Genomic DNA, 72,089 nt, shown 5'->3' on the forward strand with positions numbered 1-72,089 from the left:
AGCTCCTCTTTTAGGTCTTTGATGTCCTGCATGTTAGCACTTGCAATCAACATGTCATCAACATACAACATTAGCATGATGGATTTCCCATCTCCCAAATTCTTCGTGTAGACGCAGTGATCCGAGTTGCATCTTGTGAATCCATGATCCAACATTCATCAATCAAACTTCAAGTACCATTGTCTTGATGCTTGCTTTAAACCATACAAGCTCTTCTTTAATCTGCAAAGCCTTTTCTCCTTACCTTTTACTTCATATCCCTTTGGTTGAAGCATGTAAATTTCCTCCTCTAAGTCACCATGAGGGAATGCCGTATTTACATCCATTTGCTCAAGATTTAAATCATGAGTAGCCACAAGGCTTCAATTTTACAACAGGAGAAAATATTTCATTGAAGTCAATACCTTTCTTTTGAGAAAACCCTTTTACCACAAGCCTAGACTTGTACCTTTTCTTCCCATCTTCTTCTTCCTTCAACTTGTATACCCATTTGTTTTGAAGTTCCCGCTTACCTTTAGGCAACTCAACCAACTCCCATGTTTGGTTGCGATGTAGTGAGTCCATCTCCACTTGCATGCTCTTCATCCATTCTTCTTTGGATTCTTGATGCATAACTTCTTTGTATGATTCTGAATCTCCAGAATCTGAGATCAAGAGATGGTTGAAGGAAGGAACATATCTTTCTGGAGGTCTACTTGCTCCTGTGGATCTTTGGGGAATAGGTTGAGGCTCCTCATTTGGTTGACGTTGTTGCACGTTGTCACCATTTGCACTCCTTGAGTCTTCACCGTCCTCAAGCTCCATGTACTCATCACCTGTTTCTTTTGTTTGTTTTCTTTCCAAGTTATCTTTGTACATATTTTGTTCATTGAAAATTACATCCCTACTTCTAAAGATTTTACCATCTTCAGGATTCCATAGGCGATACCCAAAGTCACCTTCTCCATAGCCAATGAAGAAACAATTTTGGGACTTTGCATCTAGCTTTGATCTTAGGCTTCTATCTATGTGCATGAAAGCCTCGTACCCAAACACTTTGAGAAATGAATAGCTCACCGGTTTACGTATCCATGCCTCCTCCGGAACTCCCCCATCCAATTCCGTTGAGGGTGACCGATTGATTAAGTACACAGATGTACTAACTACTTCCGCCCAAAGCTCAAGCGGCAGGCTTACATGTAGCTACATGCTTCGTGCTTGCTCCATGATTGTCCTATTCATCCTTTCTAAAATCCCATTTTGTTGAGGTGTCCTTGGGGTTGTCTTTTGCCTCCAAATGCCATTACTAGCACAAAATCTTTCAAAAGCTTGGCTGCAATATTGGCCTCCATTGTCGGATTTGAGGCACTTAACCTTGGTACCTACTTCATTCTCCACAAAGTCTTTCCACCTTTGAAATATATTTAACACATCGAACTTATTCTTCATGAAATAAACCCATGTTTTTCTAGTTTCATCGTCTATGAATGTTACATAGTACAATGGGCCACCAAGTGATGGTGTACTTGCAAGACCCCAAACATCAGAATGAACCAACTCAAGTTTTTTTTTTTCTTTCATTTCCTGATTTTTGAAATTTTACCCTCTTTTGTTTACCATAAACACAATCTTCACAGAACTCTAAGTCCACTTCTTTCAAACCTGGTAGAAGCTTCTTTGTTTGAAGGATTTTCATTCCTTTGGCACTCATATGTCCAAGCCGGTAGTGCCACACAGCACTGTCGGCTTTTGTAGCTATTGCACAAGTTGAAGATTGCATGCTAACAGTACACAAGTAAAGGGTACCCACCTTTTCTCCCTTGTCAACCACCAAAGATCCCTTTGAGATCTTCCACCATTTGCTTCCAAATGCAATGTTGTGACCTTCATCATCCAATTGTCTCGTAGAGATCAAATTTTTGCGAAGAGAAGGAACATGCCTAACATCTTTAAGCTTCCATTTATTTCTGTTAGCAGTTTTGACACAAACTATACCTTTGCCGACAATTTCACAACCTTCATCATCTCCCAAGTATACATACCCAAAATTACCTTTGGTGTAATCTTGGAAATGTTGCTTGTGTGGTGTCGCATGGAATGAAGCCCCGAAATCTACTATCCAGGAATTAGACACATTGTCTAATAAGAGAATTAGAGCATCTTGCTCTACTTTACCTGCCACATTGGCCTCTGATGTTGGCTTGTTGTCTTGAGACTCTGTCTCCTTCTTCTTCTTGGACCAAAAATCCTTCTTGATGTGGCCCTTCTTGCCACAGTTCCAACATTCTAGAACTGACTTTGTGTGTGCCTTGCTCTACCTTGAGCGATCACGACCCTTTTGGTTTTTAAACCTCTCCTTAAGCCTTCCTCTTGTTTCCACTGATAGTGTAGCACTTGATGATTCTCCTGTGCTGGTCCTTTGCATTTTCTTGCTTAGGAGAACACCCACAACATCATCAAACTTAAGAGTATTTGTGCCAGAGATAGAATTACTTACAGTCATCACAAGGCTGTTTCAACTATCCGGTAGAGATGATAGTATAAGGAGAGCTCTCACTTCGTCATCAAAATTGATTTTCACCAGTCAAAGTTGACTTATGTTTGTGTTAAAGTCATTTAGGTGTTCTACAACTAAACCATTCTCTGCCATCTTTAGATTGAACAAGCACTTCATGAGAAATACCTTATTGGATGCCAATAGTTTCTCGTAGAAGTCGTCAAGTGACTTCATCAAGTCCTCCATGGTCTTCATCTCCAAAACGTTGAAGGCCACCATTGACGCCAATCTTAACCGGATTGTTCCCAGTGCCTTTCAATCAAGGACAATCCATGCTTCATCTACCATCGTTGCGGGCTTCTTTGCAAGACCGCCTAGTGGCAAATAGAGGTTCTTCTGGTAGAGATAGTCTTCAATCTGCATCTTCCAATGTTGCCATAGTTTTTTCCGTTGAACTTCTCAATCTTGAGCTTCCCTTCCTCCGTCATAACTCCCACTCAATTCAAGGAATCCTTTCCTTGAGATAATTTATCTATGAGCAAACCTTATTGTGATACCAATTGTTACGAAATATGACGTAGCTAAGTAGATAATTGAGTAGATTACTTAATGGAGAGAGATAATTTTCACACACAAGAGATTATAGAGTAGAGACAGAGAGAGAGTACACACGATATATGTGGTTCACTCAATGTGGGCTACATCCACAGGAAAGCAGCCACTTAATGGATTTAGTACTTCAAACAAGAAGTAGGTTACAAAGGGATTATACCCTTAATAGAGATCCCGCCTTGCTTCACTCTCACCACATCAAACCCACCTTGCTGCATCAACTTCACACTATGTAATGTGTGTAGAAATGGCCTCCTTTTATAGGCCAAATGGGCTGCCCTCTCTCATGAGAGACAACCATGTGTAGCCGCCCTTGTGTAGATAAGTCCAAATCGGACCCTCCAATCTGCCCATGTGTGGCGGCCCTTGGGAAGACAAGTTCGCATTTGAATTTGGCCACCGGCCATTAAATTCGGCTAGCGGCCATCAGCCATTGACTTCCGACCACCGGCCAACCGGCCGGTCATTTTCCGACCGCTTTCCGGCCGCCGTCCGACCATAATATTCCGCCCATGTGTGGCCGCCCTTGGAAAGACAAGTCCGCGTTTGAATTTGGCCACCGGCCATTGAATTCGGCTAGCGGCCATCGGCGATTGACTTCCAACCACCGGCCAACCGACCGGTCGTTTTTCCGACCACTTTCCGACCGTCGTCCGGCCATAATATTCTGGTGAAAATGAATATTCCGAAGGCTCGAGATTGGGCGTTAAAAATTTTGGTTTTCGGTGAGTGATTTTTCTTCACGCACGATGGCTTCTCCTCATAATGGGGGCCTTACAAATGTGCATTTTTACCACAAAAAGTTACAAGGGGTAAATTAGGCTCCATACTTAGCACTAACTGTGGTCCTTTAGCTAGGCAAATCCTTGGGGAGTGTATCCAAGTGCTGGGCATAGTCATCTCCTTGTGAATTGACCTAAGGTTACATAATCACAGGTCCTTTTTTTGGGCCGAACGTGATTCTTAATTCGGTAACCACTTCTAAAAAATTTTAATTCTTTTATCGAATATAAAGGTACGAAACCAAAACAATTGAAAATTTGGAGAGTCATGCTTATTGCGATGAAGCCATTGGTCCAAATGAGGTTGTAGTTGGTTTTAGAAGATGAGCATATGTAAATGAGGAGTCGATAGTCAAGGGTTGGATGTCCTGTACTAGTGTACTGGGCATATAAAGATCCTTGAAGTTTTGCATTTTTCACCATCATAGATTTGAGTTGATATACATTGTCACTCCACAATGTAAGAGCTATAATATTTAATCAGGTGAAAATAGCTTTTATATATTGAATTGTTTGCATAAGGGGGCTACAATCCTTCATTGGGACAAGTAGTCCTCAATTGTGTGATTATATTGAAGATTTATTTGCGTTAGCTCATGCATTGGTTCATACAGAGAGTGCATTATGTATTATGATAGATTATTAGTGCATGAAATGACTAGAAATGACCATAATTAAAAACATTAATTTTAAAGAAAGTAACTTGCACATATTGGCAAGCAAAAACCTCGCCATGAATATTTAAATAAAAATTTAACATAGTCTCTTTTGTTTGTAGACTACTTTCACCATAAAACTATAAAGGGAAGCGGCCCAAGGCTCACTAGAATCATGAAAGTAACTAAAAAACATGTATTTAAAGCAACTACCTTAACAAAATAGCACCCAATTTTCTCACCATGAATATTCTAATAAAAATTTGGCATAGATTCCTTTGTTTGTAGACTACTTTCACCATAAAACTATAAAGGGAAGCGGCCCAAGGCTCACTAGAATCATGAAAGTAACTAAAAAACATGTATTTAAAGCAACTATCTTAACAAATGGCAACCAATTTTCTTGCCATGAGTATTCTAATAAAAATTTGACATAGCCTCCTTTGTTTGAAGATTAATTTCACCATAAAACCATAAAGGGAAGCGGCGCTTAAATTATGAAAGTAATTAAAAAACATGTATAAAAGCAACTATCTTAACAAAATGGCACCCAATTTTCTTGCCATGAATATTCTAATAAAAATTTGACATAGCCGCCTTTGTTTGAAGACTAATTTCATCATAAAATCATAAAGGGAAGCGGCCCAAGGCTTGCTTGAATTATGAAAGTAATTAAAAAACATGTATTTAAAAGCAACTATTTTAACAAAATGGCACCCAATTTTCTCGCCATGAATATTCTAATAAAGATTTGACATAGCCTCCCTTGTTTGAAAATAGTTTCACCATAAAACCATAAAGGGAAGCAATCCAAGGCTCGCGTGAATCATGAAACAATTAAAAAACATGTATTTAAAGAAACTAACATAGTAAAATGGCACCCTAATTTTTTGCCATGAATATTAAATGAAATTTGGCATAGCCTCCTTTGTTTGAAGACTACTTTCACCATAAAATCTTGCTTGAATCATGAAAAAACAATTAAAGAACATGTAATTTAAAGAAACAAACTTAACACAATGAGAACCCAATTTCTTGCCATTAATATACTAATTGTTTTTATACATATAACCACAAATTGAAAGCAACCTCTTAGGCTACCATGAATCATACCACTAAGAAACATAAATTTTAAGAAACTTACTAAGAATTTAAGCAATACAACAAATCTTAATCACTTTTGACTTAAAAGAAAAACTTTAAACCTGACTAATCCACCACTATACAAATGGATACTACAATCAATTTCCATTAATAAAATAGAGATATCAGTCATAAATGCCAAAATCAACCCAATGGTGAATGTGAGGGCAATACCCAATACAAATGTCATGAATAGAAAGACGGAAATAGAAATGTCAAAACAAAAATGTCAAAATCAAGCCCAGGGCTCATACTACTCCAAATCTGTATCCTCATCTAGATCATTTAGATCATGTACAGTGACAACTAATGGAGCCAAAGCAATATCAACAAATCGCCTTAGATGAAGGTCAAATACTGGTCTGTCATACTCAACACACAAACAATGTCGATGTCGCTCTGAACACACAACTCCAACTCCCAAACTGCCACAACCAGTAAAAATGTCTATCACAGCAGTATGCTCTATCGTAAATGTCAACACTAGCCACCTAAACACAAGTACATTTGCTTTATATATACATATGGTGACGTGACACCAAAGAGTAGTTGCTTTTATATAAAAATAGAGATAATATGTGTAGACCTTAACACACCTGTAAAAGTCTACTATGGGACCTCGCAATGCACCCTGACCAAGAAGATCAACATCATCACGCTCCACTAGAATTCCTGACTAAGCATTGAATGCCTTCTTGTCAACAGTCTCTCCATCTTGCCTATCATATACTGGCTGATTTCCTTTGTGATAAAAAATACCCAATAAAAGAACCTCCACCTATACACATGTGCAAGCATACAAATTTTGATGGTTTTTAATTGATATTTTACATGAATCTAGATTATGTTGACAAGTAGCTACAAAACTTGAATAGAAAACATACCCGCTCAAGTGTGCCTTTTCGCATGTACCCTTGCAAAATCAAAAGAAGTATGGTCTGCTTGAGCTTGAACCCTGCCAAGAGGCATGACCACAAATAATGCCAAAATGATCTGTAGAGCATAGGGTAATGTACCATCCATTGTCAGCTACAAACAAAGATGCTAATGTAGTGACCTTTTTGCTTAGCTTTTGAGAGAACTCATTCCAAACAGGTACCTACATCGAATGATTGAGGTTTTATCTCAAAAGAGACAAACACTGCAAGTCATACCAAGTAATCATAAAAGCAACCACTCACCACATCCATAGATATCTTCTCTACCAAACAACCCGTAGGGAAGTCTGCAAAGAGAAGAGATGTGACAATGTTTCTCTCTTCACCATTCAATAATAAACCAGGTACATTGGCCTTGCGTAAGAAAATAGCAAACCTGATTTTCACAATGTATGTATAAGATACCACTACCAATATGCACCCAAGCATCTTAATAGAAACATAATACTACTTATCGTGCCTCATCATGTGGAGAGATCTCCAAGACACTAGTAAATGTGGCCGCAATCAATGTATCCCTTTTTTTAAGTATATCATCTATTCATAAATGATAACATAAAAATGAATATATTTAAAAAGAGTATAAGACCACAATGTTTATGGATATATTATACCTGCCAGCTCACCCTTTGCCTTATCTTCCTTCACACTCTTGGAGGGTTTCTTTAGTAGTTTCTTTGGAGCTCTTTCTTCCATGTACTCCAAACATTTTATGATAAAAGACATCGCAGATTGAGAAGCCTAATCTATAGTTGCTCCTTTTTTTTAATAAGGAAAGGGATCTATTAGAAGAGGTGGGTTTCTTTGAGGCAGAGCCCACCTCATCTGTCACATCCATTTCCCTCTTATGAGAATACTCTAATAAATAATAAACCCATTACTTATGTTAAAAATATTAGACAATAAATAATATTATTACTTTTTGTAAAAAAATATCATGAGCAAAAAATCACTTTTGTAATGATTTGCTTCATGTCTTGGATACTCTCCAATAGGGTCGTCAATCCACCAAGGACAATACTGCACTTCCCACTCACCAAGACCTCTATCTTTCATCCAAGGAGGATACATACAGTCTTCTTTTGGGAGATCCACTGCTCAATAAAAGTGGGCATATCCTCTAATGAATGCTCATCATGGACTGCACAATCCATCTAAAACAAAGACATAATCCATAATTACTTACATATAGGAAGCACTTGTAGACAAGGAGAACTAAATGTGAAAGATAGTAAGTAGCTACCTATACAACTCTCTTGGAAGACTCCAAAAGCTTTGGGATCTTCTCATTTGATTCCTTTGCATTCATGCGGCTCCATAGATCCGAGAAAGCATTATCAAGACGGTCTCTTCTTCTTTGATTAGAGAACCATGTTTCAAACCCTTTTGGCAATTCCTCCACTAGCTTGCCTTTCATTCTAATGCATTGCTTCAAGATATTTTCCGAATACCACTCTTTTCTCAAATATAATCTAAGTTTCTGTGCACTCAAATACTGCTCACATGTGGCATCATCTAAGCGGCATTTGAGCGTAGAGTAGAGGATATCTCTTTTCCTGGAATTTAAACATAGGGTAAAAGTAAATAAAAATATATAATTTACTAATATAAATTTGATATTTTGAGAGTGCCTATCAGCATTAATTTTGGTCGTCGCTAATGAGTTAAGTTTATCCTTTGTTAAGCCCACCATATCTTTATTTTTAACTCAATTATATTTATAGAGAAGATTAAAGAATCCTTGACCATTTGAAGGATTTGCAATAGATAGCATCTTCACAAAAAAGTTAACTATTATAAGAATGTAGCCAAAAAAATTACTCTTACTCTTGTCAAATTCTAATAGCATACCTTATATGCTCTCTCCTTGTAAATATTTTTTATTTTACCTCTAGCCAAGTTCTCCTTTTCCCGCATCGAAATAGAGGGATCATTAATATCCACTAGCTCTTTGGCAAGGGTTGCATCAAACTCTTCCTATAAAACATAACAATGTTTCTAGGAAATGGTTTTCCATTTTGAGACAAAGAACAAATATATGAGAAAATAGATTAATGAATCTTCCAAACTAACATAGCAAGCAATACTGCAAGAGCATTATACCATGTTCCTTTGCTCCCTTACGCCCACATGCTAGCTCCACCTCAATCCGATGAAGCCAATCGTTTGGAAATTCTTTAAGAAAATACTCCTTGCTTGCCATAGCAAGTTTTTGGAAAAGAAACACCTCTTGACCAAAGTTGGTACATACAGTGGCTCTTCCAATTCTAAATATTTTAGCAAGCACAAAGATTAGTTTACAACTAAAGTTTAGCATGCTCAAAGTAATTTAATTTGTAGTACAAAAAGACATGAGAATTGAGATCGTCCCTCCCCACCTTGATTGGTTAATTTGAAGCAAATGGACATAGTGGTGTCATTTTTGTAGAATGTCAATTGTGAGCACTATACATTACGTCTATGAATTGTATGCTTATGGGAAGAAACGTAGAACTAATAAGGAAATGGATATGAAGAAAGAGGTATGCTCGTAGTAATTGGGTCAGAGAATTGAGATCGTCCCTCCCCACCTTGATTGGTTAATTCGATGATAATGGCCATAGTAGGATCCTTTCTACTAAATGTTAAGTGCGAGCACTATTCATTATGCCTATATGTTGTAAGCTTCAGGGAAGGGATGTAGAACTAGCAAGTAACGGGAAGGGATGAAGAACTAGCAAGGAAATAAATATGGTGAAAGAGGTATGCCCATAGTAATTGGGTTCGGTCAGAGAATTGAGATCGTCCCTCCCCACCTTGATTGGTTAATTTGATGATAATAGCCATAGTAGGATCCTTTCTACTAAACGTTAAGTGCGAGCATTACTCATTATGTCTATGTGTTGTATGCTTAAGGGAAGGGATGTAGAACTAGCAACGAACGGGAAGGGATGAAGAACTAGCAAGGAAATAAATATGGTGAAAGAGGTATGCTCATAATAATTAGGTCAGAGAATTGAGATCGTCCCTCCCCACCTTGATTGGTTAATTTGATGCAAATGGGTATAGTAGGATCCTTTCTACTAAACATTAAGTGAGAGTAATATACATAATGTCTATGTGTTGTATGCTTTCGGGAAGGGATGTAGAACAAGCAAGGAAATAAATATGGTGAAAGATGTATGCTCTTAGTAATTGAGATCATCCCTCCCCACCTTGATTGGTTAATTCGATGCAAATGGACATAGTCATATCCTTTCTACTAAACGTTAAGTGCGAGCACTATACATTATGTCTATGTGTTGTATGCTGATGGGAAGGGATGTAGAACTAGCATCATTTTAAAAAACAACATGAAAAAGCCGCGCGTGCACGTGGCTTTTTCATGTTGTTTTTTAAAATGATGAAAATCAAATTTTTTTACAACATGAAAACCCACGTGCACGCTACTTTTTCATGTTGCTTTTTAAAACGATTTGTCTATATATATAGCACTTGATGTGCTTTGCATAAAGTATACTAGAGTAACACATACTATGTACATGTGTTGCATTTCTTCTCCTTTCCCTAACACATAGGCTCAGGGGGTTCAATTTGAAATATGTAACTCTATCATGTGAGTTTAATATAAGGTATTTTTTGAATCCTCTTTTTACACATTTTTACATATAGAAAGATACTATATAAAGGGGGTATTTATAAATTGAATAGAAAAATACTATATTTTATTCACAATATTTTTTAAGATAAAGGATTTTAAAATTATGCCTTGAACGCACGTGATATAGAGTGTTTACATATAGTGATCACCCCAAGCATATAGGTACCCATTTCTTCACCCTTGACTTTGCACTTGCCAGATAACCTCAATGCTCATACACATGGCTCAATGTCACGTGCTCTAAACTTTAGTTTTTTGCAAAAGGATAACTCAAAAATCACTTAGCTCTTAGCTAGATCCTTGTTCCCACACAACAAGAAGATTGGCTGTGTATATTCTAACTCCCTAGTCCCTCCCTCATAAAAAATATTCCACAAACTCAAAATATAGTTTATAGGCTTTACCTCATTATTTCTATACCCCAAGGATGCCTTTTATTCATTGTACCCTCCCTATGATGAGCCTAGCACTAATCTTTGGGTGCTACAAGGTGTCATTATCCCATGCACCACTCACCTTGCCCCCGATTTAGATTCACTCTAGGTCATCCATAGAGGTAGCATGAATTTACATGATGTAAGGATGATAAAATAAAACTTCTACTACCTAATAACATTAAAATAAGGTTGGCATATTAGCTTGACCACCTTTTTGATAAAAGTTTGTGCATGTAGACCTTTGAAATTCTTGTAAAAAAACTTTTACATTCATTGCAATTGATTATGACCATGGAGAATGGATATGGCAAGGCCTTACCACAAAATGTGGCAGTGTCTAGTGCCATATAGTAAAGTAATGGGCCAATACTTGAAACCAGTATAAACCTATATTACAATTCTTCCAGTGTGCATAGATTTTTGGCAAAGAAGAGATTAGGGCAAATAAAGAAGGAAAAATATACATGGAAAAAAAACGGGACTCAATATTTACAAGTGAAAACCCTGACACGATAGACAAATGGGGGTTAGAAGTAAACACCATAATCCTAGATATGTCAGCAAAAGAAGGACCACCAACTTTAGAATTCAAGGGATACGATCAAGTAGATTTAAAGCCTTTGAAATGGCTTAGTACGGATAATCCTAGGATCAGAGTCTATTATTGGGAAGATAGAAATGTAAAAGATCTTCTATGGACTTCGCATGCCAAATCAGGACAACTACGCCCATGAAGATCATCTATATCTTCAAGATCAAAGATAAGGGTTCTGCAGATCTACCAACTTACCTGTTTAGGGATTGTTATAACCACAACTTTTCTATGATGACTCTTGAGGAGGTAGAACAAACCAAATATCAAGGGTATTCCATAAGGGATTGGATATTGGGCCAAGGACCAAAAATAATTCCAAGAGACGAACACCGTGAAGATCTTCTGAGAGTAATGTTAAGAAACCAGAAACCACCTGATCACGCAGAAAACCGGGTGACACTAAGGCCAGTCCAGGGCTACATGAGTCACTATTTCCAACAGACTGGTTTGAAGGACTTGGAACAGGACCAACTGCCAGGAGACCGGGAGTTGAACCAAATAGATACGTCATACCAACTGATTTCCAAAAATGGGTCAAAAAATACAGTGGATCAGGGGATCCATACGACCACTTAGCAAGCTTTAAGCAAGTGCTAAGAGCAGAATGTATATTCAATTTCCATACTCAATTCGAGAGGTTTGGAATAACATTAGAAAAGCATTGACATGGTTCCAAAACATTCCACCAAGGTCAATCATGGACTTGAACATATTAGCTCAAGGATTTGTAGCTAATATGTACGGGGATCAAACACAATACGGAAGCTCAAATCTACAGCTTTAAATAGAAACATGGTGAGTCTGTTAGGGATTGTGCGACTCAAATGAAACAATACATTGCCAGATGCCCAGGGCTAGAGATACCTGTGGAAGAACGACTAGTATCATTGTTTCTAGAGGGACTGCTAAACAAAGAACTTCGTGCTATACTGTATAGCAAGAAGCATACAACCCTAGAAGCATGTATGTCAGATGCGATTGACTTAGGAGAAAATTGTGATATTTTCAATGAAGAAGATGTCCCTAAGGACAATCAAAGTGAGAAAACAACATCCACCAAACTAGCACGAGTGGGAAAAGCTGTTGCAGCACCACTTTCAGCCATAGAAGAAATTCTCAAAAGGATGAATGACATGATGAATAACATGCAAAAATCACCTATGAGGGGACCGGGACAAGGGATATCTCAACATGGACAACCAATTAGGCCACAAAAATGGTGTGCAATCGAAGGTAAATGGACCAACCACGAGACCAATGAGTGCTACTATCGACCAAATTATGATGGGAATGTTTAGTACGTGCCTATGAGGCCACAAGGACAACCCATGTACAAATATCAGCCTAATATAGCCCAAGCTCAAAGACCACCGATGGGTATGGAAAGACCTCAACCTGTGTTGGGTCAACAACCTTCGTATCTAGGACATAATGCAGTGCCTATAAAGTACATGCATTCAGAAGGAGTCATAGATGAACAAGCACTAGTACATGTTACACCCTATGCGGAGCCTAGTCCATCTATAGTAATGGTAGAAGGAGATTGATATAATTCACATCCACCACCAATGGAAGAACCTTATGCTCCACCAGAGCTCGCACCAATGTATTACGTGGCTAATCAAGGTGTCATACTTCCCATGGTAAGACCCATGATTAAGCCAAGAACGGGAAACTGTCATAACTGTGGTGCAGATGATCATTGGAAAAATGAATGCCCAGAGCCTGACAAAAACCTCAAACCAATTGAAGCTTATTGCATACAATGTTGCAAAAGGGAGGACACTTTCCAGAAGATTTTCCTAAAAATCCTTTAAACAAGGGTAAAATAGTAGTTGTAAAACTCATGTATAACTTGATTACACACTTTGAGTGGACTAATGTGTGTGAAGAATCCTTCATGAAGCTTAAACAAGCTCTCACTTCAGCTCCAATATTGAAAGCACCAAATTGGAATAAGATATTTCACATACATGTAGATGCTTCCAATTTTTCCATCGGGTGTATATTAGCTCAACCAAGAGACGGAAAAATTGATTTTCCTATTTCTTATGCTAGCCGACAGTTGAATATGGCAGAAAAAAAATATACCACCACCAAAAGGGGAGGAGTAGGAATGATCTATACCGTAAAAAAGTATAGACATTACCTATTAGCAAACAAATTTGTGTTCTTTGTGGACCACCAAGCCTTATTATACTTGGTCAACAAGCCATGCAACATAGGTGAGATGGTTCATCATTCTTCTAGAATTTGATTTCACTGTAGTTGTAAAAAGGGCACTACTCATCAAAGAGCAGATCATTTGTTTAGGATTGTTTCAGGGGAACCACTCAAAGGAGTAGAAAATGATCTACTTTATGCATATATGTTCTCCGTGGAAATGATACCTCAATGGTCGGAGAATATGGTGTCATTGATGACCATAGCTCAAGTGGATTCGCAAATACCACTTCCTGTTACAATCGGATTAATTGAGCAATTGGCTACGTATCAATTGCAAGCTGAAAGGTTGTACAAAAGAAATCGGGATGGAATATTCCTCTTATGCATCAATCCTGAGGAGAAAACCCAATACCTAAGTCAAGTGCATATTACCATAGTAGGACTTCACTTTGCAGAAGATCAAACTATGCGACGGATCTTAAGGCTTGGAGTATTTTGGCCAACTATGAGGAGTGATGTTCATTCTTTTGTGAAAAATTATCCTCAATGTCAAAAACAAACACCCATACCTCATGTAACATTGTTCCAAATGTCACCTATTCCTAAGTGGACTAACTATCTAGTTACTTATCAAGCCAAACATTTCCTGAGGATTTGAGTAAATGCCGTCAAAGAGCAATCGAAACTGAAGCAAGAGATTATGATCTTATTGGAAACCAATTGTATCGGAGAGGTAAGGACCAACATCTGCATCTTTGTGCAAATGAAGACGAGTATATTCCAATTATAGAACAAGCACATGTTGGATTAGCTGGAGGTCACTTTTCTAGTGAGACCAGTGCGAGAGCAATCTTAATAAAATGCATATGGTGGCCAACACTTTTTACAGATGCCAAAGAATATGTTCAGATGTGTGATGCTTGTCAACGAGAAAAAATGCCAACATGTGTAGATAGCATGCCCTTAAGACCAATGATGGGGGCTAGAGCTTTTGCAAAATGGGGTATAGATTTTGTTGGGCCAATACAACCACCTATTTATAGAACCCAAGCTCAATATATCATTGTAGCTACGGACTATTTGACCAAGTGGGCCGAGGCTAAAGCAACTCAAAAGAATGATTCCAGAACCATTTTCTCATTCTTCTATGAGTATGTGTTCACAAGATATGGACTGCCAATAGAAATTGTCAGTGATAGGGGAACTCAATTCCTCAGTGAGGTAATCGAGTATCTGCTTAATGCATTTATGGTTATCCATAACAAATCAGCTCCCTATCACCCCCAAGCAAACGGACAAGCTGAGCATACGAATAAAATTCTTAGCTTGGTATTGACCAAAGTGGTGAGTTCAGGAAGGACATACTAGGAAATGAATCTCCATGCAGCTCTATGGGATTATCGAGTTTCATTCAAATAGCTTCAAATGCTACACCCTTTAACCTTGTTTATGGTCTTGATGCCATACTGCCAATAGAGTTTCTATTGCCGACACTAAGGGTAGCTAAGGATCTTGAGTGGACTGGGCATGAATTGTCAAAGAGACTTGAAGATTTAGATGAGCAAAGGCTAACTGCTATAGCTCACATCTATGCACAAAAATGGAAACAAAAATAGTTTTTTGATTCCCACCTAATTACAAAAACCTTCAAAAAAGGGGATTTAGTTTTAGTCTATTCCCTTAAGCAACACATTCCCAACTTTAAGAAAAAAGAAAACGGACCGTTTATCATTGAAGATGTATCTCCAAGTGGAGCAGTTAAGTTATCTACCCTAGAGGGTGAACCAATGGCTAATTGGATTAGTGGATGTCATTTAAGAAAGTTCAATTTTCCACTAACAATCATAGCACAAATGCATTGGTCGATATAGGAGCTTGAGTAAATGCAATCAGTTATTCCACGTACAAGAAATGAACAAGTCAGTCTTTGACAACAGGAATAGCGACTATCAAAGGATGCAACAAGAACCCAACACCAACTTTGGGAGTAATCAACTTAAATGTGATAGTACATGGATGTTCATGTCCTCATCAGTTTGTATGCTTACCAGATGAACACATGAATGAGACAATGATTCTTGGAATCTCATGGATGCAGACTTACAAGACAGTACTAGATTGGGATACAAATCAGCTAAAGCTATCACCTAAATGTGGACAGCTCATTATTCCAATTGCATCAAGTAAAGAGGAATGGAAAAAAGGTTACCAGCAGAGTAAACCACAGAGCAATCAATCTTCTCCATCCTATCGACAAGCAAATGCTACAAGTAGCATGCAAGGAGTCAGACAAATTTGGGTACCAAAAGCACAGCTTAAGGACAACCCGATTCAAATCTGGTTGCATCGACAATACCAAAGACGGTTCCAAAGATCAAAACACAGAGACAAGCATCTCCGAACAACGAACCTAACATGAAATGGGTTTAGAAGAAAAAGGAGCGCGTATCTTCTCCGCAAACTGTAAAAATGATCAAACAATGGAGAGTTAAGTCTCAGCCATACCATTCTGACCAAGACAAACCAAGATATCAATGGCGGCTCATTATTGATACCAACAACTCAGGAAATCAGCGTGCTAAAGCATCCTGATGGTACAATCAAGCAAAGAGCACACAAGCTACAAGATTTGCTCTTTGGAAGACATCATCAGAAAGCCTCGACATTAGAAACCCTTGAGTTAATTACTCAAGACCCAACTCTTGCACAACATAATGGTTTGAAAGCATAGTAGAGCCAACCAAGGCTATGCATAGATACGATTGTTCAACCCATGCACATAGTTGTCTCGGAGTACGCCATCGAGGAGGGGTGGAAGGGCACTAAGTAATTAAGGGCAATGTTCGAAGAGAGAGGAAAAAGTTGATGTTAACGTGTGATTTTTTGCAAAATTACCTAGTAATGCCCTTATAAATCATCAACAGGGGAGTTTAACTGATAATATCTCCCCGACGAGTGTAAATAGTGTATATACTATCAAAAAATCATTTAAAAAAATCATTTTTGGTTATTTTTCATCATTTTTCTTGATATTGAGACTTAAGAAATGGAGTCAAGATGTGTTTTCCAATGGATTTTCTTAATTATTGGATTTTTACTTTGCTTTTTTAGTGCATTTTGTTATTTTCTTTGATTTTTCCAATAAATAGGTCAAAAATTAATATAAATAGCAAAAGAGCTCATATGGAAAAACTAAAGATATGATGATGATCAGAAAGACAAGACGGGCAGGCACAAAAAATTTCAATCAAATCTATAGATGGAAGTGGGAAGCCTAAATTAGGCGGCCAGACCTACTTTTGCAGAATTCTTGGAGAATGAGCTACAGGAATCCGATTGGGGAAATTTTTGAGTCTAACATAGATTTCACCGCCTAGTAGGACTAACATAGGAATTTTGGGGAAAAATGGTTCGAGAAGTCCGAGTATAGATACCCAAGGTAGGCTAAAATCACCTCATTTCCACTTGTTGCCTTTGGAGAGAGAGCTTTTTGACCTTCTTCGCATGCATTTTTTGGAGTCCATAGTTGCCTGTTTTCAGCACCATCTCACACGAGACATGAGGGGTAGGTTATATACTTATCAATGATCCATTATCTATGGCTGGTAGCTAGTCTAAACCCCTGGAAAAAACCCTAGAATTTGAGCAGTGCACGAAGACCTACAACCAAAAATCGACCATAGCGGCCTGTCAGTGTTGGGGTTGCAGCTATGGCGGATGCAGTCGAAGGGTTGCCATGACGTGGAGGATGGCGTGCAGCAGAACGAGAGAGAGAGAGAGAGAGAGAGAGAGAGAGAGAGAGAGAGAGAGAGAGAGAGAGAGAGAGAGAGAGAGAGAGAGAGAGAGAGAGAGTAGCCAACATGCTGAGAAGACAAAAAAAAACGCTATTCTTTTGATTGATTGTAAAGCCTTATAAAGTAAAAAACATGCCATGAAAACTATAAGTGACCTACATGCCTTGAGACTTCTTCTCACGGGCGTAGACATTATGGAATCCGGGCTTGCACACCCAACAATCCTTTGACTGCATCCACCATAGCTGCAACCCCAACAAATGGTATCAGAGCGTTGCCGATACCATCTGTTGGGGTTGCAGCTATGGTGGATGCAGTCAAAGGGTTGCCATGGAATTGCCTCCACCATTGAAATGCTTTGGAATTGCCTCCACCATTGCTATGTTGCTATTGGATACTAACACCATAGACGGTGTTGTGTAATATGTAGTATGCAGGAAGGCTTCGAAAAACTTGATGAAGTTTTGCAACTCGAGAGTTGCTCAAATAATGCCTTAAACCTTTGATCTTTGACCTTCTGTTCTGCAAATTGAGTATCGGGGTGTGAAGACGCTCTAAGGAGCAAGGCTCAAAAATAATGGGCGCTTTTTTTTATTAAAAAAGTGTGAATTCAAATTTAAAAAAAGTCAAATTCTTTGTGTAGAGATGCTGTCATTTGCAGTCCAAGGGTGTTTCGAGAAGCTATTGATGGCCGAGACTGCAAAACAGCGTTTTGGAACGCTTTGCTTGCGCAGGCTTGACACAGTCAGCAGTATGCCAGCCTGGGTCTACTTTAATTGCAGACTGCAAAACCTAGGGTTCAAGTTATTTTTGCAACGTACTGATATGCCAACAAAAGAGGTAGTTCGATTGCAACTGCTGCTGTGCAACCATGCCGACTTGACGCTCTTTTAGCAGCGTTTAAAAATGCCCTCCAACATTGCTTGGTAGTATGACCACCAGAGTCGACCTCGTGTCTGAAGCGATGCTTGTCACAGAGATGGCATTTTCAATATGCCACTTGCAGATTGCCTCTACACTTGCCCAATTCTCCCTTGCTCAATTTAGTTGCAGAGTTGAACTCCCATGCTTTCTCGATTTCACTGCATAGAAGCCAAGTTTTGATTTGGAGGACCTGGGGAACAAGAAGCCGGTTGGGGATCGGCAACACTCTGATACCATCTGTTGGGGTTGCAGCTATGGCGGATGCAGTCAAAGGGTTGTCAAAGAGAGAGAGAGAGAGAGAGAGAGAGAGAGAGAGAGAGTAATTGACACGCTGAGAAGACATAAAAAAATACGCTATTCTTTTGATTGATTGTAAAGCGTTATAAAGTAAAAAACATGCCATGCAAACTATAAGTGAACTGCATGCCTTGAGACTTGTTCTCACGGGCGTAGACATTATGGAGTCCGGGCTTGCACACCCAATAGTCAGCTCAACCAAATCATATGAGACTTGAACTATAGCATGCCCCAACATAATATAACACTTCTATATCAACAATTGACCAATCGGCAAGGGTCAAGGGGGTCCCAAGTAGAAAAGCTAGGGTTTTGGCAAATGCTAGCTATACACAATGTATATGATTGGTTTCATAAAATCAATCAAGCCAAGCCCTCAAAAAGCAAACAATGGCTCAAAGGCTACAAAACGTCAAATTTGACATATGAGGTCAAACTGACTCCAAATGGGCCAAAATTGGATGAGTTCCTTCAGGACTGATGCCTGCAAAACCAAAGATGAACAACTGACAGAGGTTACTAACGAACTCTTGACTACAACTCTGTCAGTTCAAAAGATCCAAGTACAGCTAGATGTAGCAAACACCTCATTGCAATATTCAGAGCAGAGGATCAACAATCAGGCAACCTTTTTGCGATAGATAAGAGAAAATCCTGCAGTTGCCTCGATCAAAGGTACATATAAATTGTATAAATCACTGGAGAAAAAGAATGAAGATCTCAAGCTAGAGATAAAGTTGGAGCAGTCACAACACAGAGACCTGGCATTAATGCGGGTACAACAAGAAGAAGAGCTTCTCAAGGAAATAGCTGAGCTAAAAAGAGTCAACCAGCTACTACGAGATGGGCAGCAAGAGACGTAGGAAGAAGCAGGTACGTCAGAGCAGCCACATATTGATATTCCCTCAGTCTCATTCACTGAGATGGAAACACAACTAGCAAAAGAGCTAGGTGGCGAAGAAGATTTCCAAGTACCGTTAACAAAAGCTGATGAAGTGCCAATGGTCCAACTATCAAAAGCTGAGGAAGATGCGCTTAAAGAAAAGGTTACCCAGGAGACAGATGAGCAGTGGAAAGCAATGATGGATTGGGAGTTGAGAGTTCTTCACTCTGTCAATAATGTTACAAAACTCACTTCCAACCAAATCAATGCACAATGGCATCAACAATCACTACCATATCCCTTGATAAAGGTAGAGCTGCTCCAGGTCAAGGAAAGTCTTTATAAAGACATTCAAGTAGAGGGCGCAGATGAAGTCCACCCTAAGTGGAGAAAGAGCTGGTTGAACAAGAATCCTAGATACCTGATTCTATTCACAAGAGCACCTGTGGCACTTCAAAAGGATCCAGGTTTTGTCCTGTACCAAGAGTAAGGATGTGGCAAGCACATGAGGCAATGACAAAGAAACGGCCTACATGACTGAATTATCCAAGATTGCCAGCTCCAAAAAAGGGAACGCAGACAGAGGACTACATGGTGAAAACCCTAACGGGCGCCATGTCATTCTTCAAAAGCCTCCCTAATCTCTCATGTGCTATGCTTTATAAAATTTTCCGAATGCTGCTCACCTGCATTGAAGTCTTTCATGAGCTAGAGCAAGCAGGAGCCCTGTGGATTTCCTTCCTTGAGGGCAATAAGGGTTTATGCTACGATCTCAGTGGCCAACCTTCCAAAGAAGTCCTTTATGGCTTCTACGCCCGCTGCATGTTCTTGCCATCTCATCATATGTTGGCGTTTGAGGAAGCGTTCTACATAGGATTTTTCACTTTGCAAACGAAGATTTTTGGGCCAGTGATCAGCAACTTGACTTTAAGATTCGTAGGCTACTCCGTAGCCGAGCTTAAAAACAGAGTCACTATGTAGTTTTTGCAGGTGCCAGACAAGGAGAGAAAGATCAAATATGAAAAGGCTCTAAATGCACTCAAAGACCGCCTCGCCAACCATCAACCCGAAGATTATTTCAGCCCATAAAGCTGTGTCAAGGGACGACACGGCGAGGAGGGGGGAATGTTAGCAGCAAGCTAACTTGGATACCATTTTTTGGAGCTCTCATTGTAAAAACACTTATTATTTTGATGAATTGGGAATATTGTAACTCCTATTTTTCAGATAAACCTTGTAATTGATGAGCCGGGGCTACAAGCTTCCAGATTGTATCAACCTGTCTTTACCTTAGAGCTCTAAATTTGAGAAAGAGCCTGGGACAGCTCTAAATTTGAGAAAGAGCTTGTATGATGAATCTACAAAGTTTTTGGGGAGGCATCCAGGACTCAGACAATTTGTGCAGGATATCTTATACTTCAGGTACTTTGGGGGAACAATAGTGCCAATTGTTGTGCCCCTGTCTGAAGTAGCAACACACCCGTTAGAATTGTAGCCTTGGATATGTGAAAGAGGGCCTTGATAACAGTTTGCCAGAGTTGCCAGTTTTTGGAAACACGGGAGCACAACCACGCTTTGATACCGCTTGTGTCAGCAAGAATATGCTGGCCAAGAAAATGGTCTTTGCAGAGGAAATGGTAGCTCATTCTATAATGGCAGCCATGCCAAACACCGCCAAAACTTCTCATGGTTTGCATGCCAAGCACAAGATCCGTCATCACTTGGGCTCTTTTATGAATTTTATTCTTTGGACAGTATTGCCATGGCCTTTGAGAACAAGCATCCAACCCTTGTCCTAGGTTTTTTTGATGTAGCCCCTCCTGTTTATCTTGATACCTATGAGCTAATGACACCGAGGATTGCTAGTAAATTTGTTGGAGAACTCAGTGATACATATACTATAGGTCATTGGCTTGATGATGTGGAGACAGGGTCAGCTTTCCCTGTTTGTGTGCACACACGTTCCCAAGTGAGAAGAGGAGCATTTGGAAAAACGTTTTTCAAAAAATGTGAGCAAAGGAGGGAAGCGCCTAGCAAATTGTGACAGAGGGAAGCTCTCTGGGGCTGATTTGTGGTGAGTTTCCCCTCTCTCTCTCTCTCTCTCCTCACTGTCTCTCTACAAGTGTGTGTGGCACACACACTACAAACGGCTTCTTCATATCGCAGTAGGTACGGGCAATTTCAAGCACACACACTACTCCAATTCAGCCCATGGCTCTTCTTGGTAACCCAAGGCTTGCATGAGGATTAGCAGGTCCTACTGCGGTTTGATAGTGGTTTTGTGATGTAGATGTACTTTGTGATATGGTTAAAAATGTATGGGCAATTTTATTCTATAAGCCTTTGTTGAGGGTCAATCGTGAGGTTTTATTGAGCTGGGGGATTCTCATGTGAGATCCTTACGATGATACAGGTGTGGAGCGATCCCTCGAGCACCCCCTTTTTGACAGATAGATAGGATGTATTGACTGTGGTAAGATAGTTGGTGTGCTCCTATTCTTGCCATTGAGGCATTGTCACACAGGTTTAGTGACATCTCGGTATGCATTCAGAGAGCATTATAGTTTGACAGATTGAGCCACAGAGTCACAGAAACTTTCAAGGTACAGTTTGGCTTTGTTTTGAGCTTGTTTTACTATTTTTGAGACCATTTTGGAGAGACTTTGCCAAAATTTTTCAAGAGTCCGGTAGCCCATACACATTGCCATTGGTCTCTTGTTTTTGGGTTTTTGGAGCCTAAATACAAAGGAGACTCTAATGATTTTTTTCCAAAGTCCGGTAGTGCTATATGCACTTTGACCGTCGATGCTTAATATGAGAGCGTGATTCTTGGTGGATTCCAAAGACAAAACTTTGCCGGATTTTTTTCCAAGACAGTTAGCATTTGTTATGGCTAGGACATCAATGTCGGAGAAGGAGGTGTATAGCATAAAGAAGTTTGATGGATCAAATTTCACTCTCTAGAAAGCTGAGACTAAAGATGTGCTCATACAGAAGAAGCAGATTAAAGCTGTACGTTGGAGAGGGGGAATGGGGGAACACGCCCGACACAAACACAAGGGCCTCTCTATAGCTTAGGGTATCCACATCACCCCTATCCTCTCAGAAAACACCTTCAAAAACACACTTTACACTAGCAGACCCCGCCTGTCTCAATTTCCACTGCTCACACACTCCACAAATCCACCACACAAAGAACACCTACTGCCACGATCTATCTCCACCCTTATACACACGTACAACCGCTCAATCTCACTCTCTCACACAAAACACCGTCAGTCTAGAGGGGGCACACACATCCACACTGCCAGCACCGAGGGGACACATGAAAGCAGGAGAAAGAGAAAGGGGGAAGGGGAAACAACAAGAAGACGGGGAAACAGTGGCTTGATTGCACTTCAAAAGGAATATACAAAGGCTTGTAATTCCATCACCATGGCCATTTTCAAGAAAAAGTTACAAAGGGGTTAGCTTGTCAGAGAACTCCACTTTGCAGGCTTCAAACGGCACAAAAATAGCCCCTAATTTGATTAAAATTTGACTTTTATAGGGTGTGCACGTCTGTCGCATGTGTCAATGCAAGGGACTTGCCGATACACTGTGTACGAGCCACAAATGGCTCCAAGCACGCAACTAGCCTAAACTACTAAGCTCAAAGATGGCGATGATGTGTCACTCACCGCTCTACGCTTGCTGTCGTGGAGGATTCCTCGCCACGAAGAAGAAGAATCCACCGCTACGTCATGCTCAACTGCTTTGCCGCCATCGTGCCGTCGTCGCAATGCTTGATTGCACTCTCTCTCTCTCTCTCACGCATACACACACACATACACACACACACACACACAAGGAGATGATGAAGAAGAAGATGAATATGGAGCAAGAGCACTCTTCAATTGCACAAATGTGAGAATGAGTGAATTTTAGGTTTAGTTGACTTTTATATGAGCTTGCCCCATTCACACTTGGACGCCCATGCTTAGCCAACTAATCCCTTGAATGTTCCAGTTAGAGTGTGCCCCTCATCGGAGATTACTCTTACCCTTTTCCTATTGAACCGACAAGCCCGGTACCTGACTCTACCAAATAAATAATACGACATCCGTCTTAGGTGATAGGAATGTGCGTGAGGGTTAACATGCCCCCCTTCTTGATGTAGATTCCGTCCTTAGAAGCTATTGAGTTGAAGATCGTTTGTCGAGGTGGAAGAGCATTTGAGTTGAATATCCTTAGCCTTCTTCAGTCATTGCAAAATCAAACAACATTGGCACAATAATTGCATTCTCATATACAATTAAAAAGCATATGCAGTTGTAGGCAGACAATTTGATTGGTAACAGAAATTTAAACCATTTGTCAGCAATAAACATTAAATTGCAATCAAATGCATAAATAGTTGTAAAGGTAAAAAATTAAACAAGTATGGGGTCGCTAGTTTAACGGTCGAAAGGCACTAAAGATCGACTATTAATACCATGGGCAAGCTTCTCAATTTTCTTTGGTCAATTAAGTTGTTTAATCGCGAGAGCCAAGTATTTCATGTCCGAGGGCTGACTAGAGGCTATACCTAGAAGACCTCGTAGTTAAGCTATGATAAAAGGAATTCTCATGAAATCATCGCTTGAATTATTTACTTTTCTTTGACCCTCCCCCCCCAAGTCTTTTCACAGTGATTCAATTTTGATGTGCGTGCTTATTTTGTATGCCTTGGGTTTTTTGCTTTTCAAGGAAAAGCACCCACACTAGGAACCTCTAGGGCTCTAGTACCATAGGCGATACATGTGAGTGAAGTACCAAATCAAACTGAGATTTCTCTTCCAGGTTAAGATTTTACATTGTGGCACTTTGAATTTTCTTTTGTTTGTCCTTTTTCAACATGTTAATTTTGTAACTTTGGGGGGTCATATAATATTGTTACCCTCCCCAGGCTCCTCACATTAGTAAACTCCCTTTATAATACTTAAGCTAAAGGTCAATAGGGACTAAGACCACTAGAAAGCCCTAGTACATTTCACACAATGCTGCCTAAATTGGATAAGAACCTAAGTAACCATTGATTATTAGGAAGGCATTCCCCATGGTATTAAGAGAAGATCTCTAACGCCTAGCTTGGTCAAACTAGCTTAGTCGGATGGCTTGATTTTTAAACCTAGACAAGTGTTTATGACAAAAAATTACATTGAATTAAATGTTTGATACTAAGCAAATGCGCTGAATATTATGCTACCAATTACAATTAAAGCAGACAAACATGGATGCAAAAAAGATAAGGGGCAATGCTAATGGACAAGAAACACCTGTTTGTGTTGATAATTGAGCTTGATTTGAAGAGTGAACGACAGAAAGATCCCATGATGGTCCAAATCCTAACCACAGCAACACGTTCATGTACACACAAGGAAACACAAAGAGTACCTCTAGGAGGCACATCAGTGGGAAGAAAGAAATTTGCTAATCACTAAACTCTAAAACAAAAACACTCCTATCATACTAATCTTACCTACCATCCATCACTCGAGTGATGAGGATCAAAGGTGTTTGATGACATAGGTTTCTGTTTCCATGTACAGGATGTGAATGTGTAGGTCTAGTCAATGTTATGACTTTTATTGTGCATATTCATTTGCTAATTGCTCTTGCTCTTTTCTTTTTTCTTTTTTGTGAGTATAAGGCTTTATATATACATTCCCTAAGATTGGGAGATTGAGAGGTTAGGGAGGAAGGTTGAGAGGGGAGTGAGTGAATGATGACTGTCAGCAAACACTCCCCCCTTCCTTGGGTAGATCATACTGTTTGAAATGTGCTCGTCGCCCTTTGAAACCAATTGTTCCAGTTGGTAATAGGTGAGGATTTTTGCCAGTAGTTTTATATTACCTTAGGTGCCTTGTCGAGTTGTAAGGGTGGTAAGGTACTCTCCCAAGATCAAAATTGAAGTGGTTCATCAGGTGATTCCTGAACACTGGGAGGTGTGGATTCCTTTGTAGCTTCATGGAGGTCCACTATTGTAGGTGGAGGCTGTGGAGAAGCTTTTACCTCTATGGATGCATTATATGAGGAGCTAGAAGCTTCATTTGATTTCCCTGTTCCTGAGCTAGGTGGAACAAATCGTTCTTTCTTTGGTAACCAAACTAGCTCTGGAGCGGGTTGTGTAGCATTCTGTTATTTTTTCCTTTCCATGATTGTCAATTTGTTTTGGAGCTACATGATTGGGTGCACATGGGTCAGGTGACAGGTAAGAACACAATCTACGTTTTGGCACCCAGATTTGACCATTTCCTTGATAGTAGCCTTGGGCTTCCAATAGTCGTTTAGGAATCCATCGCCACGTTTCCTTACATTTCTTGGAGCGAGTGGGACGTTTCTTACAAGGCGCCAAAAATGTGGGCTTCTATTTTTTAGCATCAACCATGGTTGCTAAAGAAGATTTAGGGACCCACTTGTATGTTTTCTTTGTTATATGAGGATGAGTCTTGTCAAAAGATATATGCATTGCTTCTAGCATATTTAAGGGTACAAGTGGTGGCATTTCATCCCCCTCAGGTGTTACCCAGGTCGTCCCCTTGTTTCCCCAAGTGTCTATGGTTGCTGCTAGTTGGACCTTCCGACTCAGTCATCCCAGGTAGTACATCCATATAAGGAGAATCTTCCCCAACATTAGTGTTCGCTTTACACGTGCAACAATACTGCAATGGGGCCGAGTGAACTGTGGTGTCAAATCTATGATCAATTATAAACCTGTTTCCTAGGGGATGTGCTTGACCAGTTACAAGATCCACTCAAACGACAGAATCTTGGAACTACAAGTAGACATGGTTTTTAGACAAGTCATGTACCATTTTTGCTTACCTTATAAAAGGACATCCTAAGATCATCTCCGATGCCATAGTGTGCTTGGATAAATCCATAACAATGAAGGTAACTCTTATTTTATGTCCAAAGACCTTGATCTTGAGATCTTCTAGCATCCCAATAGGTTTAACATTAGACCCATTGGCCATCTTCACTACTATGGTTGTGGTCAGAAGGTGAGGTCTTCCCATAGTTTCCTAGCAATTTTTAGTGACAATGCTAACCCCAACGCCACCATCAAGGATTCCCTTCACATTTAATCCATTAGTAGTGATTCGTATGGTCGCATTGGATTCATCACTCTCAAAGTATTCTTCCAACTTGTTAACATGTATTTTCTATAACAAGGTTTGCATCTAGGTGGAGTTGTGGATCTAAGTGTTCCACCTCTATTGGAATCTCCCCAACTCCATCCATCTGTGAAAATTGTGGTAGCCCAAACTTCAGTTCTCCATTGAGGAAGGCTTGAAGAGTTGAGACTAGCTCAGGGTCTTTATATAGTTTGGACATGATGGTGGTTCTAACTTCTGACGACACGTAATCCATCAATTTGGCAATGTTTAAAGGAACCTTTTGGGCTTCAGTCCCTTGACGTGGGGAAGATGGGATCTCCATTTCTTTGATAGGATCTGGTAGTCCCTCTGTAAACATTCTTTCCATCAAGAAGTGAGTACGCCCACTTTCCCATGACTTTAAATCATTTTCTTCTTGGATGACACTAGGTATGGCTAAGGGTCTATGGACTTGTTGAGGTTGTTGTTGCGTAGGGAACACGTTCTCTATAATCTAGCTCTGCCTAGGTGCTGGTTCTAGATCCCTTTGGGTATCTTCTACCAAACTCCTTAATTGCTTGACTCGCTCGATCTCCTCTGTAGGGTTTGGATAAGTTCCTATCTTCTTCTTGGATCTTGGCCATTGTGGCTCATGAAGATCTTCCTTGTTGGTTCTATCTTAGTGGTCGTTTTGGTCTCCATGGTTTCACCTGAATCAGAATCCTCTTCGGCGTCGTTCATATATACGGGGTCGTCACCAGTCCCTATGTTGGTCTTTGAGCTGGGGTCTGACTTCGCTGCTTTTTGCGATCTCTTCCTTCGTGTTTTCTTCTTTTTTTGAGATTGGGCAATTCATGCTGTGTCTCATATAATTTTGTTTTTGGAGCATCGATCGTGTGAGTACGTTTACTGGTACCACAGGTGTACTTTGTGATGGCTCCTTGGTAACCTCAATCAAGTTTAATGGCGTGATCTTTGGTGCATTTGGATTATTTGGACATTGGGCAATCAAATGATCTATGCTACATCGATTACAGATGAGTATCGACATTGTAGATGTGCTCGCTTGATTGGTTTGCATTAGTGTGGTGTTCTTTTGTAACTTAATAGGACACTTGGCCACACGATGTGGACCTCCACACTCATAGCATTGAAGAGGTGGTCTCTTAGCAGTGTAATTGATATTTTGGCCTCTTGCAGCAAGAGAAGCTACTTGATAGTCCCCAATAGTCCTCCATATAGTATTGTGGACTTCTTCAAGCACATCCATCCCATAGGCAATATTAGGGTCTATATCTTCCTCACAGCCTTCCAAACAAGCAATAGATGACTCACAACCCACTTGATTCACAGAAATATTCTCGGATGTGGTGGTTGAGGTCCTAGCACTAGAGGTGGTAAGCGTGTTGTTTAAACAACATTTTCGGCCCTGGGGACCATGTGTTGTGCTTTTTGTTCAAGAGGTGGGGCCGGCATCAATGCAGGCACTCGAGATGTGTCTGTCCATGCTAAGGTTGGTCTATTGGCCATCACACACTTAACTACTATGCAATCCTTAGCTTGATGACCATACCTCCCACAGGCATTGCAGTTCCCATTGAATTTTACTCTAAAAGTAGGGCATTCACTGGTACTATATGCGGTCCATAGAATACTGAGCACCATTGTTGCTCCCTTCTTGGATACATATGATTGTTTTGTGGAGCACGATTGTCTCTAAGACTCTCTTGAATAGCCTTGGTGAGATCTGCTAAAGTCATCTCAGATATCTTTGGCTCCTTAGCAATAGGCTATAGTATCATTGGCTGATGCCTCGATGCTTGTGAGCTAATAGATTTAGGCTCAATAGAAACTCTTTCTCCTTGAATCGTTAAATCATCCTCCAATTGGATCGCATTGGTGGTGACTGCTTCCCAAGTGGTGATACCTCTAATGACTAGGCCATTTTAGATATCCTCATATCGTAATCCCCTAATGAATTTATCCAATAATTGTTTATTGTTGAAGCCTTCATTTGGATTACAACAAGAATTCAAATGCTTCAAGCGACTAATATTGACTCTCCTTCCTCTCGTTGGGCTTGCTGGAGCTGAGAGGCTACACCCCAAAGTACTCCCTCTTGTATGTATTCTTTCAAGAACAATCTCCTAAGATTAGGGTAAATTGTTTTTTCTTCCACCCTTAGGGTTCTATACCAATCCCGTGCCTTCCCACTTAAGGTTAGTCTTAAAGCATTACTCTTATGCAGGTCATTGTGTTCTCCTAGAGAATCGCATATTTGTTCAAACACTTCAATATGCTTTCTCACATCCCCGTCTCCACTAAATTTTTGTGTGAGCTTGGCTATTTGTACTGCCTTACTTCTAGGATCTCTATCAGGCGTGTTATGCATATTCTCAGCAATAGATCTACTGATAGCTTGAGCAAATGTTGCCAAGTCACCTAAGTGAGTAGGAACCATGGGTGAAGGCGCTCCAGAGACTACATGTGGAGTAGGTATTGGCATTGGTCTTGGCGCATAGGAAGCCCTTGGGTTCCACGTTGGGTATGATGTTGTGCCATGTGGTGGCCCAAAGTTCATATGTGTGGCCCTAGGCATAGTAGATGTCGGATGTGACATGCTAATGTGACAAGATGTCGGAGTTCTTTTGCATGTTGCATAAGGGGTAATTCCCACAAACTGACACATCTTGGGCTTGGAAACCCAACAACCCCCCCCTCAAGCCCAAACCACTGACAATGGACTCGAGACAGACCATGGCAGAGTTCACTCACCTGAAACTATGAGTAGAAGTCCCCCCCCTTCACAATAACACAGGCGTGTGTGTGCACTTCCATCAAACAACTATCAACGTGAGACAAACCAGAACTCAAACCAAACATAAGGGTGATCTTACCACTTTTATTTGTGGCATTGTCTATAACCTTGTACAAAATTTTGGCATGACAATAATTGAAAACAAGGCTTTGAATGAAAAGTAAATGATCGTTTTGACAATAGACAAAAGATGACATACTACGACACTAAACTGACAAAAATAGTTTGTGATAGCTTGTAATGTAGTCTTGAAGCACATCTTCATGTGTTGCATCTACTGATATGCCGAGTGCTTAAAGCAAATAATTGAAAGAATCTTCACTACCTTTATTTCTAGCTTCAATTGGTCGAAAAAACCTCAAATCGATCTGTATATGTGTATTTCTTCTTGTGACTGCTTCGTCTATGCCATTGCTAAGTATTGTCGATGTCGACCGTTGACAAATTTGTAAGCTTCTTTGTAGTGTGCCTTTTGAGAAGTTTGGAAAATCCTCTACTCTACTCAGCTTTTTGAAATGCATGCAAAATCCTAAGTGGCTCCTACAGACAACATTTTGATATGCTGCAAAAACTGCCTCACTAGAAGCCTTTTGAGATGCTAGCAAAAACTACCTCACTAGAAGCTTTTTGAGATGCTATCAAAGATACTACCTCAGCCCTCTCAACAGCAACGTTTTGATATGCTTGAACTATTGCCTACTAGCAATTTTGTGTGTGCAGCGTTTTGATATGCAGTCTGCCTTGCCACCGCCTTGCCTGTGACGAAGTCCACCTTGCCTAGCGAAACCACTGAGCGTCTTGAGATGCTGCCGGTGCTCCCTGCCTGTCTGAGGTTGCTGCACCTAGCCAATGCCCTAGCCACCGACCTAGGCTCTGATACCAGTGTTGGGTGGCGAGGCTATGGTGGGTGCCACCTTGGGCAAGCCATGGCGAGAGAGAGAAACAACAGAACGATCGAGCGAGGAGAGACTCGGCACAACAATACAACAAAGCACGCTATATTTGATTAATCAAAGCTTTACATATGTAGTTAAAAACTGTCATGCACACTTCTAAATGAAGTGGAGTTCTTTTGCATGCTGCATAAGGGGTGATTCCCACAAACTGACACATCTTGGGCTTGGAAACCCAACACTACCATGTAGCGGTGCTTTACTAACAAATGAGGTCCATGGTGTGTTTCTCGGCATGCCCATCGTTGGGGTAGGCATGGTAGCCGTGGTGTCATCAAGGGAAAGATGAGCTAGACTTGGAAAGGTAAAGCTATCACTTGTGGGCTCAGATTGCACTGAGACCCCTGGTGAAACAACATATGGAGGATGCATCGGACTTACCAAGGGAGTCTCCATTTGTGATAAGGTCGGTTGTTTAGACTTCCCTGTATCCAAGAATCTCATGAGACCCGTTGAAGGCATGTGGATCCCCTTGTTCTGTCTCTCTAGCTCAATAACCCTATGGATGACCTCACAAACTCTTTGTTTTGTTGTTGATCCTCCACACTAGTAGCACCCATTGTGGATTGTAGGACATCTAACCAACCCACGTGATAGGTGTGACCTGTGTATAGGTCAGTTAGAGTTTCCATTTGTAGTTCGTACTCCCAGTTCTCATTTAGGAATGCTCCATCTAAGCTTGAGGTGCTAGGGGCGTCCTTCGAACTAGATGCAATGTGGCTCTCTATGGGTTGACCCTTAGTGGTCGCTAATTCAAGAGCACTCTATTGCTCTCCTAGCAAGGGTATTGACATAGGATCTTTTGCTTTTAACTCTCTTTGTTGCTTTGCCTTGCATAAGCTCTCCATTTCCTTTTCCCTCGCTGCAAGAATATACCGTTCAATCTCTTGCACTTCGGCAAGGCTTCTACCATCAAGTAATATAACCTCGGAGGGAAGTAGTTGTGAAGAGTCAGGGGGTGCAGTGAATGGAGTATTCACGTGCACACTCTCTAAGGGCATAGGGTCTGTGTTGGTCATGAATGACGAATTTACTTCCCCACACCCTCATTTACATCATTAGCTCCATGTTCGGAGCGAGTGGCTCTACTAAAGGTTTCCTTCAAGCGGCTAAGCACGCTCGTCCCTGAATGTGGACCCATGACATGCATGTCTTGGCTTGAGCTATTGGGATCAGGCATTGGGAAACCCTCCATGACGTCGTAGTCAAAGGAAGAGTCACTAGCCCCTATGTTTGGGTCTTGGTTTGTACTACCTTGTGTCCCCGCCAAGGGCCCGGAACCTAAGGTACGTGGATAATGAGAACTCGTGTAAGTTGAAATTCTCTCTAGTTGCTCCGTCTCTAGAACATGACCAGAGCGCAGATGCATGTGCCTTTGGCACCCTACAAGCGTCGGTAGATAACCTCGAAGGCTAACCGCTTACTTTTTTAGGCGTCCGTTTTCACTCGTTTTTTGATGTTTTTTAATGATCAGTTTTTTGATTAACGTGTATGATAGCTCAAAACGAGCGTATCACTTAAAGGATCGTGGTGTGATTTACAACACAACGTTCGGTCACCTAAAGCTCCGTTGGTCCTCAGAAAGGTCGATTTTTAGCTACGTGCGAGGCTAAAATACGTAATTTTAAGGGCGACTGAGGCCTGAGCCTGAGCGTGAGCATGAGATTGGGCTTGGTTCTAGGAGATATTCTCGATCCCCGTCCTACCTTTAAAATTTTATTTTTTTAATATATTTTTTTATTTTTTGGATAAGGTCGCCGCGGCCACGATGTGCGCCAGAGCACACACACACCTAACCTACCTTCTTACCACTAATACAGCTACTGTTACACACTAACACACTATTACAACAACTCACTAGCTAACATAACTACTTACTGTACTTCACACAGAACTAACATTATGGATCTACAACCTTAATACTAACACCTTATTAACAAAGAAAACACAGTACCTTTCATTTCCTTATTAACAAAATAATACACATCAACAAAACAAACTCCTTCTTCTCAACACACACACCTTCCTTCTCTACCTTTCCTACAATTGAAATTGCACCACAAAGAAGCACAAAGTGCCATTCAAGCTTAGTCTATGGCATTCCCCGACAACGGCGCCAAAAATATGTGCGTCTATCGCACGTGTCAATGCAAGGGACTTGCCGATACACTGTGTGCGAGCCACAAATGGCTCCAAGCACGCAACTAGCCTAAACTAGTGAGCTCAAAGATGGCGATGGTGTGTCACTCACTGCTCTATGCTTGTTGTCGTGGAGGAGTTTCCATTTGTAGTTCGTACTCCCAGTTCTCATTTAGGAATGCTCCATCTAAGCTTGAGGTGCTAGGGGCGTCCTTCGAACTAGATGCAATGTGGCTCTCTATGGGTTGACCCTTAGTGGTCGCTAATTCAAGAGCACTCGATTGCTCTCCTAGCAAGGATATTGACATAGGATCTTTTGCTTTTAACTCTCTTTGTTGCTTTGCCTTGCATAAGCTCTCCATTTCCTTTTCCCTCGCTGCAAGAATATACCGTTCAATCTCTTGCACTTCGGCAAGGCTTCTACCATCAAGTAATATAACCTCGGAGGGAAATAGCTGTGAAGAGTCAGGGGGTGCAGTGAATGGAGTATTCATGTGCACACTCTCTAAGGGCATAGGGTCTGTGTTGGTCATGAATGGAGAATTTACTTCCCCACACCCTCATTTACATCATTAGCTCCATGTTCAGAGCGAGTGGCTCTACTAAAGGTTTCCTTCAAGCGGCTAAGCACGCTCGGCCCTGAATGTGGACCCATGACATGCATGTCTTGGCTTGAGCTATTGGGATCAGGCATTGGGAAACCCTCCATGACGTCGTAGTCAAAGGAAGAGTCACTAGCCGCTATGTTTGGGTCTTGGTTTGTACTACCTTGGGTCCCCGCCAAGGGCCCGGAACCTAAGGTAGGTGGATAATGAGAACTCACGTAAGTTGAAATTCTCTCTAGTTGCTCCGTCTCTAGAACATGACCAGAGCGCAGATGCATGTGCCTTTGGCACCCTACAAGTGTCGGCAGATAACCTCGAAGGCTAACCGCTTACTTTTTTAGGCGTCCGTTTTCACTCATTTTTTGATGTTTTTTAATGATCGGTTTTTTTATTAACGTGTGTGATAGCTCGAAACGAGCGTATCACTTAAAGGATTGTGGTGTGGTTTACAGCACAACGTTCGGTCACCTGAAGCTCCGTTGGTCCTCAGAAAGGTCGATTTTTAGCTACATGCGAGGCTAAAATACGTAATTTTAAGGGCAACTGAGGCCTGAGCCTGAGCGTGAGCATGAGATTGGGCTTGGGTCTAGGAGATATTCTCGATCCCCGTCCTACCTTTAAAATTTTATTTTTTTAATATATTTTTTTATTTTTTGGATAAGGTCGCCGCGGCCACGATGTGCGCCAGAGCACACACACACCTAACCTACCTTCTTACCACTAATACAGCTACTGTTACACACTAACACACTATTACAACAACTCACTAGCTAACATAACTACTTACTGTACTTCACACAGAACTAACATTATGGATCTACAACCTTAATACTAACACCTTATCACAGAGAAAACACAGTACCTTTCAAAACCTTATTAACAAAGAAAACACAGTACCTTTCATTTCCTTATTAACAAAATAATACACATCAACAAAACAAACTCCTTCTTCTCAACACACACACCTTACTTCTCTACCTTTCCTACAATTGAAATTGCACCACAAAGAAGCACAAAGTGCCATTCAAGCTTAGTGTATGGCATTCCCCGACAACGGCACCAAAAATATGTGCTTCTATCGCACGGGTCAATGCAAGGGACTTGCCGATACACTGTGTGTGAGCCACAAATGGCTCCAAGCACGCAACTATCCTAAACTAGTAAGCTCAAAGATGGCGATGGTGTGTCACTCACTGCTCTACGCTTGCTGTCGTGGAGGATTCCTTGCTGCGAAGAAGAAGGAGCCGCCGCTCTGCCGCGCACACACAAGGAGATGAAGAAGAAGAAGATGGAGATGGAGCAAGAGCACTCTTCAATTGCACAAATGAGAGAATGAATGAATTGTAGGTTTAGTTGACTTTTATATGAGCTCGCCCCATTCATACTTGGGCGCCCATACTTAGCCAACTAATCCCTTGAATGTTCCAGTTAGAGTGCACCTCTCATCGGCAATCACTCTTACCCTTTTCCTATTGGATCGACAAGCCCGGTACCTGACTCTACCAAATAAATAATACGACGTCCGTCTTAGGTGATAGGAATGTCCGTGACGTTAACATAGGGGGAGGCCTTCAACTTTGGAAACTACCCTTTCATTGGCCCATCTGGCATTCACATTTGGCATCTTTGGGAGGAGGTAGCCGCTTTGCTTTCATCTGCCCTCTCTTGCTCTTTTTGCACTTGAAAGGGGGGGGGGGCATTAGCGATGTCGCTATTGACCCTATGCACTTTTTTTAATTTTTAATTTCTATTTTCCCTTCATTTTTTACCCCTTTGGGGGGGCTTAGCCTTTCACTACCTCATTGGCGTAGTTTTGACCCTCTTTGTCCAACTCCTTCCAGTCTTCTCTCTCCTTCTTCACTTTTGGTTTGGCTCCCACCTCGCCCTTTGCCTTAGCTTGCCCGGCCTTCGCTTTTGATTTGTACACTTGGCCGGCCTCCTAGGGCTCTCTTTCTCTCTCTCTAGTGGGACTGACCCATTAGCACTTGACCTCCCAGCCTGCCTCACTTCATTGGTGGGACCCCTCCCCTAAGCAAGCAATAGAGACATTGCTATTGGAGAGGGCATCTCGTCCTCGAAAAAAGGTTTGCCTCATGGGCGCGGGAACAATCCCTTACGCCCCTGTCACGTCACCAATTGTCGTGAGCTCCGTCGCTAGCGTGCCACCGGTGCATGGCACTGCCACCTACTTCCAAATGCCCCTGGCGTTTCTGCCCTACGTCGCCAGGCCCTCGCGCATACAGTGCCGCAACCGGCGTCGCCAACATACACCATATCCGTTGGAGATCGGAGCTCCTTGCTCCCCCTTTGATGCTTATGAAGAGTGCGTGCTCTAGGTGATATACCCTTCGGACTCACTCCTTAGCCTCCCATATGGGATCTTTCGCTCGCAACGTGGCAGCACCTGGGGCGCCTCCTCTTCGGGTACTCTCCAAGGTCTTTTTTTTAATTAAAAAACCCTATACACTCATTTTTTGGCCCCGCTTCACAATCCTGCCATATTTTGCTCAGAGGCCGGTTTCCCAAGCTGCAAAACCCGGCTAATGGAACCTGTTCTTGACTTTGAACTCCCCTGTGCTGATTCGAGGCGACCAAAACTCAAAAAAATCATCTGCAACCCCGCTCTCATTGCTAACTGCTGAATTTGACTTGCAATAACTCCCCACTCCAAGCTCCGAATGGCATTCTATCAATTCCTCCTAGCTCCACATGAGGCATACTATCAGTGAGAACCTTGGTGAGGCCAAAAAGATGTTAGATGGCGCATTCCTTGATGTGGGCAAGTGGGCTCAGACCTGGCCCCCAGAAAATCTTCAACTGATCATAACTTGCTATCCAGAGCTCCGATCCGCAATCCAAGAAGACATGCATGCTCCATAACTTGAGCTCTACACATGCATCCACTAACATCAGCCTAGGCCATCTGTCCCCTACCGTCCTGACCGTGTGGGATCTGCAACACTTTCAAAGATATATCTTGAGCATCGAATCTTCATTTGACGAGCCATTTGGATCGGCTTCTAGAGCACACTGAACACTACATTGCAGAGCATTGACTCGGCACTTCAAACACCTTGATCTCTCATCCCATCTAGACTCATCTTGAAGCTTTTTTGGTCTAAAAAACCACATTGAGCATACGCTTTCGTTATCCTTTGGCTTCCCAAGACCTTGGTACCTGCCCTAGCCTTCTGCACTGCACCTGCTTGTAGCCTTTGCCTAGCATAGACCACTTTCTAGCTTGGACCAACTTTGGATGCACCATGATTGCGTAGCCCCCTCGTCGAACATTTATGTTTGACCCAAATCATATGTACATAACTTTAAAATTGACACATTAAACTGAGAATTGAAAGCATGCGCAAAACCATAACTCTATTTACAAAAGCTTCATCTTTTTCCATGCACCACATGCTTTAGGTGGGTTGCCCACCCCCCTTGACTACAATCTGATGCACTTCGGGCACTAGATCCCTCTCGAAATACAACTTGAGCTACACACCGTTCACCTTGTTCCTGAGAAGCTTGCCATTTGCTCTCACTGGCTGATAGGTTCCATTCAAAAAGGTTCTTTTCACTTTATACGGACCTGTCCACTTGTTCTTGAACTTCTTTTGGAATGTGAAATCCAGGTAGCTTTCGTATTTCATGACCAGGTCTCCTTCCTCTATCCTTTTGTCTGGCAGGTTCTGATTGAACTTGGCACTCTGCTTCTCTCTTTGTTTCACATAGTAGTCTACTGCTGCCTCTCTCTCCATTTACAAAGCCTCTAAACTAGTTATCCGATCGTGTAGAACTCCCTATTGAGTGGCATTGACATGCCACATACCCTTCAACTCACCTAACTATGCATGCATCGACAATACAGCCTCTTTACCATAGATTAGTTTGAATGGCGTGAAATTCAACGCTACTTTATAAGACGTCCTATACGCCCATAGACACTTCTCTAGATTTGTTCCATAGACACTTCTCTAGATTTGTTTCCCACTCAGTCTCCTGCTTATACATGTACTTTGTTAACATTTTGATGATTTGCCCATTAGCACTCTCGACTAGACCATTGCATTGGGGGTGATAGGGTGAGGAAAACCGATGCTGAATCATTAGATTTTCCACTAATGCACTCATTAGTTTGCTTCTAAATCCCTAACCCCTATCAGAAACTAGCACCCATGGAACACTTAAATGGAAACAGATGTTGTCGAACACAAACTGAGCCACCACATTAGCATTTACTTCCTTCACAGCTTAAGCCTAGACCCACCTTGTAAGGTAGTCAATGGCTACCACCACGTACTTCTTACCGTTCATAGATTTTGGGAGAGGACCTATGGCATCCAGACCCCACTTCTCAAAAGCACTTTGTGCATTGATGGCACCTTGTGACTCCGCTACCAATCGTCTTTCACCTATAGTCTAACAATCATGGCACGTCTTGCACAGTAATGCACATCCTTCACTATGGAAGGCCACCAAAAGCCTGCTCTAAGCACTCGAAATAGAACCTGATCTTTGCCTTGATGTCCACTTTCTTCATGGCATTGCTCCAAAAACATACCTATCTCTTCTTTGTACAACACCCTTCTAAGCACTCCGTCACGTCCACAATTCATGAGATCTTCACCTACCAGTGTGAATTTGCAGGCGTTTTGCACCACTCTTCTTCTTTGCAACTTGGACAAACCCTCTGAACACTGCCTTGTATTCAAAAACCCTTCAATCTCCTTTAGAGTCTCCCTACCTGCATAAGTGGCTGGGGCCACATATAGACCTACAATATGCACCTGTACTTTACTACTTGCTAACTGATCCGCCTCTTGGTTTTGCTCTCTTCTCACATGCTTAAACTAAACCTCTTCAAAAGAATTTAGTATCTTCTTGATGGAAAATAACCAATGCTTCAAAGAATCCTGCTTTACCTGCCATTGGCCTCACATTTGTTTGATGACTAGCAACACATCTCCCTTCACTACCAACCTCAAAATACTAAACTACATACACTGCTTCAAACCCAAATGTAGAGTGAGGTACGCCGCCTCGTTATTGGTGTGGACATCCTTGAGATTATACGCTTTCAAGAATATAGATTTTCCGTGTGGGTCGTGTATCACCACACCTCCTCTTGCCCTCTGTACTACCCTTCTATATGCTCCATCAAACCACATTGTAAAAGCATTCTCTAAATCAGGCTCCTCCTTGGCTTCATCTCTCACCACTCTTGGATAGGCCGGCAAATCAAAGGCCTTGCTGACAAGAATGTCCACCAAGTGAGACCAACTCATGTGATCTACCTTGAACTCGAATTCAAACTCTGGTAGCTCCAACACCCACTTCATAATCCTCCTCCCTAGCTTCAAATGTAGCACTACCTCTGGCAATAGATTGTTGGGTGTCAACACAAAAAACTTGCACACAATTAAATGCACCTTGAAATTCCTGCAGGCAAAGACCAAATCCATCACCCACTGCTCCCCCTTGGTGTAGGTAGCCTCTCTTGGGCTAATCACCCTGCTCTCCAAGTATATCGGCTTGTAGCTCCTCCCTACCTTTTGTAGTAGAACCGCTCCAATAGCAACTGTGCCCACTGTCATAGACACATAGAAGTCATCCTCTCAATTAGGAGGACATACCACTGGCAACTGACACAAAATTTCTTTGACCTTATCAAAAGACTCCCGAGCTTCCTCATCCCACTCATAACCGTGCACCTGCTAAGCTTTCTTTTGAAGAGGATGCACATATTGTGATAACATCCAAAAGAAACATGAAAGATACTTCAGATTATGAACAAACAAAGCCAAACCTTGAGCCTTTGATGGTGTCTCCATCAACACCAACGCCTTCACCTTCTCGGGATTAGCCTCTATACCGTTTTGCGACACCACATGACCCAACAGCTGCGCTCGAGACTGTGCTAGCTTGCACTTCTTGGGGTTCAACTGACCTCCTTCTTCATCAAGCCTTTGAAAGCATAACTGCAACTTCAATAGGTGTGCTAATCTTGAATTGTAGCAGCCTATGTCATCCATGAAGACCCTGATAAAGCGGCCCAAGTATGGACCAAATACCCTGTTCATCAAATCTTGGAAGGTGGAATATGCATTCACCAATCCGAATGGCATCCTGTGGTAAGCAAAACAACCCCATGGAGATATGAATGTGGTCTTCAACTGGTCTTTGAGTGCAATCCCTATTTGAAAATACCCCAAAAAGCCATCCATAATTGAGTATCTCTCGTGCCCAGTCACCTGGTTTAGGATTTCGTCTTGAAACGGCAATGGATAGTGATTTCTTTTAGTTGCTACATTCAGTGGCTTGTAGTCGACACACACCCTCCATTTCCCATTCTTCTTAGGGGTTATAACCACTGGTGAGACCCACTCTGACTCTTTCACATGGTATATAATGCCTGCATCCAGTAACTTATTGATCTCCTGCCAAAGGGCCTCCTTTTGGATTTCCCCTAATCTTCTCAGCTTCTGTGCTTTAGGCCTATGTCCCTCCTTGAGAACAATCTTATGCTCTACCCCTTTTCAGCTTCTGTGCTTTAGGCCTATGTCCCTCCTTGAGAAAAATATTATGCTCTACCCCTTTTGCACCCCGCAAATGTTTGTACTCAGTTGCAAATAGGTTTGGATAGGACTCACATAGTTGAACATAACCCTCCTTTTCACCCTTGGTCAAGTCTTCACTTAGCATGCTCAAACGTCCTCTATGCTTAAACCATGAGCTTGAGGCCGCATACCTTTTTCTTTAGGAGGGGAGTCGTCTATGGTGACTCCCAACAAGTCTGCATCTTCAGTATATCGTCCTCGCTCTCCTCTTCCTCTGTACTCATGTAGCCCTCATCATAGCCCGTCTCTGTCTCATACTCGTAGCTTGTCGTGTCGCCCTCATCTTTAACCTCCATAGGACGAGAACTGATTTCCTTGGTTTTCAAATCTAGCACAATCTGTCTTCCCTTCTCTTTGTCAGGCAAGGTGAAAACTTTGCTCTCCCAATCTTACTTAGCACCTATCGCCAAAATCCATGGCCTACCCAAAATGATTGGATAAGCATTATCTCCTGCTTTCATCATAAAAAAGTCTATCACGCACTCTATACCCATCACCTTGACCTCCACATCTTGAGCCACACCCAGACACCTGGCTTTAGTATGGTTGGCCATCCTCATGCACACATTCGACTTGGCTACTGCCTTGACTCCCATCTCTTTCATGGCTGCTTGTGTCATGACAAAAACCTGCGCTCCACCGTCTATATAAGCCTGCACTTGCATCCTCTTCCCTGTAACAACATCCACCAGTGGAAGAACATCAGTGGGGTTGCCTACCCTCAAATCCATGTTTTGCACCGCTTGCACATTCCCCTTAGCTCTTAGCAGCCTGGTGCTAACACTTGTGGACCACTGCCTCCTCAATTTTGGATTTAAAGCTAACAATTGCCTAAAAGTAATGTTTGCTTTTTTATTTTGAACATCACTTACCAGGTTGTATTCGAGATAGCCACGCCCTAATTGGGAATTCGTTTGCTTGATTTTGTGGCGTCTCCTTCTTTTGCTAGGCTCAGGCTGCTCTCTACCTTCATACACCTTCCCTTTACCCTTGTTTGTTTTGTTCTTGAGTGCTCTCTTTGGGTAAGGTTTGATTTTTTGGGTCTTGCCTTGGTTTTAGAACTCCTTCTAGCTCCTTTGGGATGGAATCCTCCTCATCAGACTTCTTTTTGTCCTTGAATTTCTTACTATGCTAGTTTTGTGCCTTCCTTCTGCAAGATCTCTTGGCTTCTTGGGGTTCTCTCATCGTTGTTTCAGCTCTAGGGCTCTCTCCGTATCTCTTGTGTTTGGATCTCATCACTCTTTTGTTGGGATCTTGTTATGACTCTCAAACATACTACCTTGCTCTCAAACATATTACCTTGCTCCCGTCCTCTGATGGTATTGGAGATGAGATCACTGACACTACATTGAGAGATACTTTTCTTTTTAATGTGGATGCTTCAATGGGCTTGAGTAGACAATCCTTGGGAAAGTGATATACACTACATCCTAAGCAATACCCCTCTAGGGGTGGTATCCTTGGTACAATTGTTGCTAATGTTTCTGGATTAGCATTAGCCGGTTGCTTACGATTTGTGCAATCTCTCACAAAATGAGGACCACCACAATCAAAGCAAGGCTCTGATACTTGTTGTCGCACTTCTCGGTGTGTTGGGTATGACTTGGGTGATGGATAAGGTCCTGGGTATCCTTGATCTTTTAAAGGTTGTGAACCTAGAAGCATTAATAAACTTAGGTCTTGTCATCTCTTGTAAGAATTTTTGTCAAACATTTTAGATTCTTGAACATTCATAAATATATCCAACTGTTATTGGCATGTGCTTGCCATCCATTCTTCAGTGAGTTCTATGTAATGCTCAAGATTTGGTAGCTTGGTACCGGTAGTTTAGGGCTAATGGAAGCTTTGCTTGAATCTTAGCAAAATCATCCCAACTGTATTGCCGCTTGCATGGGCAAAATGTAGGGTCAATATAAAGTTCCCACGATGAGTTTTTGTAGATTTGGGTGTGATTTTTTAGGGCACTTTTAATTTAGAGCTTTTTTAACCAATTCAAAAAAATATAGATCTTTTTCAACAATGCACTGTCTGCCATAATACTTTGGTCTTCAACCTCAAGAAACCATAAAACTTGAAGTTGCGTCCCACCAAGAACTTGCAAGGGTTAGTACAAGACATGTAAACCATTCTATGTAAAAGAGGCTCAGAATGCTAGGAGACGCTCAAGCATTGCTAGCAATGTTCGGGAAAAAAGTGTCTCAGCTTAATATCGTGTCATTTTCAATTTCAAAAATGTCAATTGAGGGCAAGGGAAAAGGAGAAATTTCATCCGAAAGTAGAAAAGAGTAGTGTCAAAACCCACAAAATAAACCTAATTTTATAAAATTTCCTCTTGGAAAATTCTAGGAAAGGAATTTTGTATGTGTTGGAGAAATGATTTTTTTGGAACACTGATAGCTAGTTTATACCAAGTGGATAATACAAGTGGAAATAATCCCACGCTGAAGAATTGTTCCCCAACAATCATCCAACACTTGCGGCAAGTCAAGGCCTTTGTTTTCTCCATGAATATATTTTTCTCTTTAATGTGATGAATGTCTTGATGTTATGAATGCAATAGCTTGTAATGCAACAACTTGTCTTCTTTCTTGATGATTTTGTTGATAAGTAGAGTGAAAATAGTGTTCCTAGTTTAGAAATTCAAGAGAGCTCCCGAATAGCTAGCATTTGGTAATCACATTGAACATGGGCATTGTTCTCAGGCAAAGATAGTTTGAAGATAGAGTCCTATGGAAGGAAGGAAAAGCTTCAATTTCTATCAGTTTCCTTTCATAGAGGACTTTGATGACAATGATTTCCATGGTGATGAGAGTGAGAGCACAGACATTGGCTTGGGGTCATTGAACAAATTAGATGCGCACACAGTTAGGCAAGAGGCAACCTTGAAATTGGCTCCAATGTTGGTTCCATGAAATTAGTCATCATGGGATTTGATTTTGGTTGTGGGATTAGTTTTCAACATTGAAAAACCCTCTTGTGCTTTTGCAATTTTCTCTAAGTAATAAAGAATTTCTAAAGAGACTTGCTCGATTATTTTGTTGCTCAAAAATACTTGCTCGCCAATTTGTATAACCCCTTTAAGAATGGTTTTCATTGTCGAGGATATGTGCTCTTATCTTAATGTGCATTGTGCGTGAGTGTTGGACTCTACGACACTCCACCAATTGTAAGTTAATAGACTTCAACTGCTATGCTCATCTCATCCAACATGAGCGACATGGCTTAGATATGCTCAACTTTTCCAGCTTGGGCATAATCCTAATAACTACGACTCTTAGCACAGAGTTTAATATGACTTGAAGCTTTGGGACTAATGCTTTTCTCATTTTATGGTTCAGCAGCTTGACTTTGACTATGCCAAAGAGGTTTTTTGCACCCTGGCGACTTGACTTTTCACATTCTTGTGCTTACTACAAACATCTCTTCTGATAAAAGTAAGCTTGAATCCTCAAAAAGAGGATTAGTGAAGGACCAAGTTGGCATTGAAGGTTTCTTTTTCCATACCTATTTTATCATCTTTAAATCTGCATTCGTGTTGGTTGGGTTGTCCTTCTTTGACTATGAAGACTCCATTATACGTTTGATTCTCCAATTAGGCATGTTGATAGGAGTTTTTGATGTTGTTGTAGGCCTCTGTTCACTATCGTCATTTTGGCTTTTGACTAGGAGCATTGGAAGACTTAGGAATCCAAATCTCTTGATGACCTTTGTATCTACATTGTTGACTTTGTTTCACTATAGTTCTTGTTGAGTTCTTGAGATCTTCATGTAGGTTTGGCGTAGTTGCAACTAGATGTGGTTGACTAGTAGCCAAATCTTTGTATAACTTGTGTAGAATCCTTGTCCAAGAGGAAGATTCGTTGAGATCCATCTTTGTACTGTATCCTCTTGAGAGTTGTGGTAGACTTTAACATCTTTTGATGTTGTTATGTTGTATACCTGCTTCTTAGGTATCCTAGGATATTGTCGAGGTTGATATCTTGTGGGCCTTCTTTCTTGGGAGGGTCTTGATTCTACTTTATATGCTCTAACCTGTGGTTTTGGAACCCATATTTGTCTATTACCTCCATAGTACGCATGTTCTCTTAAGCTCCATTGTGATGCTATCCATTTCATGTGTTTGTCTTTCTGTGTTGATTGTCTGTAATCCAAGCGGATCATTGACTTTGACTAAATTGCTTTGAACAAACATTTGCTTGACTTTGCTTTGCTTTCTTGAGCACTTTGGCAAAAATATCTTTGCTTTTTTGGGTGTCTCCTTAGAGGTTTTAGTTGGGTTAGCAATTGACTTGAAGTTTTGAAAGCCTGACTTGCTTGAAGAAACTGATCCATGAGGGTTCTTTGATGTAGAGGCATATGTTGTCACACCTTCTGTGCTAATTGGTGGAGGTTCCACTTTAGCTTTACCTTTGTCTGCAATATTTTCCTTCGATCCGATCCTTGTGATGTTTGCAACTTTGAATCTAGCAATAATAGTACCTGTAAATGTTTCTTTTGCTACCTCTTGGAAAAGAGAGTATCAGCATTGTATCTTCTTTGTAGTCCTTGTGTTGTTCTAACCAATGATGTCCAAGGATTACATCTGCAAGCATGTCTTTTGAAGGCTTTACTTGAAACTTTACCTTCTCTTCATGATTCTGGATACTAAGGGTAGCAACCATTTCTTTTTTACTTGTATCCTTACCATGATTTCCTTGTTATCTGGCTTAATCTGAGTAAACTTTACCTTCTCTTCATGATTCTGGATACTAAGGGTAGCAACCATTTCTTTTTTACTTGTATCCTTACCCATGAATTCCTTGTTATCTAGCTTAATCTGAGTAATCTCGAGAATGCTATGAATGTTGTCTGTAATCATATTTCACTTTGCTTCTTTATCTAGTAGAGCATTTCATCTGACACTTGCTCCTTTTGTAGTGTTGAGAACTATAGATACTCTCATTGTTGGTTCTATTGAAGATCTGTGTTCTGCTTTTGCCATGGTCTCATCTTGATCTAATTGTGTCTCTATAGAGGGTGACTTGAGACTTTGTTTTCCAATATGACTTGCAATAGCTGATTCTACTGGCAATGTCTGATTGATCTTTGGACTTCCTATTGTTTCTTCCTGGTTGTCTGCAACCTTGTTCTTCTTAAATTTTGGCTTTGGTGGCAATCTCTGCTCAATAGCTTTCATGGTTTTTTTTTTTTCTGTTTGATATGCACTTGATATTGCATGATTTGCTTTAAGCTCTTCTGAAGTTTTTCTCGATGGAGATGAATCATATTCAATAAGATCTGCTTTGATATCAATCTCCATTCTAATTGTGCTTGAGGACTTTGTGTTGTCGTCTGCAGGTGACCAGTCTTGGTCTTCATTCTTGGTTGTCTGTGAAACTTCGTCATGTTTACATTCTGTATCTCTAACATCTTCTGAGCCATTGGCATTCCCATTATGATGTCTTCTGGCATATCTTTTGTTGTGATCACGTGGAATTGATCTATGATGATCTGTGAACTTACTTCAATGGTGGTGGAGATGACTCCCCAGCATTCTGCTCATTTGTTCTTGATATGCTCACAAATTCAGAAGAATCTTCCAGTTGTGGTTGTCCACATCTTTTCCAAGTGCAAAAATACATGAGGTTCTTGTCTAGCTAAAAATCTAGCTTTACTTATCTTGACAACTTTTCTTTGTGTTCACCAATAATGTTGCACGTGATCATCTCACGATTCATGTCTAAATTGACTGCTTTTCCTATGGCAGCATCCTTTGGTTGCATTAGGAGAAATATGGACCTTGCATGGGCCTTGTAAGGAATCCTAATTTTTAGGGATTAAGGCTAATGTTGTGTAGGGTTAAGGGGACAAGGGCATTCAAGAAGTTAGTTTCGAGTAGGCTTTTCTAGACTTTTTTTTAGACACATGTAGCATGTGGACCTAGGAGGTCACCTTCTCGTTACATCTTGCAGGTAGGTGCTTCAAATCCATGCTTATTGGAGGTGGATAATCTCATCCTAATGTATATTTTAGGATTGTTTATTCCCAGTTGGATGGAAATACTTGCAAATTTGTACAACATATACTTAACAAGTGTCTTTATTATACAGCTTGCAAATGTTGAATTTATACATGTTTTTGTTACAAGGTGACCTCTTACTATGCTAGTTGAGTGGCATCATTTGCAAGAATGTCTCAAGGAACTGGCATAACATGAAGCTTTACGGTGGCACAAAGCTCTCCTCAGCGGCAATCTGGCTCCCACTACACCAAAAATCATTATGCTAGCATGGAGAGATCCCTAGTAGGAGAATGTAACAACTTTTCATCAGCAACAACACACCCTTTCCTAACATGAGGGCACTCCTACCAAAGATATTTTTATGTGATAGGTCACCCCCATACCATACCATGTCATGGAATGGATGTAAGAACTATGACCACACTACTCCTTGGAAGTAGTTCACAAATGTATGTTTATCAAAGTTAATGAGAAGAAATTTGGACGTTTTTGTTTGTTGATGTGTAAGAGCACTCTAGGTCTATCATATTTTAGATTGTTTGATAAGTTAAATAAGATTTATAGTCATTTAAATTGTAAATTTGTTTTTGTTTGGTAAGATTTTACATGAGAAGACATGATAAAGTACAAGAGATCTTGACGGAATAAACCTCGATGCCACACCTCTCCTTAATGAACCCTTTGATTACTATCGTCGTGGGAAGTCCAAGAGAAGTCTATTATCAAATTTTTAGCAATAGCTTTTTTTGAAAGAAATTTTGGTAATTTTAAAGTTTGTACACAGTCTAGGAGTTCATTCTGATTATTTTCCTTTAGATTCAAATTTTGATCGAGGGCACTCCTTGGAAGCCACTTTTGAAGGTGTTAGGGCGGAAAGTTTTGTATGTAGGAAATACAGTCCTTAACACAATAAAAAACATTGGTTCTTTGAGTATTTTCAGATTCCATAGTTTTAATGCTCGTTGGAGCCTGTAGATTAAGGAAAAAGTAAGAAATATCTATTTTACATCATTTTTTAAGAAATTACCAGCTTGCACGTTGTTTTTTGGAGAATGCGAGCAAGATATGATTTTTTTGCATCACACAGCTTAAAAGTTCAACACTAAAATAAAATTCTTATATAAAAAAAAAAGTGGCCGCAAGGGCGCGCGAAATGCCTATCCGGGACTTTTGGATGGGCATTTTGCGCATCCTTGTGGCCACTCTTGCTAAGGGCTCTGAGGGCCTTTACATGGCAAAAAATTGCAAAATTATTGTTATAAGTATGAGATAAGGATGTAAGTTATATATATAGAGAGCAAGAGCTCCCCCCCGGGGCCTTTGAAGGTGTTAGGGCGAGATTTTGGGAAAGTTCTGTATGTAGAAAATACAACCCTTAACACAATAAAAAACATTAGTTCTTTGAGTATTTTCAGATTCCATGGTTTTAATGCTCGTTGGAGCCCGTAGATTAAGGAAAAAGTAAGAAATGTTTGTTTTATATCATTTTTTAAGAAATCACCAACTTGCACGTTGATTTTTGGAGAATCCGAGCAAGATATTATTTTTTTTGCATCACAGCCTAAAAGTTCAACACTAAAATAAATTAATTAAAAAAAGGTGGCCGCAAGGGCGCGCGAAATGCCTATCCGGGACTTTTGGATGGGCATTTCGTGCGCCCTCTTGTTGAGGACCCGGGGGGGCTTTACATGACAAAAATTTGCAAAATTATTGTGTATGAGCATGAGATAAGGATGTAAGTTAGATGTACAGAGAGCAAGAGCTCCCCCCCCCCCCCCCCCCCCCCCCCCCCCCCCCCCCCCCCCCCCCCCCCCCCCCCCCCCGCTCTTATAATCACAAATAGGGGCTTTTTTTAATGCATGGCCATGAGATAGAGGTGTAGTGTTTGATGTAATTAGAGCAACCCCGCCCCCCCGGTCCCTTTTTCTCTGTGTTCAAAGGTCTCGAACATTCACCATGTAAAATTTTCTTATATCATGTGTGTTCACTAGAATGGATTAAAAGTACCCCTTATAGGCCCTATCTACACATGCTTCTGTAACTTTACAAGAATATAAAATCCCTTATGTTGAACATGTGTGCTATGTTACATATACTTTAGTGAACTCCCTAGGTCAAAGGCCTCACAATCCTGTGCACTAAACATTCAGCACTAGAAATCGACCAAACAAGGAGCCAATTTTTACTTCCTTGTGTCCTGTTCTTGGGAATGTTTTGGTTAAGCCATTTCTTTGGTATTTGAAACCACATGTGACCCCAATTGTTATAGTATCCAACCAAAGGTTTCTTGATTAGCAATTTACATAGGCTCGATTGGTACAGTTAACAATGCATGTATTTATAATATATGTTTACACTTTCTCTATCCAAATGAGCTACATAGTAAAAATCAAATCCGCAATTTAACAGTTAAGTTCACAAGGTAATAGCTATTGGTATCATCTTTAGCAATACCAAATAAATAGCTATCGATAGCTCATGAATAGGGATATTTAAGAAGATTTGAGACCAAAAACTTGTCAACACTACTCAAAAAGGTGGAACTCAAAGGCTTTACAATATATGTATGATGAAACATGAGTCAATAATAAGTCACTCCTATACATCGACGCCTCCATCTCAAGTTTTCATTTCTCTAAGTCAAGCTTGGCATAGGCATAGTACGGAAACAATAACATGTTGGAAAGCAAGAATTTAGCTTTCTGAACTTGTGAAACATTGCTAATGATATATATTTAGCATCCCCAAATGAGACAAAGGTTATGATCCACTTTAATAAGAATAACCATTAATGATTAAACTGAAATCAAAATATTTCTTGAATTTCTTCATGGTGGAGATTAAGACTTGAGACTTGAAACATCTTACAGGCAAATCAAAATATCCATAAAGGTCAACAATAATTCTCAAATTTGTATGAAACTCTAGTAATCTAAATTAAATACTCTCACTCAATGCGACACCATTTAACAAAAAAAAACATATTTATATTGCATTTATAGAGGAATCCAACCTCATGAAAATAATTACAAACAGAGAGAATGTTGTTGTTGTTAGGCTTCTCTTACAAGTATTTGTCTTCCTCATCTAGAGATTCTTATACACTTGAGTATTTGTGTGTCTATGACACTAGGAAAGATAGTAGTACTATATGGATGGCTTTTCTAAGAGCTCCTAGAGAGTACCTATTGGTTCAAGATTCTACAAAAATTCTACTATTCTTATCAAAATCCTTTAACATCATAGTGAAAGGTTCCTCACGGAACAAAAATAGAGTGATTTCCATCTCTGCACACGGTTGCTTGCTCATGTCCTCTGAAAACAAGTTGAGTCTGTAAGTAAACAACAGATTATGTGAGCACAAAGTTGTAAAGCACAAAATGATAAAGTACAAAATAATAATCTAATGACAACTATACAAAGAATAAATTATAAGAAAAATCTTTGATGACTCTCCATGAATAACACAACTTGCTTGCATTGTGAGACTCAATCACATGCTACACAACTATAGATGGCGCACCAAAGCCATCAACAAAATAGCACCACCCAATGTTATAAGGTATGAAGCCTAAACATTGAAAGCCATAAAGAGGTTTATTCTCTCCAGCATGATAAACTTCAAGATGGAGTTGATGTTAATCTCTGAATGTAAGCTACAATGGTAGTTTTCTTACCATTTTATCTTTATGTTGGAGATGAACCCTTGCAATGTCCACACACTATTTACACCTCTTATTCTTGTGGTATGCAAGTCATGTGAGCTCATACTTTTTCCATCTTCTTCGGGAGTAAAGGTTTCCATGTAGTGTGAGTGAAGGAAAGTAGAAGGAGTAGAATCTTGTTTCATGGTGTAATGGAGGTGAGAGAAGGAAGAGGAGCTAGCTTGGTGTGAAACTATGTGGCGGTCAAGAGGAGGAGATGGGGGAGGAGCTTGCTAGGTGCTACAATGGAGGTGGGAGAAAGCTAGCAGAGAGATATGTTGGACTATAGGGGGTGCATGTGGTTGTTGCAGCAATGGAGAGCTTAGAAAAGAGTTTGTAGAGAGAGAAAATCACTTTTTAGCTATAGAATAGATTTGGAAAGACTTTGGAGAGGTGGAAAATGATGTTTTGAACTTTTTTGAAAAATTTGATTTTTTAGTGCAGGTTTTTTACTTTTGGAAGTCAAAAACACTTTTTTGACCATGAAATAAGTTTGGGGACCTTTAAGGAGGGAAAACTTGAAATTTGAAATTTTTTTGAAAATTTGAATGTTTTAGTGTATTTTTAAATCAGGACCAAAAAGTGGGGGAAAAAAAGGTCAAAGTGCTCCCCCCCCCCCCCCCCCCCCCCCCCCCCCCCCCCCGATCCCTTTCCCCTAGCCACCTCCCTTACCTTCTCACTAGGTAAGAGGCCATTAAGAGGTGTAAGGCTACCTTGTCCCCCTAATTTTTTGAGGGTATAGAGTGTGTCCACCACCCTCTTCCTATTGGCTGACCTCTAATTAACCTTAATCCCAAAGGGCCCCTAGAGGGTTCATATTTTTCCTAATGGAACTTTATCTGCATCTTCTTTGCTTTGACCACCTGCTTCAATCGATGTTGGCTCCATTGGCTGTGATACTACACTTTTTTGCTATTGTTGAGCATTGTCTACTTGCATCTGAGTAACCTTTGATCTTAAAAAATCCACTGTACTTTCTAACAGAATCTGTCTCTTTGGAGGAGATTTTGGTGGTGACCTTTATGTAGCTTTCTGTACTTTAGCTTTCATTGATTTTGACTTTTTTGTCACCTGTTCTGGCAGCTTGAGGCTTTGCATCATCTTCAGATAGTCTTTGACTTCAGTCGGGCCATCTGTATGGGTTTGTACAAGGTCATGATCTTGTTGATATTCATTACCATGTGCATCTTGATATGCATATGTGAGTTTGGTCACATGTAACTGTTCGAACACTATTGGATTTGTCAGTTTTTGACTCTGACTTGTGAAGCATTTGTCTGCAGATTCTGAGGGAACCTGGGTCAATTGGAAACTTCCAAAAACCATATGATCTTTCAATGGTTTTTGCTTTGAAGAGGTATGTTGGCTAGAAACTCTACGGCTTCTAACTGCTATTGCAGTTCCTGGTACATGAGCTAATTTTGATGGATTTGGAGATCCCCCCTTCCTAGGGTGATCAATATAGCCTGCTTCATTGTAAGAGTTCAAAATTGGTCGGCTTTGGTTTAGTCTCACCTTTTGGGAGTGTGAAGGTACACTTTGGGTAGCACTGTTGATGTTTGGCATTTATAAATCTTCTACATAGTTTCCTATGCATCTCCTTGAAACATGACAAATTATTTCCCAAGTCAAGCTGTAGATAGCATTATCTTTGCCCTGATATTGTCTATCCCATGGGTCTCCTATGATATCAGCTTCTGTGGTTTCAGGACCCAACGCGTCATAGATGCTAGACTCCCATCTATACCTACAATTTTTTTGATCAAAGTATATGCTCGTTTGGTCACAACATCGAGGTTTGATTTCTGATGGAGAAGAGTTTTGCTCTGAACATATTTTTGGGTTCACTCGGGTAATGTCCTTCAACTCTAGAGAGGATGGGCTATAATAGATTCTTTCCTCTGAAATGAACCATCCTTTCTGATCTATCACTGGACGCACTTCTATGAGCTAGTATGTGGGTCATTCAAACATTGGTTAATCCTTTTTGTACAATTTTCCTTTTTGGTCTACATAGTGTGCATATGAATCATGTGAACCATACAAAGCTAACATCATTCTGTTTGATCTGTCCCTTAAACTCGTGAATGATTGCACACTTGTGGCAGTGGATGCATAATCATTTGCAAACCTAACAGTCTTTTCAACATTCGATGATATTTGGACACCTTGACCAAATTCATGCAAGAATTTTTTGTTCAATAAATCAATTTTAAGCTTTTCAGGTGTCTGTGCATCTTTATACTGATTTTGGACTTGCAGTGTTTTTACTTGTGCTTCTAACTGTAATGCAGAATCGTCTGATTGCATTAAAAGTGACGAGTTAGATGCACTTACATCGAGATTTACATTTCCAATTTGCTATGTATCTTGCTTGTTGGCAGTTGATGTGTCCTTGTTGTCTGGGTTTCTTGGACAATCTTCATAAAAATGTCCATCTTTTTGTCCACAATCTAACCAATGTGCAATGACTGGTGGTATTTCAACTGGCTCTGTCATGTCAAGCTCAAAGACTTTATCTCCATTGTAGCCATATAGCTATAAAATTTGCTATGTTGCAAATGTTCTTGTGTTGCCACTGCTACTAGCTTGCTTTGCTGTACTTGAACTCTCAGCTCGATTTGAGTCCATGTTGAGTGATTCTATAAAAATTGTCTCCTAGCAGATTTTGGTATGATTAGCAGAATTCCTGCTGCTCATACTAGCTTAATCTACAATTACATGTGAGTTGTATCCTGTTCGACCAATTGGAAGCTAATTTGCAATTCAATTCCTTGTACTTGTCAATTTGAAATTTATCTACTTCTCAAACGGCTTTGAGTTGGTCGTTTTCAGCTTTTTTCGGCTATCTGATTCGCTTTTCAACAGTTTGCTCGGTTTATTGCTCTTTTGGCTTTTTGGAGGTTTGTTCGGTGTGTGCGATACACTTCCCAGCGTTGCTTTTTTCTTTTTTTAAAAACTTTTTTTTGCACTTTCGATGACTTCTTTTGTATGAAATTTTGAATTTTCTTAAAAAAATTCGTATGTTTATATTTTTTGTGATTTTTTATAATTCTTCTGAAAAGGTTTTGATTTTTAAGAAATTTTTTGTGAATTTTTACATTTTTATGTGATTTTTAGAAATTTTTATGAATCTTTATTTTCTTAGAATTTTCTATGAATTTGAAAATTTTCTAGGATTTTTTGAAGGTTTTATAAATTTTGTGATTTATTGCAATTTTCTTTGCACTTTTGACGACATCCTTTTTATTTTTCTTAAATTTTTATGAAATTTTGAATTTCTTTAAAAATTTAGGATTTTTTTTATTTTTTTGAAAAGGGTTTGATTTTTAAGAAATTTTTTGTGAATTTTTAATTTTAATGTGATTTTTAGAATTTTTTATGAATTTTTTATTTTCTTATAAATTTCTGTGAATTTTGAAAACTTTTTGGGATTTTTTGAAGGTTTTATAAATTTTCTGATTTATTGGGATTTTTACAGTTTTTGTGATTTATCTGTGGAATTTTTAAATTTTTTATGATTTTTTATGAGATTTTTTTATTATTTTTTTTCTTTTTTATGATGAGAATTTATTTTCCAATGAATTGTTCTTTTTTCTTTGAATTTTTTATCTTTTTTAATGAATTTTTAATGAGGTTTTTCTATTTTTCTTAAATATTTATGAGCTTTTTATTTTTCTTTTGATTTTTTTATTTTTTTTAATTTTTATATTTTGAAAACTTTTTATTTATATTTTTGGATTTTTAAATGGTTTCTGTGAATTTTTGTGAATTTTTATTTTGGATTATTATTATTTTAAAAAAATTAAACCTACCTTTACTTACCTGGCAAGTTGGCAGCGCATTGCTCAACGTTAACCTTCCAGGGTGAGAGCAGCGCGCCAGAAGGGCCCCGGACAACGCCAAAAGTGGGGCATGGAAACTCACTTGCAGGTGCTATCATGGCAGCCTGTGGCAAGGCACAGAGAGAGAGAGAGAGAGAGAGAGAGAGAGAGAGAGAGAGAGAGAGAGAGAGAGAGAGAGTACCGTTGAAGGCGCAGTGACGAGCCTGGTCAGCGCACACGTGATAGTGAGAGAGAGTACGAGAGAGGATGACAGGCTGACAGCCGGTGGGTAAGCGATGAGACATGGAGGGAGAGAGAGAGAGAGAGTATGCGTCAGAGAGGTTGGTGTGCCGTACAAGACAGTCACGCGAGTGAAGGTGGCCCACTTGCAGCTTTTCGGAGAGAGAGAGAGAGAGAGAGAGAGAGAGAGAGAGAGAGAGAGAGAGAGAGAGAGAGAGAGAGAGGGGGGGGGGGGGGGGGGGGGGGGGTGAGAGTGTGGTGTGTGTGTGAAAAACGACAAGGGAGGGGGAGAGAGAGGTGGCGTTGGGAGAGAGATTGAGAGTTAGAGAGAGAGTGAGGTGGAGGTGAGAGAATGTTCATAATCGTGCTTTTAGTGAGAGGGGAAGAGAGAGAGAGAGAGAGAGAGTGAGGGTGTGAGGTGGGTTCACACAGGAAGGGAAGAAGAAGAAGAGAAATTTAATATCGGCGAAAATTATCCCAGCAGACCGTAAAGATCTTTCCACCACGGAGAAGTTTACGCGTCGAAAGGCTCAGGCATCGCAACTCGAACTGGTCGTTTTATTATTTTTTTTATTTCCAAACATCCAAAAATGCCAAAATTAGGCTGAAAATTAGTCGAAAACACTAAAATTCACCCAAAAATCCCAAAAATTGCAAGAAAACTCCTAAAATTTCTCAGAAAATTCTAGAAACCTTAGAAAATCATCGTCATTCACAATCGAACAGTTCCAACACGCAAAAAGCACACAAAAAATAGCAGTCCTTAACAAAAATGCAATTTACGACACAATTATCAACTTGGCCCTCGAAAATAGTAAAACGCTCAAAATTTGACTTCGGAGGGCACAATTCGAACAAAATGATGCCATAAATATGCACACACAAAACAACTTGTAAAGATTGCAAAATATCAAATTTTTGTGGAATTAATACAAAAATTAGCAAAAAATTACCAAAAATTACAAAAATTATCCGAGAAATACCCAAAAAAAATTCTACAAATTCTCCACACATAGGGGGTTAGTGCAGCCAAATAAAATCACAAAAAGCACATCAATTCAATTGCCAAACAATTTCATCAATAAAATCAAGAGTAGGCAATTAAACTGGCAAAATTATCAACAAAATTAGGTCAAATTTTGACGCAATTAAAGTGTGTAAATCCCTGTTTTGAGCACAAAAACGCAGCAATTAACCATTATACACACCAAATATGCAATCAAAACATTGAATGAATCATGCACATTTAGCACTTTTTAGGAACACACACACTAATAAAAATTGGCAGTTTTTACAAATCTTTAGGTGCGCACACAAAAGGGTAAATTTTGTCGAAATTGCAATGTGATTTCACAAATCATTAGTTGGGCATGACCACAACACAAATCATTCATCACAATTGAAAAATCATTAAGCACACATTGATTTTTAGGTTCACAAACAATGGCAAAATAGTGCACACACACCTTAAATTAGGAATACACACACTCAATTAGAATGCACACACACTTGCAATTGACCATTCAAGCATGCAATTAACTCAATTAGGCACACAATTAGCAACGCACACTCACCAATTAGCAATTGAAACTTGTCAAATTCATATGCCACCAAATCTTTAAAAATTTGGCATTACACAGCATGAAAACGAACAATCCAAAATTTTTCAATCCAACATAGCATCAACATTGCATTGCATCAACATTACGTTGCATCATGGTGAGATCTCTACACAATTCTACACATCTTTAGATTCTAGGGAGGTTGAGAATACTACGTTGATTATCTTTCCATTGAAGATCGATTGAACGGATGAATGCTCCAATCCTTCGTAGCACATTAGTAAGTTAGCAAAAATTAGTGAAATTAGCAAGGGATTAGTGTGAAATTAGAGTGTGTAAACACACAATTGACAAGATACGATGACAAATTAGGGAATTATGAACACATTGCTTCATGCACACACATCCAAAATCCACAAAAACATAAACACACAAGTGAAATTAGTGAGGAAACACATTCGATTATGCCACAATTACACTAGCGTAGGGCATCGTCCACGGCAACGGCGCCAAATGTTGGGTGTCCCATCGTTTCATAACTTCAATGACCAACAAAATTATCAATCCGGAGGGATGAGCTAACCGGCTAGGGCATGGAAACACTCACACGATTAATGAGCTAATCATGGCAACACGAATGAGCAACTCTATGAGGTGAGCTTCTCGACCCATGGAGGAGCTAAGCCACAATGAAGGGCAATCTCCACATCCACTTCTCTTCACCTCCAATCAACCCAATCACACACACTAACAATTGCAAGACACACACAACACTAATCCTATCATGCAACACACTAATTGCAAGCACACACACATAGATCTATCGAGCACCACACTTCAATCAAACCTACATGAACACACAAGCAAAAGAGGGCAATCACACAAGATTAGAGAGGGATTAATCACTAATTAGTTGAGATCTAGCTAATCTAACCATCATAGGCAATCATAGGAAGCATGAGAGAGGCATAGTGAAAGAGAATTAAGCATTGATTATTGTTAACCAAGTCACATGAACAAGGAGAAGCTCAAGGACTCCATAGCCACGCACCTCAAGAGCTCTCACCAAAGAGTGCTCTCAACAAATGAGCTTGAGAACCCTAATTTATTTTACACACTACCTTATATACCTAGGGTGAAAATATGCAATGTCCGGGTGCCCAAGGCCTTTATGGCTCCACCACTGATAGCCGATTTTTGGAAATCAAAGGAAAAAAAAAGAAAAAAAGGTTATTTTTCCTCTACGGGAGCCTTGGCGACACCGTCGGAAGGCTCGGCAATGCCTGGTCAACCTCACGGTCCTGGCTTTTACTGGCATGGCCTCGTCACATGCCCCCCCCCCCCCCTCCTCACTTGGTCAGCCTGATCACCCTCATGCCCTCACTCGTCCATGCCCCAGCCTAGCAGGCCGCCCTCGGTTTCACTCTCCCTACCCTCTCTCTCCCTCTTGTTTTATTCCCCTCACGGGCCGTCGTAATCCATGTCTCCCTCCATCGATCCAACTCTCTTCCCCTCTCTCTGAGCAAAGGCCCCACGGGCATGGAAGGAAATATCCCACTCTCTCTCTCATTTTCCCTACACACCTCCCTCTTCCCCTCTCTCCCTTCTCGGCACACACTCTCCCTCCCTCAGCCACTCCTTCTCTCTCTCACCTCTCAATGGCAACTCACTCTCTCTCCCTCTCGTTGACGGTCACAAGCCGCAGGTGGCCCGGCCATCCTCCCTCTCTATCTCCCTCGTGGCCTACAAGAAGCCGGAACTCTCTCTCTCTCTCTCTCTCTCTCTCTCTCTCTCTCTCTCTCTCTCTCTCTCTCTCTCTCTCTCTCTCTCTCAACTACACACACACACACTTAGCCCTACCAATTCCCTGGCCCGCTATTCCCTCTCCCTCTCTCCCCTCCTCTCGTCCTCGAGCTACCATGCAAAACAAGGGGATAATATTCTCTCTCGCACACCACACACCCCCCCTTACCCCACTTCATTGCCAAAACCCCCCCTTCCCATGCCCTCTGTCGGCCGGTAGGCGGGTCCGAATATTCTCTCTCTCTAGTGATGTGCTCACAGCCCGTGCAAGTGGCCCGAGCTTCTCACTCTCTACTTCTCACACACTCTGTCTCTCGCTCTCAGCCGCTCACGACTCCAGCCTGTGAAGGTACACAGATAAGGATCTCTCTCTCTCTCTCTCTCTCTCTCTCTCTCTCTCTCTCTCTCTCTCTCTCTTATCCACACACACCACACCCGCTCGCCTCACCCTCTCCCTCCCTCACCACCTCACCACCTCACCCCACCCTCACACTCTCTCTCATGCTGTGTGCAGGTGGCCATGCTCCCTCTCTCGCACTCATGCCCGTAGGCACCGCGTTACGCGCTCTCACACACACACGCACACACACCCTCACACACACACACACACACACACACACACACACACACACACACACACACACTCCCTTCCCCACACACAGCGCCCTCGCACACATGCTCCCCATCACTCATCCTTGCCGTCCTCTGCAGTAAGAACCACCAAAAATATATATACACACACATAATATACTCCCTCCCCCCCATTCCCAGGCACATACACACATCCATACATATACACACTCACGCTCACGCACTCATATTACCCACACTCACCCATACATACACACGCACGCATATATGCATGTACCAAAGAAAAGTAAAAAAACCAAAGGCAATCTACGTCATCAACAAAAGAAAAGAAGATGGCCAAAGCACGCCCGCCAACACCGAAACAAGCAAAGGTGCCGAAGGCATGCCCCGACCGACCCCGAAAGTGAGGAATGCGCTACACCGACACACCAGCGAGGCTTCCATTCACCGGCATCACGTACACGACGCCCTCTTCAGTAAACCGTAGGTTATTATCATCATTTTTTCCCAGTTTCAACCAAATCTTGTAAAAAATCCCAAACTTGTAAATTCTCATCTCTCTAGGTGATGGTCACAAAGGCCCACCTAGAGGTTTTCCTTATAATAACTCCCCAGACAAAGCAAGGGTCAACCACCCAGGGCCCACCACCTTGCTTTGTCTCCCCTGATTAGATTACCCTAATCACACCAAATTATCCTAATCTAAAGCAGCCAGCACCTATAAAAAGGCATTGAGAGGTCACTATCGGGGGGGGCAAGTTCATGAGAGGTCAGCACTTGGTAGTATTTTGGTGGGAAAAACTGGCACCATTTGCATCACAAGAGAGGGGACTTAGCATAGTGGTTTGCTTTGAGAATTGTATGATGTAAAGGAAGCAACTTCCACATCTCAACTCCAACGGTTGATGCACACAAACTCATGTTAGCAAGTTTTCATGTCAATGAGTCATCTCTAGAGAACGCACCAAGTAGGTTCACTATCTCTCCCTCTATCTCTCTATCACCATGATGTGCCACCTCACCGGAAATAAGGTTGCTGTAAATATTGCAAGAGAATAATTCTCCCTCACACCCCCGAGGGTTTTCATCACCTATCTATTCTCTCTATTCTCTCTCTCTCTCTCTCTCTCTCTCTCTCTCTCTCTCTGTGTGTGTGTGTGTGTGTGTGTGTGTGTGTGTGTGTGTGTGTGTGTGTGTGTGTGTGTGTGTGTGTGTGTGTGTGTGTGTGTGTGTGTGTGTATAGTCCGTGATATTTCAAATCACTATCGTCTGCATCCTAGCTGCTCAAAGCTGGGTGGTGCCCCCTGTTCGCTTCACTGTGACCGACTTGCGGCGTGCATCGGCTCTCGGCGTTTTAGAAGCCGTCGGGGTTCGTGTTGCGCTTTTCTCCCGTCACCACTTACTGGATCTGCTACCTAGACACACTAACTGAACTGTTCTTTACAGCTTGGAACTCCCATTGAGCCCGTAACACATTAAAATATTACAATGGTTGGAAATAAATCGAGAATTTTCAATACATGACCATTTTGGAAAAATGTGGAAAATGTCTTTACTGCTTCTTTGTATTCATCCTTGATGTGCATCCGTACGCCTTTGATCTTTAGCAACTCCTGTTAACTGACGTTGACTCAGTTAATAGAAATGGAGGAGCTCGGCGAACTTCTCAACAAGTTAACAGATGTCTGCAAGATCAAAGACCAACAGTTGACAGAAGTAACAAATGAGCTCTTAACCACAACTCTGTCAGTACAGAAGATCCAAGTGCAGCTCGACGTAGCAAACACATCTCTGCAATATTCAAAGCAAAGGATCAATTATCAGGCAGCTTTCTTGAGAAAGATAAGGGAAACTCCCGCAGTTTCCTCGATCAAAGGTACAGATGAAGTATATAAGTCATTGGAAAAGAAGAATAAAGATCTTGAACCCGAGCTAAAGCTAGAGCAGTCACAACGAAGAGACCTTGCACTAATGCGGGTACAAAGAGAAGAAGAACTGCTCAAGGAGATAGATGAGCTAAAGAGGGCCAATCAGCTACTGAGAGAGGGACAACCAGAAACACAAGAAGAAGCCGGTACTTTAGAGCAACCACATGTTGAAATTCCATTAGTCTCTTTCGCTAAGATGGAAACAGAGCCGACAGCAGGACTAAGAGGAGAAGAAGATTTTCAGGTACCAATAATAGATGTTGAGCAAGTGCCAATGGTCCAACTGTCTAAAGCTGAAGAAGATGCACTCAAGGAGCAGGTTTCTCAGGAGATAGATGAACAATGGAAAGCAACGATGGATTGGGAGTTGAGAGTTCTCCATTCAATCAATGTTACTCAACTCACTCCCAACCAAATCAATGAACAATGGCATCAACAATCATTGCCATATCCTTTAATCAAGGTAGAGATTTTATAGGTCAAAGAAAGATTATACAAGGATATGCAGGCAGAAGGTGCAGAGGAAGTCCACCCCAAGTGGAGAAAGAGCTGGCTGAACAAGAATCCCATATATTTGATTCTGTTCACAAGAGCATATGTGGCCCTTCAGAAAGACCCAACCTTTTGTCTTGTACCAAGGGGGGTAAGGACATGGAAAGCACATGAAGCACTGAATAAGAAGCGGCCAACATGGCTCAACTATCTATGATTGCCAGCACTAGAGCAGGGAACACCGACGAAGGAATACATGGTGAAAACCCTAACGGGCGCCATGACATTCTTCAAAAATCTTCCTAATCTCTCATGTGCCATGGTAAATAAGATTTTCCGAATGTTTCTCACATGCATTGAAGCTTTTCACGAGCCAGAGAAAGCAGGAGCACCATGGATTTCATTCCTCGAGGGCAATAAGGGTCTTTGCTACGACCTATGCGGCCAACCTTCCGAAGAAGTCCTTTATGGATTCTACGTCCGATGCATGTTCTTGCCATCTAACAATATGTTGGCGTTTGAGGAAGCATTTTACACAGGGTTCTTCACTTGGAGAACGAAGATATTTGGGCCAATGATAAGCAACCTACCCTCTAGATTTCTTGGCTACTTAGCTATTGAGCTCAAAAACAGGGTCACCATGTAATTCTTGCAGGTTCCAGACAAAGAAAGAAAGATCAGATATGAGAAAGCCTTACATGCACTGAAAGACCGCCTCGCCAGCCATCAATCCAAAGATTACTTCAACCCATAAATCCGTGTCAAGGGACGACACAGGCAAGGAGGGGGAATGTTAGCAGCAAGCTAACTCGGATACCATTTTTTGGAGCTCTCATTGTAAAAACATTTATTATTTTGATGAATCGAGAATATTGTAACTCCTACTTTTATGAGCTCTCGGGGGATTCACCATGGAAAACGTATCTTACCACGTAAGTGCAAGGGAGGGGGTTTTTTTTACAAGTTGCATAAGCGTATAAGTTAGGGACAGGCCCCATATAATTTATATCCCAAGCTTAAAAATAAGGGAGAGTGGTTTCATATTTAGGGGGGAGGCTGACCCGAGTTGATTACTTATAACGATTGGTCACCAGTGTGCCCTAAAACTCAGATAAATTTAGGGGAAGTTTTTTTTTTAGGTTACACATCAAATTTTGCATCAAGCCGGTCATAGATAAGGGCTAATTTGGAGCAGGTCAAGGGTTGATTTACACCAGCTTTGGATGGGTGCAAGCTGATGGAGCACATAGATTGGCAGTCAAACTAAGACACATTGAGGGTACATTTAGTTATCAACAAAAGTGGTTCCTTAGTACGTTGCAAATCACTATGCTACACACTCTTTAACTAGTTTTACTCAGTTAGATCATGTGAGACCTAAATTTTATATGTAAGATAGGGGTATGATAGTCTTCTTCATTGATTGTCATATAAGCGTAGAAAGGGGGGTCATATTACCTAATATGAGTCGTATATAGGGGCTTTATCAAAGTTGTCCGCTCGCAGGTGGCGTCCCGTTTTGTATATAGAGTGAATCCCCCAGGCATGAGCTGGGGCTACAAGATTCCAGATTGTATCAACCTGTCTTTAGTTAGAGCTCCCAGATTATTAGTTTTGACCACCAAAAACCTTGGCTAAGGTATTAAATCCAATTTTGTAAGTTTTTGGATAATGAAACGTAGTGTGAGCTAACGACACTCATTTCTCTCCTTCTCGCGCTTCCTACTCCCTCCCTGGTTGTCACATTGCAGTCGTGTCTATTGCATTGCAACCGCAGGTAAGAGCTCTACGCATTGACGTAAGCATTTCATGGTATTTCATAGCTTTTGGCGTCGCCGACCCGCCGCCTAATTTCATCATAAGTAGGAATTTAAGCTTTCAAATCAAAAACTAAGTATAGGCGGGGTATTGGGGCATCATTGCTAAGCATTTAGATGCATTCTGGGTCGAAAACAACTACGTCAAAAACTCGCTACTGTTAGTAATTGTGATTTTTGCACTTGACCTAAAGTGGGATTTGAGACCATAAGCATGTGTGCTTAGGTCTTATATACTTGTCCTAGAAGTTTCGTAACGTTTGGATGTCGTTTGATGTTGTAATGGATGTGATTTATTTGCCAATGAGTGATTTCAATCATTTGAGAGTAGTTTGAGTTAGATGCGAGTTGTTTGTTGTTTTCCAAGAGATTGACAACGTCTTGTAGCCTCTATGCACTAGTCGAGTCAGCTCCGTCCCATGGATTGACAATTATATTCATGGCTCTCGCTATGTCTGCAATAAGATAGGACTGAGGTTAGACACCCATCCCACAAACATTTGCTGCGGTGAAAAGCACTATCAGTTGACTTTGGACACAATACAGAATCCCATAGTTCTGTCAAGGATGAAAAAGTGGTTTTTTAAGTTGTGCATTGCGCTATTCCACCACTCGGACTGCACACAAGACACCTACAAAAGCATGACGTTCCATGTAGCCCGTATCTTCCATGACACATCTGATTTAAGGCTTCCTTCAAGTAAACAAGCTGAACATGGTATTCACAACAGCAGGTGTTGTGGTCCTTCAACTTGCATACGAAGTATGGCTTCATACCCTCAAAGCATCTAAGGGACATCCTAATGTTAGGATTAGCCTCCTAGAACCGCATGTACAAATCCCTCTTCCACACAAAAGACATTTTAAAATACTATAAAGTACTGAAATCTAGTTGCAACACTTACATACTACCATCTCGGGGTGTATTTTGACAAAAGTAGGTATGACTTCACCTTTTGTCCACAAAAAAGGTAGGTATGTCATTTCTCCACCTTTTCAACCAAAGTGAGGTGTGGTTGGTTGAGCATTGGGAGTAGGTGAAGAGTGGGAGTTGGTGCCCACTAGTCAAGCACTTCAGTGCATTTGGAGAACACTCTGAAGCACTTTGAGGCACTTTAAAGCACTTTGGGACACTTGAAAGTACTGTGAAGCACTTTGTGGAACTTTCAAGCACCATGTGGCACTTTCAAGCAACCTGTCATGCACTTTGGTCCCCTTTGAAGCACTCTGCAACATTGTAAATCACTTTGGGCACTTGAAAGCACTCTGAAGCACTTCAGTGCACTTTAAGAGCACTCTGAGACACTTTGTGGCACTTGATAGCACACTGAAGCACTTTACCAGCACTTTGGTGCACTTTGAACTACATTGGTGCACTTTGGAAGCACTCTAAACTACTTGGTGGTACTCCCTCTGCACTTTCAAGCACTTTGTGGCACTTCAAAGCACTCTAAGGCACTCTGCAGCACTTTCAAGCACTCTAAAGTACTTTGAAGTGATTTGAAACACTTTGAAGCGCTATGCAACACTTTAAAGAACTTTTGAGAACTTGAAAGCACTCTGAAGTGCACTTGGAGAACACTCTGAAGCACTTTGCAACACTTTAAAGAACTTTGGGGTACTTGAAAGTACTGTGAATTACTTTGTGGCACTTTCAAGCAGTGGCACTTTCAAGCAACTTGTCATGCACTTTGGTGCCCTTTGAAGCACTTTGCAGCACTCTAAAGCACTTTCAGGCATTGAAAGCACTCTGAAGCACTTCAGTGCACTTTAAGAGCACTCTGAGGCACTTTGTGGCAATTTATAGCACACTAGTGCACTTTACCAGCACTTTGGTGCACTTTGGAAGCACTCTAAACTACTTGATGGAACTTTAAAAGCACTTTCGAGCACTTTGTGGCACTTCAAAGCACTCTGAAGCACTCTAAAGTACTTTGAAGCACTTTGAAACACTTTGAAGCACTATGCAACACTTTAAAGCACTTTTGGGCACTTGAAAGCACTCTGAAGTGCACTTTAAGGGCTCTTTGAAAGCACTTCAATGCTATTTTAAGAGCATTCTGAGGCACTTTATGGCACTCTACAGCACTCCAAAGCACTTTACTGTTTAGAAAGCACTCTGAAGCACTCTAGAGTACTTGTGGCACTTTCAAGCACCATGAAGCACTTTACTACACTTTGGAAGTGTTCTGAAATAATATGAAGCACTTTTTAGCGCTTTCATGCACACACAGATGCACTTTTTTGGTGCTTTCAAGAATTTTCGGGCTCTAAGTGATGCACTTTGAAGCACTTTGAGACATTTATAAAGCATTTCAAAGCGTTTGCAAGCACCCAAAATTACTAAGCAAAGCATTGTGACACACTTTCAAGATGTTCTGCCTGATATACCTGAGGTAAATCAAGGAGATGCACCGGATGCACCACATGTGCCCTCCTATCGATTCTCTTTCGAATGACATCTTTCTTGTTTGGGGCGAGCACAGCAAGCCTTCAGGCTTTATAACGTAGCCTTCGGACTTATTCTTACTAAGCTTGATTGCCCCCAGTAAAACTTATTTTGCCACTATTCGAGATCCAAAATGAGATGGTTTCAAGGTCTTCTCCAGATTGGCGGTGTAGGACTTTGAGGCCCTCTTTCTACCATATGCACAACAAAAACAAAGCTAGTGCTTTGCTTGAAGGGGTCGGACAATCCTCCTTCGATGTTCTCTTGAGAACCTCCATCGAGGTCCATAACGGTGGTCCACCACAAAAAGAACGGCATGAAACTCCCCTTAAGTACTTTATAATCTTAAAGCTAAATTATAATTTTTTCGCATGACACCAACCGCGGTCAGTGATAAGCATATGATCCGAGTACTCTGAGCCAATTGAATCACAATCCTTGAACTTGGTCTTAAAAGAGTAGCACGCCCGAGGCAGTCGCCCAACACCTAGAAATGGAACATGCTGCAGGCCATAGCTTGGCTATGATATGCAATGGATCACGATCCAAGGGCCTATGATTGGTGACCAACTGCCAAACGCACGAAAAAATTACGCATGCCTAAGCTCCAACTAGAAGGTAAAACTAACAAAACTTTACTAAAATCCTCCGTGCCAGGAGCCATCGTCTCAACCTCCTCCTCCCCTACCTTCACCTTTCGCCTCCCTACAAGATCCATCTTAAGGCTAGTAGTGTTGCACTTCGTCAACTTGCCACACAAAACCTTCACCCTCCGTGGGGTGTATGCATGATAAGGTGTACCCACTTTTAGTAGTGGCCCTTAGCAAATTTACCAAAAAACAATCTATTTTTTCATAGTATTATGTATATTTGACTTGCTTGCATGTACTTTTTAGCGACAAGATTTGATGGTCGGACAAAATGCATAGTATTAAACACTATGGAAAGTTCCGATCTTCATTTTTTCAAACGAAAAATAGAAAGTTTAGTGTGCAAGAAGTACTTTGGTACAGCCTATCGCGCCCTGTCACAACACTGTAACCTTGATGAACAATTTTTTATATCTTTATATGAATTTATTCTCTTAACTTGTCCTTTTGCACATCAACTATTCACTTGACAAGCAATTTAACTTGATTTTTTGGTGATTTTTTGGGTCTGTATGTAATTATTTTTATTTTTCGTTGTTATAATCGTTATGATAAAAAGCCTTAATTTTTTACACCATATCTCTAATGATATATAGACTATTCTCCAAGATCCAACAATCATTGGATTGTTTACAACTTGTAGAATGTGACGATGTAAAAAAGTGGAATCTTTAACAGTTCATTTTGTTTAGATCTAGCTCGGAAAATACCAAAGACTGCTTAGAGGATCTTAAGGGAGTCTTTAAAAAATTATAACAAATAATTTATATTTCCATTCCGTTTGATTTTCATGTATCTTATAGCTTTCATCATAAAGTACTCATGAAAAAAAATTGAGTCAATTTGAGTTAGAGAAACGCACTTTGCTACTGTTTTAATTTTTTAACTTCCACAATTAACTTAAGGTGTGGCTCCTTAAGTTTGATATAGTCTCATGCCTAGAAATTTTGACACTTGTCCATATTTCATGGTTTGGTCTCTTTCTCCTAATCCTACTTATCTATTCCATGTCATACAAGGAGACTGCCACATCACCAAAAGTCCATGTCATCACGCTATGTCACGTTCCACATCACCATAGTCAAAAGTTTGACTTCACACTTGGTGTGCCACATCATCCTAAGCGCCACCTCATTCACCAACCTCAACTGCCACCTCACATTGGATGCCATGTCATCCACCAACTCACGTGACACTTGTTCATGGTGCCTGTATGGCATGCCATGTCACTCGCCACCTCACAATCCACTAAGAATTACACATCATCAACTCTCCAACTCACCATACACCTTTTTTCCACCTAAACATTCCATGTCACATAATGACATAGCAGTTGAGGAGGATTTGACAGCCACATTATATTGCCACATAGACTGACCATGTCATCCACGCATGGCCACCTCATAGCCACATCATTTATTTATATCTTTAAAAAAATTATATTAATGAATAAATTATATAGATTATATATCATAATTATTAAAAGATAACTTAAAATAAATTAATTTTTATTTTTATATATTTTATTCTATTAAAAAATATGATTATTATTAAAATTTTATTTATTTAAATCACTATTTAATGAGAACTTAAGGATAATATTTTTTTAATATGATTTTTTTCCAAAAACCACTTAATATACCACTAACTTTTTTTTAAAAATCACTTAGAAAGGATTACATAAGTCAACTAACTTTAAAGATAATTATAATTTTATATAAATTATTTTTATAAAATTTGATTGGTCCTTATGAAGATTTACACCTTTTTAGATTACATTAGGGAGACAATGTATATAAACCCTTTCTTTTTTTAGTGCACTTCATATGAGAGTTTGAGTGTGAGTGAGATTGTGAGTTTGGAGCATTTATGCTTTTTTCATTCAATCACTAACTACTCTACCATTCATTTTTCTAAGTAAGCAATGGGTTCACAATCACGAAGGTCTCGAAAGCAAGATAGAGAGCACAAAGACCCCGTCCACAAAGTTCGAGATGCGGAAGAAAATTGACGCAAAGCTCGAGAACACAAGCAACACTCTAGAGCAAGATTACGTGCGGATCTGTTGCAAGAGCCCAATACAGGCCCTACGATCGAGGAATCTGGGGGTGTTCACATGCATGCATCGTTGTATGAGGGTGGTTCTTCTTCTCTCCCTCTATCGCCTAGCTTTTTTCCTTCTTTCCCTTGCTCGGTCCCTCTACCATTTTCCTCTACATCTACAGTCCCGCTAGGAGAGGCGTCACCCGCTGGCAAGCTCACACCCCCCACGTTGGGTGCCTTTGGGGAGTCTCACATGGTGTCGCCAGCCTTGGAGCATTTCGGCAGTCCCTCGATGCAGCACAATCGCCTCATTTCTTCGATTGGATCTCCCTCACCTGCTCTTGGAGCACCCTCTGGAGTTAGCATGGAGGCATATGTGGACCCTACGATACCATCAGATCCGAGTCCTTCGGCGATGATACGCTCTCTTAACGTGTCTGGAGACAAATATCATGCAGGCATCATTGCGGAGACCTACTTCAGTGACATTGATCTCTCCTCATGTACTCAGGTGCTTGAGCATTTGTTGCGACACCCTTGTGTCATTGAGACCCGCACAACTATCGAGATCCGTAGACCGAGACACGTCGCGCTACGCAGCAGCTGTAGATAGTATCAGACGCTCTTACATTGCACTATCTCGATGGGGATCCAAGGATGCACTTGCAACTCGTCGCACACTCACCGTAGCAGGGACGGCTACATCAATCTTTAGAGGTATTTCTTGGGCCACTTCTCGTGTTGTGCATTCGTCGGCCCACCTTGCGTTCCGGATGCCTTAGGAGACAACGACTTGATTTGGGACATAGTGATGAGCTTTGGGCGAGCAGTGGACATGCTCCACGATGCTCACACATTCTAGATTCACGCATGAGAGAGTTCATAGCACAATTTTGGGAGGAAAATTTCCGCACCTTGCCAGACTTTAAAAAGGAAATTCAACATAGGATTGGTCGCAAGCAATACATAGAGCATGGTGCTATGATCCTAGAGATTACACAAAGTCAGCTCTTTCATGAATTCCAGGATGCCCACCTTGAGGTTTGCATTGGTCAGCGCTCCTTCGAGGCTTGCAAGCCTTGGTACATGCAATTCATGCGCGAGAGGGAGACATGTTGTTGTAGATACCATGTGTAGTTTTAGATTATGTATGATGTGTTCCGCGCTCTTTCGGGTCGTGTTGAAGAGGTCCCGACGGGGCCATGAGACTTCCTCCACTCTTTGTTATGTCAGCGTGTAGACGGAGCTTCCTACCATCAGATGTTGTGTGTGGAGGGCAAGTGTGCCCAATGTGGGGATCTTGCACGACTTACATATGTCATAGATGATGGTGATGCGGGTGGGATAGTTACATGGCAGCAGTATGACTACCAGACATACACAAGTCTTCGAGGTGGCACGCCTCATAGGTTGTAGCTCACATCTCATATTGCGCCACGTCCCTACTTCATGCATGCTTTTAGGCCTGCTATGTATCCATATGTGCAGCATGCACATCGCGCAAAGTGGAAGGATCGTCAGTTTCGTGCTTGCCTTGCCGCCTTCTCGATTGGCATTGTGGTCTCTGTTGTGGATTTCACAGAGAACTACACCTTTGATCCACAGTAGGAGATGAAGTCCAAATACTACTTCTCTGAGCGTGTAGAAATGATAATAGTTTAATAACTTTACATTTGCTTTGCATTTTTAGCCACATTATGTAATTGCATTGTTTCATTCATTCTAACCTTTTAAATGTTCTTGAAGGTGGCAATCCTCGTCCATATATCTTATCGCCATGCAGAGGCGGCAGGGATGGAGTGGAGAGCTATGAGGACTCCCGAGTGATCATACATGAGTACCATTTCTACATCAATGATGATCGATCACACAGTGCGCAGTTTGTGCCATTGTTTCCAGCATCATGATGGATTCCTTCGTGAGCGCCACATCTCAGTCTCTTCTCGTTATATTTGGTCGGATGGTTGTGGTGCGCAATTCAAAAGCGCACGTCAATTCTTTAGGTTGTACATATGGCACCATAGTAGTAGCATACCTTGTGTTTGGAGCCTCTTTGAGTCAGGGTAAGCAAAGGGAGAGCACAACGGTGTAGGCGCTTGTGTAAAGCGCGCTCTTCAATGGTAATAGCTTCGACGCGATAGTGACCGATTTAGAGATGCTAGACAGGTTGTGGAGTGGTGCTCACAACACATGGCACATGAGTCATCTTCAGGAAATGGATTCTCAGTGAGGAGGTTCTTTTGGTGTGTGGATAGCTAGGATATTGATCTCACGGGTTGGGATTGTGACACAGTAGTAGGTACACTCCAGGTTGCACAGCATTCGGAGCACCGCAGCTAGGGATCCCACTATCTTTACTAGGCACCACTCATGCTTTTGCAATGCCTGCGTACATGGTGAGTGTGCAGATTGCACCATGACAGAGTGGGCTGATAGGTTGACACTACAACCTCTTTCACCATCACAGGGTATGACCACATCGAGTAGCTTCATTGATAGCCACGCAACACAGTTCTCAGATGATGTTGATACTCTCACAGATTACTTGGTAGAGGGAGATGACTTTGCAGTTATTCTTGAAGAGGGAAATGCAACAAGAGTTGACTATTATATTCTTAGGTGCACCAAGGCAAAGTATGTGCTTCAAGAATCCACCGTGTATGATTATGGAGAGGCATATGATGCTCACAATATGGTTGTTTCAAGGCACTATTTTCAGCAGGTCCATGGACGTGGTCACTTCATCCATTTTGTACAGTATGAGTGGTCGAAGGTGGCCATACACTACTCCCATCTTGTCCTTGTTATTGTGACAAGACACGGGAGCACAAGAGACTGAATAACAGAATTTGCAAGAATACAAAGTTGACGCAGGAAAACCAGGAATTTGTATTGATGAGAATTCAGTAATACAGGAAGAGCATAGCTCGTATCAAACCTCCCAACCGCCCCCGAGCTATCTCACTCTCAATCCCAATCTCACTCTCACTCTCAATCACACTCTCACTCTCACTATCAATCTCAATCTCCACTAGAACCGCCCTTCTTTTGTGTATGAGGTTGTCTTCTCCACGAAAAATTGCTATGTTTGGCTCCCTCCTCCAGTCTTTTATCAAAGCAACCAAAATAGGCTCAAAAAGAGCCGTCCTGCACATAAATGCATAAGAACCGCTAAAAACACATGCAACACATGCGATTATCAAATTTAGAACTTTTTTTTCAACAGGCCGTAACTCCCAAATGGTGCAGAATTTGACCAGGTCCGTCTCATATGATTTTGTTTGTCGCATCGAGCTCTTCGACAGCCGTGTGATGCAAAGAATCCATATCGTGCTCGATTTGACAAAAAATTTACTTGCAAGTTGACAATTTCTACAAAAACAGCTTAAAACAGCATTTTCTCACTTTTTCCTGATCTATGGGCTGAAACGCGCATCAAAATGAAGGAATCTGTGAAAAAACTCGAAGAAGCACAATTTTCCTTATATTGAGGACTACAATTTCTACATACAAGACTTTTCCAATTTTCGACCTTAGCACCCTCAAAACTGGCTCCCGAGAGGTGCCCCGAGTCAAAATTTGAAACTTCACGAAAACAATTAGAATAAAGTCCTACACTATGGAAAGACACTGAAACGAACAATTTTTTCTCCAAACAAAATATATATCAAAACTTTGCAAAATAATTCCTATTACAGTTGTGAAGATAAGGCTATAGAGGATTGTCAGCAAGACGAAAGGGAGCACCGCTTGCTGGCATTTGGGTCTAGATGAGCACGAGAGCATCATGGAGACAGTCCGTAGCAGTGTAGGAGTTGCAAACCTTGCAGATGATATTGGAGCTACTTCTGTAGATGATAGTTTGATTATGAGCGTTAGTGATGACCCTACATTCGTGTTATTTACCAATCCACCTTTGTGTCATTTCTATTCTTGTATACTCTCCTTCAGTGATATTCTATAATATGGTGTTGTAATTTTCCTTGTTCCTTTCATGTTCATTTTTGAAATTACCATTCATAGGTTGTTATTTTGGTTTACCATTGATCTATTTTTATTAAAGATTCACGGTCTTGCGTTGCCGTCTCGATTGTCATAAGCACAATCACCTTTTTTTTTCGTTTTGGCTTCGCTAAGGGCCCGATGGTCAAAAACTCGCGATTGTGCCATCATAGATCGACAAGACGGATTGCGATGGCCATGAAACTTTGCAAGGACAGGGATTTTACTGCTTTCCCTATCCTTGCAAAGTTTCATGGCCATCAACTCCCATCTCGTCGGTTTAAGGTGGCACAATTGCCAATTTTTTTGTTTTGACTTTGCTAAGGGTCCAATGGTCAAAAACTGGCGATTGTGCCACCCTTGACCGACAAGACGGATTGCAATAACCATGAAACTTTGCAGGAATAGGGATTTAAATGCTTTCCTTGTCCCTGCAAAGTTTTATGGCCATCCGCTCGCGTCTTGTCAGTTTAGGGTGGCACAATCGCCAATTTTTTCAATTTGGCTTTGCTAAGGACCCAATTGTCAAAAACAGAAAATTGTGCCACCCTTGACCGACAAGACGGATTGCAATGGCCATGAAACTTTGTAGGGATGGGTATTTAGATTCTTTCCCTACTCCAGAAAAGGTTCATGGCGATCCGCTTCCGTCTCGTCGGTCTAGGGTGGCACAATCACCAATTTTTTTGTTTTGGCTTCGCTAAGGGCCCAATGGTCAAAAATTGGTGATCGTGCCACCCTTGACCGACGAGACGGATTGCGATGGCCATGAAACTTTGCAGGGACAGGCATTTAGATGCTTTCCCTATCCTTGCAAAGTTTCATGGCCATCGCTCCCATCTCGTAGGTCTAGGGTGGCACAATCGCCAATTTTTTCATTTTGGCTTCACAAAGAACTGAGTGGTCAAAAACTAACGATTGTGCCACCCTAGACCGCATTAGGAGAAACTTGGACTCAATTTTGGGCCATGTAAGAAACGCCAACTCAGCATAGAGAGAGGTAATTATGAAAAATGCAAAAGTTTTTTTTGGAATTCTATTTCTCATAGTACATACGTAAAAGTTTGCTCAATCATTTAAATGCATGCTTGTACAAAATGCTTTTTGAGAGCCCAAACTTAACACAAAAATCGATGTCTGTGAATCTTAATGAGTGATATGATATGCAATGAGAGAAAACACATAAGAGTTATCTTCAAAATACAAAAATAATACCAGGGATGCATCAGGACGTCCAAAAACCTTAGGATAGCTCTCTAAAACGCTGAAATGTGACGTCTCTAGCTCAAGATATAGCATTTTTAAGCCTAGGGCCTCATGAGGTCAGTACTCAGCGACGTCACATTTCAACGTTTTAAAGAGCTATCCTAAGGTTTTTGGACGTTCT

At 41.0% G+C, this 72,089-nt stretch overlaps 1 pseudogene; it reads right to left on the reverse strand.

The window, feature by feature from the left end:
* Positions 1 to 5,922: 5,922 nt before the first annotated feature.
* LOC147455216 (uncharacterized) lies at positions 5,923 to 44,454 on the reverse strand (annotated as a pseudogene).
* Between the last annotated feature and the right edge of the window lie 27,635 nt (positions 44,455 to 72,089).

This window comes from Adiantum capillus-veneris, chromosome 6, assembly GCF_014529385.1.
Source record: "Adiantum capillus-veneris isolate H3 chromosome 6, ASM1452938v2, whole genome shotgun sequence".
NCBI classification, from domain to species: domain Eukaryota; kingdom Viridiplantae; phylum Streptophyta; class Polypodiopsida; order Polypodiales; family Pteridaceae; genus Adiantum; species Adiantum capillus-veneris.